General features: G+C 35.7%; 11 protein-coding genes and 1 non-coding gene across 13 annotated transcripts in view; 5 read left to right on the top strand and 7 right to left on the bottom strand.

The window, feature by feature from the left end:
• Positions 1–401, bottom strand: part of LOC111792767 (lignin-forming anionic peroxidase-like) — a 1136-nt gene extending 735 nt beyond the window's left edge. Inside the window, exon 1 of the mRNA XM_023674349.1 lies at positions 1–401. This exon is cut by the window's left edge and continues 13 nt beyond it. Coding sequence (XP_023530117.1) covers positions 1–389 — 389 coding nt within the window. The 5' untranslated portion in view covers positions 390–401.
• Positions 402–1948: 1547 nt separating this feature from the next.
• Positions 1949–3698, bottom strand: LOC111792769 (methylesterase 3-like). The gene is made up of 3 exons (XM_023674351.1): positions 3211–3698; positions 2854–2979; positions 1949–2333 (listed from the first exon to the last, which is right to left on the bottom strand). The coding sequence occupies exons 1-3, from the start codon at positions 3649–3651 to the stop codon at positions 2028–2030; spliced, it is 873 nt and encodes a 290-aa protein (XP_023530119.1). The 5' UTR covers positions 3652–3698; the 3' UTR covers positions 1949–2027.
• A 6305-nt stretch (positions 3699–10003) lies between these two features.
• LOC111792763 (protein DMR6-LIKE OXYGENASE 1-like) lies at positions 10004–12068 on the bottom strand. Its single transcript, XM_023674342.1, has 3 exons — positions 11605–12068; positions 11079–11412; positions 10004–10555 (listed from the first exon to the last, which is right to left on the bottom strand). The coding sequence occupies exons 1-3, from the start codon at positions 12066–12068 to the stop codon at positions 10295–10297; spliced, it is 1059 nt and encodes a 352-aa protein (XP_023530110.1). The 3' UTR covers positions 10004–10294.
• Positions 12069–13849: 1781 nt separating this feature from the next.
• Positions 13850–19386, bottom strand: LOC111792748. Its single transcript, XM_023674324.1, has 9 exons — positions 18956–19386; positions 18262–18456; positions 17488–17585; positions 17038–17128; positions 15764–15970; positions 15436–15689; positions 15241–15331; positions 14892–15120; positions 13850–14432 (listed from the first exon to the last, which is right to left on the bottom strand). The coding sequence occupies exons 1-9, from the start codon at positions 19184–19186 to the stop codon at positions 14221–14223; spliced, it is 1608 nt and encodes a 535-aa protein (XP_023530092.1). The 5' UTR covers positions 19187–19386; the 3' UTR covers positions 13850–14220.
• A 6238-nt stretch (positions 19387–25624) lies between these two features.
• On the top strand, positions 25625–38763 carry LOC111792733. Of its 2 annotated transcripts, XM_023674299.1 has the most exons (15): positions 25625–26009; positions 26379–26781; positions 26900–27077; positions 27159–27298; positions 28128–29031; positions 29118–29218; positions 29472–29616; positions 29724–29792; positions 30326–30371; positions 32987–33420; positions 36252–36331; positions 36777–36912; positions 37576–37747; positions 38070–38152; positions 38242–38763. In XM_023674299.1, exons 1-15 carry the CDS (start codon positions 25910–25912, stop codon positions 38368–38370), a joined length of 3120 nt encoding a protein of 1039 aa, XP_023530067.1. In that variant the 5' UTR covers positions 25625–25909; the 3' UTR covers positions 38371–38763. The 2 variants fall into 2 exon arrangements, with proteins under 2 accessions (XP_023530067.1, XP_023530068.1); XM_023674300.1 differs by lacking the exons at positions 36252–36331; positions 36777–36912; positions 37576–37747; positions 38070–38152; positions 38242–38763 and adding an exon at positions 35687–36245.
• A 292-nt stretch (positions 38764–39055) lies between these two features.
• Positions 39056–39774, top strand: LOC111792789. Its single transcript, XM_023674375.1, has one exon. The coding sequence runs from the start codon at positions 39197–39199 to the stop codon at positions 39578–39580; it is 384 nt and encodes a 127-aa protein (XP_023530143.1). The 5' UTR covers positions 39056–39196; the 3' UTR covers positions 39581–39774.
• A 1571-nt stretch (positions 39775–41345) lies between these two features.
• LOC111792774 (transmembrane protein 45B) lies at positions 41346–44723 on the bottom strand. Its single transcript, XM_023674357.1, has 3 exons — positions 44641–44723; positions 44122–44175; positions 41346–43117 (listed from the first exon to the last, which is right to left on the bottom strand). Exon 3 carries the CDS (start codon positions 42375–42377, stop codon positions 41550–41552), a length of 828 nt encoding a protein of 275 aa, XP_023530125.1. The 5' UTR covers positions 42378–43117; positions 44122–44175; positions 44641–44723; the 3' UTR covers positions 41346–41549.
• On the bottom strand, positions 44341–46327 carry LOC111792791 (diphthamide biosynthesis protein 3-like). Its single transcript, XM_023674378.1, has 2 exons — positions 45914–46327; positions 44341–44718 (listed from the first exon to the last, which is right to left on the bottom strand). Exon 1 carries the CDS (start codon positions 46165–46167, stop codon positions 45922–45924), a length of 246 nt encoding a protein of 81 aa, XP_023530146.1. The 5' UTR covers positions 46168–46327; the 3' UTR covers positions 44341–44718; positions 45914–45921.
• Positions 46328–50683: 4356 nt separating this feature from the next.
• On the bottom strand, positions 50684–52446 carry LOC111792755 (protein JINGUBANG-like). Its single transcript, XM_023674331.1, has one exon. It carries the CDS (start codon positions 52381–52383, stop codon positions 50986–50988), a length of 1398 nt encoding a protein of 465 aa, XP_023530099.1. The 5' UTR covers positions 52384–52446; the 3' UTR covers positions 50684–50985.
• Positions 52447–58448: 6002 nt separating this feature from the next.
• Positions 58449–59419, top strand: LOC111792783. Its single transcript, XM_023674367.1, has 2 exons — positions 58449–59058; positions 59379–59419. The coding sequence occupies exons 1-2, from the start codon at positions 58518–58520 to the stop codon at positions 59411–59413; spliced, it is 576 nt and encodes a 191-aa protein (XP_023530135.1). The 5' UTR covers positions 58449–58517; the 3' UTR covers positions 59414–59419.
• A 5211-nt stretch (positions 59420–64630) lies between these two features.
• On the top strand, positions 64631–64747 carry LOC111794153. Its single transcript, XR_002815044.1, has one exon. It is a non-coding gene; the product is annotated as a U5 spliceosomal RNA (small nuclear RNA).
• Positions 64748–68872: 4125 nt separating this feature from the next.
• LOC111792753 (allene oxide synthase 3-like) overlaps positions 68873–70045 on the top strand; it is a 1870-nt gene continuing 697 nt past the window's right edge. The window contains exon 1 of the mRNA XM_023674329.1: positions 68873–70045. This exon is cut by the window's right edge and continues 342 nt beyond it. Coding sequence (XP_023530097.1) covers positions 68926–70045 — 1120 coding nt within the window. The 5' untranslated portion in view covers positions 68873–68925.

The following is a 70045-nucleotide window of genomic DNA, read 5'->3' as shown; positions in this document are numbered from 1 at the left end:
TCTCTTGCGGCCACAGCAAGGATATCTGCACAAGATACAACACCAGGACATGACTTCTCAACTTCAGTCTTAGCTTTGTGTATCACTCCATATCCTCTTGCAGAGTTTCTATTAGGCGCTGCGTTTTGTTCGCCTATCATAGAGGGTGTATCATCGAGCAATATGGATGCATCACAACCTTGAACGAAGCAGTCATGAAAATGTAGGCGAATGAGAGAGGCGGCCATTCGACGCTCTTGAGAAACTGCTTGTCTAATAACCGTTCTAATAGTAGTGAGGGCAGTAGGACAAGTTTGATCGTAGAAAGTAGAGGAAAGTTGGGCGTCACAAGCTATCCCCAAAAGCAAGAGCAGCAACAACACGAAAGCAACTACTCGGGGCATCGCCATTTGTAATCGGGAGAGAAGAAAGAGTTTGAGTTTGAGATATTAAAAAGAAAAGGATGGAAGAAAGGTGATTTTGAGAGATGAAGATGGGAAGGGTGTTATTTATACAGTTGAGAAGAGAAAGGAATGAGTCGCCATAGCTAAGCATGCAAAGGTCAACTTTGGTGCTTTGGATAATAAGAAATTGTCAAACAAAAAAAGGCGGCGGTCAACTTTATTGCAATCTGTGAAGCTTCATGGAATGTTATGTCATTTAATATGTAATTATTGCGAACTTACTGGAAAATCGCAACTCTTACTTTCTTTACTGCATCATAGATTTCTACCATTAACCTAATTTTTAATAAGAAATTAAAAAGTTTTATTTGGTAAGATCATCTTTGAAAATACTTTTTAGCTGACATTTTGAAAATACTTTGGTCTTTAAAATTCAGGCTTAACTTTTACGGCGCTCTAAACTATTGTATAGGTCTTGAAGTTCTAATTGCTTCCTTATTAATCATCCAACCAAGACTAGCTTACAGGTTCACTTGTTTCTACTCCTAAAAAGGAGTCCATATCTTGAGCTAACTATCCATGTAGTCCCTGGTTCTTCTCAAGAATCGGTTTAACTGGATCATGGTGTCTGTCCTGACTTACTCTACACTCAATAGTAACTCAACTAGTTTTGTGGTAATGTAAGCAACTTAAATCATATTTAGACATTGTGGAGGTCTACCAGATTCTTAGAGGCACCTTGGCGATTTAGACTCCATTTCTCAATTTCAGGACGTTCGAGGTTAGTCCCTCGGCTAAACCAATCCCTAGTGTAGACAGGTCTAACCTCTAATCGCTCATGATCCTGAGGTGCGAGGTCTACTGGAACGCACCGACTTGGTTCTACATGTAAACAACACTAGATATGGTGCCCTAATCTTAACTATATTCTTGATGCATGCTCTACTAGGAAAATATATCTATCGATCGTCTTAATACGTAAAATGTGTCTACCCTTTCACAAATGTTTATTAAAAAGATGTTTTTATCACTCCTTAATGCATGAAAATGATAAGGTATAAATCATACACACAATCAAACAATCAAGACCAGAATATCTCTTCCTCCATCATACCACAGAGGAAGACATTAAATTAAATATGATTCTCAGAAGTTCAACTTTAAGAGAAAAAAATCCGATTTTTAATTTTTCGTCCGGGTGTTACAAAATAGTTCTTGAAATTGAGGAATTTTAACTCTAGGAACATAACAAGAGAAAGTTGGAGAACAGTCATTGCTCTCACATTCATAGCCTAAGTAAGCTTTCTATCCTAACGAAGTGTCAATAAGCACAGCAGAATAACCGAACTCTCGAGTTAGACCTTTGGAGGGTCGGTTCACTTGAATTAGCTACTTTAGCCTTCTCCATCGACCTCTCGAAATAGAGCAAATATGTAGCCAATAGTTCCCAAGTTAGGTTGGCTATATGGTCGTACGAGAGTTTGCTAGCTAAGCTCTCATGGATGAAGTCCACCTTTCTTTCTTTTATGTCGGAAAGTTACTAATATTTCTTCCATTTCATATCATTAGGGTTATAATTGCAAACTTTATTATTGTGGATGTGATGAGAGGAAGAAAAGTGAGTCCATAACACATTATTAATAATTACATATCATATTTGGAAGAAGAAGCAAAGTCTTGAGCGATGGTGGTGAGTTGTTGGGCAAGTTGAAGGGGCTTGGAAGCCATGACCATGTGATCTGATCCTTTAACCTCGGCCTCACGGTCGGGCTTGTTGAATGTGAGCATTGCCCACACCATGATCTTGGATGTCATCTCGTCCTTCTCGGATATGATGAAAGCCCTTTTCACCGACCCGTATTTCTCTCTTGTCAGCCTCAATTCCTTCATCGACTCCAAGATGCCGAACATCGCTTGGGGCCTCACCAGTGTTGTTGCCAATGCCACATCCTATAATATATACGTATCCACGTAAATGCCTCGTACTAATAGACATGTATTCCTTACTTATAAACCCATGATCAACCTCTTAATTACCCGATGTGGGACTCATGTCTCAACAATTTTCTCCTTGAACAAAGTACACCATAGAGCCTTCTTTGAGGCATGTGGAGCCCTCGAATAGCCTCCCCTTAATCGAGGCTCGACTCTTTTTTTAAAGCTTTCGAACAAACTACACTATTTGTTCGACACTTGAATCTCTTTTGGTTACACCTTCAAGACTCACAACTTATTTGTTCGACATTTGAGGATTTTATTGACATGGATACGTTAAGGACATAGCTCTGATACCATGTTAAGAATCACAACCTTCTACAATGATATGATATTGTTCACTTCGAGCATTAGCTCACATGGGTTTGTTTTTTTGTTTTCCCAAACGCGTCATATAATGGACATGTATTTCTTACTTGTAAACCCTCATTTCATCACTCGACTCAAGCATTAAGTCAAAGAAAGAACTACAAACCTTAGGTGGCGAGAGAGGGAAAAGCTTGGTTTCCAACTCTTCTTGGGAGAAGAGGAATAGGTTCGAATTAGAAGCTTTGGAATCCTCTTCGGAGTAGAAGCCTCGTAGCGTTTCAAGTATTTTCATCTAACAAAAAAAACAAACTTCTATCACTTAAATAGAATCACATATAGTCTCTACTTTACACAGTGGTATGATATTGTCCACTTTAAGCATAAGCTCTCATGGCTTTGCTCTCGGTTTCCCCAAAAAGTCTCATACCAATGGAGAGAGTATTTTTTGACATTCTCTAAATTAGCGAATGAGGACTTTCATCCTCCAACAAAAATTAGGATAAAATTGAGTTAGATTTCAAACCAGGTGCTCAATGGTAAAAGACCCCACGATGGGACCAGGCATGGCTGCAGTCACAAAAATGGCAACAGACACTTTCTCAGGGAACCTCTCCATGGCCATGGAGATGCCGAGCCCGCCGAGGCTATGGCCGACGAGAACAACCCTCTCATCTGAAGGCAACACTTCCATGAAGCTCAACAATGGCTCGAAGTACTCAGTAAGCGATGCCAACGACTCGGGCTGCGTCTGGTTGATCCCGGCAGCAGCCATGTCCAGTGCAGTCACTTTGTGGCCAGCCGTTTGCAAGAAGGTAGTGACCTTATACCATGACCAAGCCCCGAGACATGCGCCATGAACTAGCACAAAGTGCGAATAGGTCAATTCAGATTGATCAGAACTTCGCGTTGGAGAGGAGAACGAAACCACAATGAGAACCAAAAACGGTAGCAAAAGCTTGTGCATTCTTAGCTATGTTTTTTATTCTCTGTGCTCCTAGCTGCCATGTTCATATGTTTTTTATCCGCTCCATATTTAATTCAAGGGACAATACTTAATAGAATTTATAGCCACAAAAAATAAATAAATAAATGCATCAATAAACTACAGCCGTTAGTTTATATTTGTTTTTCTTGGTTTTTTTTATTATTTAATTTTTGTAAATATGTTTAAATTAAATATATAATTGGAAACTATACCTTAAAAACAATTATAATTATGATAATAATTTTATGTTTGATTTATGATATTAGGAGAGGGTATTTGGGGAAATTAATGGTGAATTTTGAGGTGGAGGAAGCTTAAAAACTCATCAACTAAGCCTTAATCATTGCTTAATCCAATCTTGGGATATAATTCAATCCCAAGAAGGAACTATGTTGGAGTAAGGTAATGGAAACTTATTTTAATTACTCGTCCATAATCAAAAAAGTGTTTGGGATTGTTTGAGAAGAAATGAAACAAAAGATACGGTAGAGCTAAGCCAGTTATTGTATGAGGTCTACCCAATGGTAGATGCAGAGGTGCATAATATATCGATAGAAACATCATGAACTGTCCTGTAATAAAACTCGTTGTTGTTGATACTTTCTTCTTGGGTCCTTCTTCCATAACCCGAGCTTGGAGAAGGAAGAGATAAGAGGGCCCTTTGAAGAATGTGGTCAGAAATCCATAATAGAGTCCGACCACAACGACCGAATTGATTATCTTCATGCATAAGGATACTAGATTACCTAGTATAAAAGATTTTAAAATCATCACAAACCTCCCTTTTTCTTTTCTATTGCAATTTTTGGAGAAACAGATAGACTAGAAACGTCTTTTTATTCTTTTTTTAAATTTTATCAAATTCAGGAATTGAGTTAGAGATCGAATCATTGACTTTGAATCCTAATTAATTTCTCATAACTAAATTATGTATGAATTGGTTACATGGAGTTTAATTTTTTTTAGTTTGAGAGATAGTGCAAATCATTAACCCGACCTTTATAAAATAGATTAATTAATGAGGTTTGGTAGAGGCGTGATGACATAGAGGTGATATCATATATGTAGTTCTAACGAAAGTCTTAAATGTCGATATTAGATGAAAATGTCGAGGTCCCAATTTTACGAACATGTCAATAGATATAATGTCGATGTTTATGAATATTTCTAAAAAAATATATAAATATGAAAAGCGATAAGCTTAAATTTCTTACTATTAGTCGTATTTTTTGTTATATTTCATCAATTCTTAATAACATAACAGAAAGATATTGAACTCGTAGACATAGAAATTTGGAAAGAAATTTAAAACTTAGGGTCAAAAATTTGGTGACCGACTATAATTTTCAAATTGGGTTTTATAAGGTCACTTAATTTATATATTATAATCTGATGTCGTGGGTTCACATAGGTTGAATCGAACATTGAGAGACAGATTTAGAGCAAGTCGGAGAATATATTTTCTGACGGCTTTAGTTCAACTTCTCAGCTGATCCAACTTGGGTTTGATATGCTCGTACCATTTTCTAACATGTTTTGACTTTTCAGGAGCCGTTCTCAATACTTGGAAGGTGTTTAAGGTTAGTATGGCTATTGTTTAACTAATTTAAAATTATTTGGAGTTAAGTTTAGATTATTTTATGCAAATTATGTGAGTCAATTTTCATACTATAATTCTAAGTTAGGACGGTGGGACTCCTAAGGTATAATTACATTTCAAAAAACTCCTAACCTAAAGAGAGCATAGTGACTTTGATTTAGACCAACTAGGTAAGTGGCTCTATTGTCGACTTGGTTGGACGAATTGTATGATGTATGATGACACGTGCTCCATCGCCCTTGCATGTGTCATAATTATGATTGATATGTTGTGTTATGCTATGTTATTTTTTAAGCTATGTTATAATGTGATTGTCATGTTGTAGAATCATGTTTATGATATCGATAATCTATGATGCATAAACCTCTATACACCCCCACCATGTATGCTATACTAAGTAAGAAAGATTCGACCGGAATTATGTAAGCATGATTCATATGCTCGTTATGTTATAAGTGAATGAAGGTTTGACTTGCATCATAAAATTATGTCATGATTTTAAGCTATGGGAATCTCATGCTTTTTTATGTGACATATGCATTGGGATATTTTCCCGTTATGGTTAGTAGGGATGCGTACCTTATGAGATTTAAGTACGGATGTATACCTTACAACATTTATGTTCGCTATGATGTTATGTGAGCTCTTTCCCTCTATGGTGTCTGGTAGCATCAGCACACACTAACCTAACAAGCCAAACCTATGGAGTACGTATACGAGCTCGCCTGATAGGTCCATGTGCGCTATGCGGATCGTGTGTAGGGAAGTATTACACATCTAACCCTGTCTGGAGTGGAAATCAGCTCAAGATCATGCTACAATTTTTTAAAAGATAGATCCCACCATATTGCATGTGATTTCATTTCTCGACCCCATTGGTAGAATCACTTACTAGTATTTCTTAAAATACTCAAGCTACGTGCTACTCTTATTTTTCAAAAGAAGGTAAGGCACCCCATGTAGGATGACGGTGTCACTATTAAGACCATGAAACCAACATTACATTAGGTACATTAATGTCTATGTTACGGTAGGTACATTAATGTCTCTTTGGTAACCCTTATGTTAGATCAGGACTTGTTTTATTTTATTTAAATTCATGTCATTTACATTTCGCCTCTTTATTTCATGACAATGTTGTTTTAAAGTACGTATTATGAATGATAAGTCCATGACACCTTTTTATGAAATATTTTAAATGAATATTTTTCGCACGTATTAGTCATGTCATGTATGTAGTGGTGAACTTGTTATTAATTAGAAAATAGAGTCGTTACCGTTGATATCAAAGCGGTACCTCTCCCAGTAAGATATGATTCAGGGATGAACCAAGGAAAAAGGTAGTTGGCATGTGACACCCGAGTAAAGGAGAGGTACATGAATGAACTGATACCACGTCTAAATGAGAAGGATCCTGAGAATAGGATAACTAAGAGATGCTTAAAAGAATTGAAAGTCATCACCTATACCAACAAAGTGCATCTTCTTTTTTCAACGGCTCAATCATATAAATTTCATGGTTAAGCATGTTTTACTTGAAGCAATTCTATATTGAGTTACCTCCTAGGAATTTTCTTGGAATGCATGTGAGTGAGGACAAAGCATGCTGGAAGAACTCATATTGATCTATAGAGATAGGTTTCACTCTTAAGAAGTGAGGACTAGGTAACGTGGCCATGTTGTAGAAGGTGCCAGAGAATGTTGGGGTCATTAAGCTCCGAATCCGAATTCTGAATCCTGGGCATGACTTGTTATGAATGGTGTCAGAGTTCTAAGCTTATAGGTTTTGTAGACTAGCTTACAAGGTAGACTTAGCATGTTTTTTGGCCCCACCACTGATGCACCGTCGCTTGTCATTGTCATGTATGTCTACGAAAGATTATAAATGGTTATGTTGAATATTATTGATGATTAATTGTGTTTATGTGATAAGGGTTGTAGACTTAGTATATCATGTGCATGTTATAGATTATGCCACCTAAAGGACGTGAAAAAGGTTAAAACGGAGGATGACCCCCTACAGGGGGACGAGGCAAGGGTAGAAGAAGTCTGATTCGTGAGGGATCCGTGACCCGAACAAACGCAGCAGCACCACCCCCAGTGGCACTTGCGGCAGGACTAGACCCCACGACAACCCTGATGTGGGAATCATTTCAAGTCATGATGTACCATGGTGGCCAATCAGCAGGTCAATTATGCGACATCAACGAGAGAGGTTAGGTACTTGCAGGACTTCAAGAGGTATGACCCTCCTATCTTTACCGAAACCTCGGAGGATCCGACGGTGACACAACTATGGTTGTCATGGCTGGAGACAATCTTCCAATTGATGAACTGTCTAGATGGCCATAAGTGTCATGCATGTCATTTATGTTGTATAAGGATGCAAAAATATGGTGGGTGTCTACCCGAGAGATCCTTAGCCCGAAAAAGGTGTGTATCGTAGTCCCAATCCAAAGAGGTCTTTTGGGAGGAATAATACCCAGAGGCGACCCAACTCTGAAAACAACAAGAATTCACTTAACTGATGCATAATGGATGGATGCTCTGTTATTGCCTACACTGAAATTAAAATAGATGACTGATATTACTTCGATATGATACCTTTCAATTCAGAGAGAAATGTTGGAGGGAGTTTTCCCTCATCGAAAAAGATAAGGAGAGAGCTTGTGAGACTGAAGTTGTTTGCCCCTGAATTGGTTGACATAGAGTTTAAGTTGGCTTAGAAGTTAGTCCTAAGCCTAGACAAGAGAATCCATCGTACCGTCGAGGCCATAGCCCCCTACCACCTATGTTGCCTTTGAGAGCAGCTAAGGCTATGGAAGGAGTTAGGGTCGAAGAACACTGAGGGCTGACAGCACCGATAATCACAGTAGGACAGAAATGGCGGTATGACCAGATGGAACCGCATCGTCAACCATTAGTGCACCAACTACAACAGGCCAACAAATACCATAGGGACTAAGGGCATGGTCAGCAGTTAGACCGACATGGGGTCTAAGGAGACGAGAGACCCTAGTGCGGCGAGTCCAATAGGAAACATTGGGGATGGTGTCTGGTGTCAATTTTCAATCGTGCGGCATCGTGATCTTGACACGTTCATAACCAACCTTAAGGGGAACTCAAGCCCCATATTCATTTTCGACCGACTTTGTGGGTTCGTTGGACCTTATGCGAGGTTTTTCTTCGTCAACCGAACATCGCTCGTGCGGAATCCAAGCTTGTTCGGTCACACACGCTGCCTGCACATGCATGTTCAATAATTCGCGATACAACTGACTTACCTCTACACTAGGCCAAGTCATTCTACTCGACCTTGCCTCTACTCGAGGCCAAGTGCTCAAAGCAATATCGGATTTCATCTTGTCATCTTGGTTCCCAACCAACACGGTTCATATGTCTTGACGTCATCCCAAGTCACAGGTGTTGTCGGCCATCGTAACACTCCGTCATGCTATGGAGAATGGGCCCACGTGTCTTTCATCTCATCGGGGACATCCCGAACATCCATCCATCTAGGCTCAATCGATGCATTGGCCCTTTCGTGCCCATATCATATCATTTACAGATACTGTACCCGATAGTGGTGCAAAATTCAACCTCCGACATGCGGACAGGGGCGCAATATCGACACACCTGTGCCGCCTAATAATGTCCTTGAAATACTCATTTCAAAGGAAGTCATCCGAGACACTCGTCTCAAAACGCTCGCCCTCACTATGACACTCACATATTCCATAGGGCCCAGGGGTGGTGGACAGCTGACACATGGCTCCCTCTATAGTACATTTTGAAGCATTCCCAAACTGGCGGGTGTAGACATGATTTATGTAAATGGACATATGGTGTCATGGATCGTCCGTCCGATGTCTAATTGACACCAAATTTGGCGAGCTTTCATATTTCATATGAACAGACTTGACTCCAAAACCTCATGCCCAAGTTTCCTTCAAAATCTCGACTTTCGAGGTTAAGGCCCAGGGCCCTACCCAACCCTTCAACAAGCCTATCTATGTCTACTCATAGTCCCTATCTTGCTTATGTCTTGTTTCCTCTTCAATGCACACATTATATAGTGTGTTGGATGATGCACCGTCCTTCTTGGTCGCATTATGGTATACTTCTGTATTGGCCCTCGCGTGGCCGAATGGGTGCCTCTTGAGGTTCGCCACTTTGCTTGACTCATCGCGAGGTTCACAACCTACCCCCTTCATAGCACGAACTAAAGCATGCTTCAAGTGCGGCAAAAGGATCACCTTGCTTGAACTGCCCAAGAGAGAATACTAAAAACCTTATTAATTAGCCAAGAGACTTAGGCGGCACAAGAGGGACTATGCACAACCACTCCTAGGAGGGAGAGTACGCCTCTCTGCCAACAAGGACGAGAAGAACTTCGACATAGTGGTGGAAGATATCTTACCTGTTTTGGAGCATCTTGCCCTAACTTTGTCCTAACTTTACTTCAACCTTACTTAATAAATTACTTCAACCTTACTTGCATGGGTTATCTGTTAGTCACCCATGGGTGAAGGATGGTCAAGTGCAATAGCGGGACAGACACCATTTCATAGTTAGCTTTTGGTTAGCTTTTATGTATATATATATTCAATGCGATTGAATGTAATTTATTGTCAAATAATGGCTATTAAATGTACTTTTAAATGAATTACGTATAGCTATTGATTTAAATTTATGTGCAATTGAATGCCTAAAAATAAATTAGAAAATGACTTCATACCCAAAACACCAATTTATTAAACTCAGATTTCACTATCAATACAACTCAACAATCCAAACGGGCTAGCTTCCTAAATTCTGACTTCAAAACTCACCACCTCAAATACCAACTTACTAACCCCTCTCATAACCCAACTCGACGTCCCGAACGCCCCCCTAAATAGTTACAGAACGTCCCGAACGTCCCCCTAAATAACTATCATATATCTTCTTATTTATTGAATTTATTGAAAAGGATACACTGAACACACAAGGAAGTGGAAGACAAGAGAGAGCTTGAGGAACTCACACAGGCAGCCTAAAATGGTCAATTTGGACGTTTTCCACTTTTTGTTTCTGGAAATCACTGCGGTTTCTGGAAGCAAAGAACTTCCCAAAGTTGTATTCTCTGTATTTTGGGGGATTTTGTTCATTCACAACCTCCTCCAATGGCTTCACCATTGTATGGTGCGCTGGAAAGAAGAAGAATGGAATGGAAAACCTTTCCTTCTCTGTATTCACCACCACCCTGTGCTCCACACTTTCGTATTTGTCATTGCTCCAAACCTGCACAGCACACACAACATGAACTCGGATCGATCGTACGACACTCATACGACATTCATCAGTGGCAAATATCTATATTCCATATTCTATTAACAATGTAAATGAAATTCTATGCCTAAGAGTTCTAGTTATCCAATCACTGTTCTCTGTCATTAGCTTTTGGAGAGACCAGAGAAGTTTTATACCTAAGAGGTGTTGTACCCTAACGCCACAACCAAAATACTACATACCAATTGTTGTAGCGGAAGCGGAAGTAAGTCAATTATACTCACACACCTACGAACAGAAATTAAACAAAGAAACAAAGATTTACGTGGTTCGGAGACAATAAATTCCCCTAAGAATAAGAACTAGATAAGCAATCTCCCTTGACACCTCCATCAATCCTCCTTCAGAAAACCAAGTTCCAGAACTCATTTCAACTTCTTAAAATCTTATGATTTTCAGATAACCATGGACGAAGAAATTCCATATATGTTTATATATGCAATGGCAAAATCTATGTCAATAGGTAGAAACATACTTGAACAATGTCACCAATGTTAACAATATATGCATTTGAGATTGGTTTGACAGGAATCCATTCTCCATCTGATTTTCTCCTCACTTGTAGCCCTCCAACACCATCTTGGGCAAGGATAGTCAAGGCACCGGCATCCTTGTGACGCCCAACGCCAAGCACAAGATCTGGAGATGAGCATGGAGGATAGCGATTCAATCTCACCATGCTCATTTGCTCATCTTGGAAATAACCCTTCAATCTATCCGCAATGGGCAATCCAAGACTCGAACAAATCAGCCCCAGTAGCTTATAAGCTAACAATTCCAACTCCTTTGCATACTCCTCACATGTTTCACTGTTCATCAACAATACAATACAACACGAAACGCAAGCTCATAGGAATTTATACAAACAGTTGGTGTTCGGTTCTCCAAACTCAATAGTAATTCCCTAAAGTAATCCAAACATGCAAGACAAAGAATAAAACAGGCGAAGAACTGGAATCTGTTCGGTATATATTTAATTCAAGACAAAGAATGATAAGTACCTAAATTCAGGGGGATATTGTGGCCACTGATTAGTCAAAACCCTCAAATTCGTGTCATCTGGCTCGTGCGAAGCCGGAACCAACGTCCGATCCTTAACCAAGAAATCAAACACCTCCTTCCAATCCCTAACGTTTTTCGTATTCTCACCATCATGGTACCCCATAGCGTTGGCTGCATCTCTCTTCACCTTCCTCTTCTCCTCTACTCCCTGGTCAAAAAACAACTTCGCTACTTTCTCCATTCTCGCAACCAACTCCATGGGAACTCCATGGTTGATGACCTGGAAGAAACCCCAGTTCTCGCAAGCAGAGGCTATGTCAGAAACAAGTTGTTCTACGCTACGAGAGTCGGAGATGGAGAGATCAATAGTGGGAACTTCGTCGATGGGGTCGACGGGTTCGAGCTTCGGGCGGTGCTGAATGGGTTGGATAAAGGAAGCATCAAAGGCCAAGGCCTCTCCCATGGCTGCGATTCGATGGATGCCTTGAATGAAGACTCGAGAAAGGAATTGTAAGGAGAGATCGCCATTATCACCGAGTTATAAGCAGTGAGGAGCAATGAATTTGGACGGATTTAGAGCTCCGGTCATTGTTGATGGAGCAGACGAATATTAGGCGTTGATCAAATTTGTCTTGTTGTACGGAAAAGTGAGGGTTTAAGGGAAACTCAGGATGCCTAAAAACGTTATAAAATTCAAAAAGAGGATATTATATTTATTTTAATTGAAAATAGATATTATATTTATTTAGGAAAAAACATTTTTTAATCCAAAACTTTTTTTAAATATCAATTTTTTATTTTTAATTTTGAAATTTGAACACTTTTAACCAACCCCATCATAAGTTTTTGATTAAAAAAAAGTTATCTAAAAACTATTCAAACTATTCACATGAAATTATGATTAAAAAAATAAAATATGTGACAAATGCTAAACGTAATTGAAACTAATATTTTAAAGGGATTTCATTTTTTTTTTTGTTTAATAAATAAATTAGCTAAACAATTAATTAGAAATGGTAAATGTATATTAACAAGTTTTTAAGTTAAATTTTAATATTTGTTCATGAAATTGAAATGGTACTTTTTAATGAAATTGAAATGGTACTTTTTAATAAGGATGTACATTTGACCCGACAACCTGGACCAATCCAACCCGAATTATAAGGGTTGGGTTGGGTTGGATTAGTATTTTGGGTAGGATTGGGTTCATTTTTCTGAACCTGAACTGAACGGTTCGGTTTTGGGTTGTAAAATCTTCGAGTTAACCCGAGCGAAATAAAAATATATAAAATATTTTTTTTGTTTTAATTTCTTTGTTTTTTTTTTAATTTCTTTCTTGTTTATTTGTTTTTTTTTTTCTTAATTTCTTTGTTTGTTTATATTATTCTATTATTTTATTATTTTTTATTTTTTATTTGTTTGTTTTGTTTATATTATTTATTTTTTTATTTTTATTTTTATTTCCGTGGATTGTATTCGAAAAATTATAAATTGTGAATAAATAAAACTACAAAAATGACAACCCAACCTAAACCCGAAAGTAGAGGGTTGGGTTGTCAACCCGAAAAGTTTCATTACCAATCCAACCAACCCTAATTTTGGGTTGGGTAAAAAAAAATCTCCCAACTCAATCTAACTCGAAGTATGTACACCCCAATTAGGGTTGGGTAAAAAAAAATCTCCCGTCCCAACTCAATCTAACTCGAAGTATGTACACCCCAAAATGACTCAATCTAACTCGAAGTGTATAATTAACCTACTTCGAAGTATGTACACCCCAAAATGTTATAATTAACCTACTAAATTTTTAAAATGTTGTAATTTATAACCGGCTATAACCACGTTTTTGTATGAGAAATCAATAAAAATAAATATTTGATATTAGATTTTTTTTATTAAAATTTGCAAGTTGAAGTCATTTAAATAGCTCATTTGTACATTAAAACTTAATTTTTATTAAAATAGTGAGTTTTATTAGAACTTCGTACCCTTTTTCTTTTTCTTTTTTTTTCTTTTTCTTCTTTTTTTTCCAAAATTAGTGAATTTTGAATAGAATGTAAAAATTAATACTATTGACAAAATATAAATTCTGATTTTTGCCTGTAAACTCGTTTTTAGAAACAAAAGTGGGTTTGTGAGTTTGATTACACACACACATATATATGGACCAAATCACTTGAGGATTGAACCAAAAATCATGTCAAACACCCTATGGAACCTTCAAATATAATGATTCGTTTAGTATACCTAAAGTTAGAAACCTTATTTTGCATTTAGATATATTTCTCCTTTCAATCTTCACATTTCTACAGCATAAACAAGGCAGACTGCAATTGTTGGTTTTTCCATGCCAATCTTTCCTCAAAAGTCTTGCAGGAGATAGATGTTCAACATAAAATAATTCGATGCAGGCTAAACATATCAGCAGAAACTTGGATCAAACAGAAAAAAAAAAAAAACACCTTTGCTCCAAATTCACGAGTTCGGATGCCGATACTGCTGCACAGAGTTTAATGTAAGCAGGGAGGGATAGTACTGGATCTGGGATTGCTTGCAACTATTTACAGTAACTAGGGGAGGAAATGCTCACGGAAGTGTTTTTGGGTCTGATATCTTCAAGCAGATGGCATTGAGGTTGAGAGAACCAGATAAGACAAGTATTGAAGCCCGTCCTGGATTTTGCAGAAAGCTGTGGTTTGATCAGCGCGAAGATGCTTGGAGAAGGCGTTGGCCTTGTCTTGTATCGACGTTTGCAGATGACCTTTGTGAGAATTGGCTGGGACTGCACTCATGGCAGCTTCGTATGCTTTCGAAACATCAGAAATGCCTGAAGAGAGCATTGAGCTTTTCAGATTGAGGTATCTCAGATTTTATATACTAAACAAGGCAGACCATAATTAGTATGAGAGCCTAGTTGAAAGACAACAAAACTAAAAGACGAGGGCACAATTCATACCTAAACAAATTCAATGTTTATATAGAAGGGATGACAATGGATAGATCAGAATAAAAGATGCATTCCACTTTCCTATCTTCAATTCTATAAAAGGAAAGGCAGCCTCAAGACTTCATTTTTTAGGCCAAGTGTCAAGGTAGTATGAGATGTAAGCCTTAATTTTTAGTTAAAAAAAAGCATGTAAAGAAGCATAAAACTTATATTACAGAATATAATGATTATATGAAAGTGCACTCAACATGACAAATGGTCGAGAAAGATGACATCATATTAGCGAAATAGAAGGATATTAATATCAGAATTAAATCGGATGATAAAAAGAAGGCCAACCTGTGATGAAGCTATTGGATAGTGCATCTACATATCTTGTCATGGATAGAGCCTTCAGTCTAATGATTTCAGCTTTTTCAACAGAATCTTCCGGCCATTGGATTTTTACAGCATTTTCATCTTCATCTTCATCATCATTGTCACCATCAACTTTGTTGGCTTGTGTTATAATGGATTTTCCAAGCATCAAAAATTGAGACACCGCAAAATAACACATTTCTGAAAGTCTCTGCAAATGCAAAAATAATACGCTTTTGTCAAATATCACTGCACCATATCCATGTTAAATGTCAGCTGGATTGTCTTATTAACAATGTCATATAATTAAAAGAAAAGGTATATATCTCACATGGACTCCATCCGAGTGAAGTGATTCTAATCTGTCAACAGTCCTTTGCATTATTTCAGGAACAGCAAGTTCGGATACGGAACTTCCAAATCTGCAAGTAGGCACTTACATTTAGTGCACGAGTGCTCATGAACTTCATTTAATACAATAAATTTGAAATAAAAATTCAACACAGCATTTCAAGGAAAGCTTTACCCTGCAGCCATTTCAGCAGCCTTGCTGACACTAGAATCATATAAACTCTTCATCTCATCATTTCCTTCTTCTCCAACTTCCAACTTTTTACCTTTGTCTGATTTTAAACTGCTTCCTTCCATTTCATTACTCAAACTGAAAATTTGTTGGACCTGTTTGAGCTTTCCATCATACACAGATTTTTGGTCTTGCGATAATTTTCCTTTCCTTCGGTTATATAATAAAGTGTAGTGGTTGGACAAGGCCTCCAACTCCTGCAAAAAAGAAACTGCCTCATTAAATAGAGTACCATCTCAATATTATACAACTTTCCAGATTAGAAAGTGACCTCTAACTGTTCTGGACCTCCATATATATAAAAGCATCGATCAAATGTCACTTCTTCATCTTCTAATTGATCCTTCTCAGCATGTGGTTCACTCTCATTAGAGCCTTTCTCAACTTCAATGCCAGTCTCTGTAATCAATAAATCCATGGTTTCCTTTCCAACGAGTTCAAGAACTTCCATTCCCTTGGTTGTGAGAGCCTTTCCTCTCTGTAACACAAATAAAATCACATAGCACATGAAAAATCAAAGAGAGCATGAGATTTTACAAAATTCAGTTTTAGCTATTTCTCGGGATATTTAATCAGAGAAGAAAGAAAAGTTTTTGAAAACTAAGTTATGATAGTAAGTGCAAAGGGAGTATAACAATTTTTTAAGCTTCTCTTCGGTAATTTTATGATGCACACTTATTTCACTAGGCTCACTTTTACATTACTTTTTACTTTGGCCTACAGGGGAAAAGGAAAAAAAAAATCAAAAGATTTAGTTTCTTTCTTTTTTAAGATGAGACAAATTTTTGTTTCCAAACACTTATCCTACTTCTTTAGTTTAATGATTTTTTTGTTCAATGTCATGTGGGAGTAGAGACTTGAACCTCTAACCTTCAGATTGAGAGTATAGTATCTTAACCAGTTGAGCTACTTACAATTTATTAATATATAGAGGAAGAAACATCTCACTGCCGATTACAGAGGGCTGTAATCTCTCCTCTCCCTCGACAACTTTCTAACAGACAAAAAGCATATAAAACGCTCCTTCCTTTCCTATACACTCCCCTACATCACACACAATCCCAATGGTTCCCTCGTACCAGTCTAACTAACTGGTTGTAGCTGTAGTACCCTTTTTACTCTTGATCTCATACTGAATGGTAACTAGGGGCCAAACACTATGTTGATGTTGACCTCTATAGTATAATGATTCAAGCAATGGGAAATATCTTGAGAAAATTATTTATTCAATAATAATATAAATAGCACTCTCGACCTATGAATCATGATGCATAAGTTCAGTTTGCCAAGGAACCGTACTTTAAACTCATGATACTATTTTTATAAACAATCAACACATCAATTGATAAATTAAAAAAGAGCAGACGGGAAACATTCAAGAAGTTAGATTAAGCTCCTAAGACTTTTGTTCTTAACATGACCTTGTAACTGAACCACCTTTGCTCTGCCTACTAAGTCTTTTTTTTTTAAATACCCTACTATCAATGAAATTATAAATTGTTTCCTATTAAAAAATAAATAAGCTAAATGATACGGGAAACAAACCTCGAACAATGATGGAGCAACAGAACCAGCTGCAACTGGTATGCTTTGCTGTTGAATGGTTTCTGCAATATTTGCAGCTGAATTCTCAAGCCTAGGGAAGAAGTATAGAATATTACTTCCTTGGGCATTAAAATTAAAAATGAAAAGAAATACAAAGCAACGACATGGAGTGTTAGTGCAATAGGAGACATATTCATTATTACTTTCAAGTTTCATTATTCGGATTTTATCTACAGGAACTTTTATCATCTGAAATCAAAGCAAATCCAAACGCAATAAATTAAGCCATTACAACTTTAGGCAAAATTTCAAAATTATATGCTAAGGCCCTTCTCAATTCGTGGCTAGTGAAAATTGTATACTGCAGCACATAGTCATCCAAGAAAAGCATTAGCTAAGTTGTCCAATAGGTTTTAAACTTCAGAGTACCAGTAAACACGATAGACATACTTGTGAACGAAATCACTGCCCCCTCTCAATGCACTTCCCAGAGCTTTCCATGCTCCCGAAGCTATATTCTCCACAGAAGTATCCAGAACCTTTAAGCCCTGCATATATTGAAAAAAAAATTACTGAGTTGCGAACCCAAATTCTTAATTTCAAAACCAGAATTGAGAACGAGAACTATCCACATTTGGATCAGTGCCACATAATCATTTAATGACAATGCACAATCTTCAATGCATTCTTCTATCATCACTAGTATAATTATTAATTACTGAGTTAAATCATCTGCATTTACACTAAGCCTAAAAAGATGCGTGTTTGAGAAATAGAAACGGTATATTGAAATTAATTGATAACAGAACGTCAAAGAAAGCATGACATAATATTAGAAACAACAAAACAGAACGAAATTCTTAGGAGATGATATAAAGCAAGAAAAAATGGAACTGTATTGAGCATTTGTGACATGGATATCGAGCATGTGCGATATCATGATGGAACCCTTTGATGATGGCAACTTCTAATCAACAAGACATCAAGCACATCAGTCTCCCACTTTTCCTTGAGCTGATTCCAATTTGGTATAGGGTCTTTTGGTTTGTGTGCTAAAGGTTTATGAGGACTTCCTCGCGGTTGCTAATAGTAAATTCCATATAGTTCTTATTGATGAGGATGCAAGAGAATAATCATATACAGAAATTGTTACAGTCATGGTAAACGAAAAGATCGACACCCAGCAAAAGACAAGTTAATGTAACCCTATTCTACAAAACTTGCCTGGCCAAAAACTGAATCCTCGCTGGCCTTCTCTAATTTATCCAAGGCAGATTTTCGCAGCTTATCGTTCTCATCTTCACTCTCACTCTCAGCTGCAGAATCTTCTACTTCTTTCTCCTTGGAAGACTCCACATGCTCATCTTCATTTTCCAAGTCTGCAATGCTTTTAGCTGCTGTCTGAGCTACCGCAGCAGCCTGCAATTGTTCATCCACACCAACCAAAAAAAAAAGGTAACTGACGAATATCTTTTGCTCCTTCAGTCCATAACGTCACTAAAAGATAATTGTTTCCTGAACTTACATTGCCGAAAACTCAGCACTCTATCACAGAAAATTTCTTCTCATCATAATAGTAAAAATAAATAATAAATAGGATCACATGAAAACGTTTAACAAGCTAGTTATCAGAAGCTCCTTAAGCACGAACACCAAAACTCACACGACTATATTTCTAATCTGATTACTGTGCCAAAATGCCTGAAAACGAACAGCATTTCCCCAATACGGAACACATAATAGACTAATAATCAGATCGAGTACCTAAATCTCTCAATTAGAAAGGAAACCGCCTCACGATCACAGAACACCAGAAATTCCAAAATGCGAAACACATGACAACGCAACGTCCACAACCTAATTCACGCAGAAACAACAATGTTGAAACTCGTAACAAAAATGAATACAATACACATACATTTCGTGAGATCTCTTCGGCGGCCTTCTGGAGATCTGAGAGAACAGAAAACGCAGAGATTCCCCAACCTCCCCAGCCTCCTCCTCCTCCTCCTCCTCCTCCGCCACCGCCACCGCCGCCGCCGCCGCTTTTTGGAGGTGCTTCTTTTACTCCGCTTTCTTCTTCAATCTCTTGAACTTGCTTCTTAGGAGGTTCCGTCGCCGCACTCAGTGGCTGCTTCTCTTCCTCCATCGTAGCACCTACCTAACGAAATTACTCGAATTCTCCAAAATCACAGTCCTCTGGAAGAAAGAACTATGTTTCTTCCGAATTTGTTATGAAAAATTAAATGAATCGATCAGGAATTTGGGTAAATATCTCAAGAACTTGTTCCTTCTCGCGATGATCGAACTATGGCGTAAACGTGAAGGCAGTTAATTTCTTCTCCCTCCCTACGCGTCTATACGATGCCGTTTTCACCTTTTAAAAATCCATTTCACCGCCCCACCGGAAGTCGGTCCCTCTTTTGTCTGAAGAGGCGAAATGTCTTTTATGCCCTTACGTTTTAAAATTAGAGATTTGAAAATAATAATAACTTATTTCTTTCTTACTTTCTTTATCTCTATCTTTCATTTTTTTTAATCTCTAAAATTTCCTTTATTTCTTTTGTTTTTTTTATATCCGCTTAAATATCATAACCCGAAGTAAATAAGACGAACTCTAAGTATTCTCAAATATATATAGAATCATTATGATGTCGTCATCATTCGTATAAGGGTACCTTACCTTTACCTGAAATATAAGAATAACACGTGACTTGTGTATTTTAAGAAATAGTTAGTCAGTAACTCCATTATTGGGATTAGAAGGGTAAACACATGCAACATGGTAGGGCCTATCCTTTTAAAACATCATAGCATGGCCTTAGGCAAATTTTCAGTCTGAGCAAAGTCGGATGTGTAGTACCTCTATATACATGGTCCACGTGTACAAGCATGGGCCTACCACACTGGCTCACACACCCCTTAGGTCCAATGTGGAATACTATATGAGCTGCAAAGAGGATGGTAGTAGGACTAATCAATATCCCACCAATCCGATTTGATCTAGAATGTCGAAGAGTCCAATGAAGTGTGGGCTCAACTTGCCCATTCGTCTAACCCTAAAGACGTCTTCCATTGAGGACTTCTTCAAGAATACCTTGTTGTCTAACTCAAACTCCAAGTCTCTACGCCTCACGTCAGTGTAACTCTTCTGTCTACTCTGACTCATTCACATTCTTGCCTTGATCTTTGAGCCTCATTGGTGACTTAGACTAACTTTGATCCCAATAATTGACATTTGCCTACCTTTTCCCAACACACAAGGGCCTTCGTTGTTTCAGTATAATGTTTCAAATAGTATCAAACCAATAGTTGTCTAATATTTGTGGTTGTAAGCAACCATAAGATCTAACTTGAAATTCCAATTGTTTATATGATTGAGGCATTGCTACTACTAATACTGACATCACATAGTTTTACCTATTATTCATAGGGAACTTTATTTGAAGTAACTCGTGTAAGGTTGTGAGTGCAACATCCCACCACTACTCGAATGACAATTAAAAAAAAGTTAAGAATAATGGAAGAACCAATAAGAGTTAGCAAGATTCAATGCGTAAAATGTAAGTTTTAAAGTGTAAGTTTTAAAGTGTAATATCCAAAGATTAAATGTCAAAATTTTAAATTAATGCTCAAATAGCATATTAAATGAGCAATTTTAAGATGAAATATGCATTGGGTGGAAAAACAATTTATCAAAACAAAAACACATATTTTGGGTATAGTTTTTTTTTTTTTTTTTTTTTTTTTTTTAAAAAAAAAAACTTAGCACCCCTCTTCTCCCCCTCCCTGAAATATCTATAAAATACCTCTCTCATTTTCTATCAATAATTCTGCCAACAAAATAGAAATAGGAAGAAAATATTTTCTGGGAGAAGAACGACATATAATAGAGAGATAGTTAGACAATAATCTCTCTTATTTCATATGGCAAACAAAACAGAAACAAAAAGAAAATATTTGTTGGGAGAAGAAAGACATATAATGGAGAGATGGTTAGGATAATAAAGAGAGATGTGATTTGGAAAAGGTCAGTAGTCAGATTTACTTTTTCCTTCTTCAGTTATTAACATGTTATTTATATAGAAATTATCATACAAACAATTAAAATGGGCCAGAATACTCTCACGAAAAAAAACAGAGATAAAAAAGAGAAGAAGATTTGGAAAACATATTCAAATGAAAAAAAATAGAAACGGAACAACAAAAATTACATTCAAATTTAGCAAAAAGAAATAGAAAAACAAAAAAAAAACATGAACATATTAAATCATTCATTTTCGTTTATCCTAATTTCATTTTTAGGAAATCACAACCAATTATATCTTAGATCTTCTTTCAAAAGACATGGAAGGAAGAATTCATCAGTAATATTTGTGAATTTAAATGTTAGTCGGAAAAAAAAAATTAAGAAATGAAAGATTTGGAAAGAAGAATTAATCAGAATACCTAACCTAGAAGAAAAATAGAAAAAAAAGACTAGAGAGAGAGACGAAAGGGCTCTTAACCAGATAAAATAAAAAAAAAAAAGAAAAGAAAGAAAAGAGGGAATGAGACGAAGAAAAAAATAAATAAATATGGAGAGCAGAGAAAAGAGCGAAAATAGGAAATACAGAGAAAGGCCAAAATACAATATGAAAAGAAAAAAAATACAGAGGAAAAAAAAAAAGAGGAATAGAAATGGATTGGAATTGACCAATAATATGATTGAGTAAGAATCAATTAAAATTGGAGAANGTATTTTTTATCTTTAAAAAAGTTTGAATTAGGAAATCTCAATGAAAACAAAGTTAGTACCTTAGACATGATAGACAACCAGATGAGAAAACTTAATACAATATGAGTTTTAAGAGCTCTCTAACCGATTATGAAACTCAACCATTTGAAAAAAANATATTTAGATGTATATTATAATCGTTCCAAGACTTTGCAAACTTTAGCCCTGCAAAGTCTTTAATGCTCGCATGAAATCTAGCACATGAACTATTGTAATAGTTAGAGAATTGAACGTGAAATTGATGTTATAGATTCATATAGGTTGATTTGGATACATAGGGCANCACAGAGCTCTAGTACCAAATGATAAGAAATCAATACAAGAGGAGGAATCATTACAAAGGGGAGTAAAATTCAGATTACCTTTGTAACGCGGTTAAATTTAATATATATATATATTAAAATAAAAATAATAAACTAAAGAGAAAAAAAAAAAAAAAAAAAAAAAAAAAAAAANCAAAATCGAACTTTCATTTAAGGATAAATTGGTGACATCAGTATAAACTAATCACATAAGTGGTCTTATTATAGGATAGGCTAAAAATTATATGAATTATNCTTCTCCCCCTCCCTGAAATATCTATAAAATACCTCTCTCATTTTCTATCAATAATTCTGCCAACAAAATAGAAATAGGAAGAAAATATTTTCTGGGAGAAGAACGACATATAATAGAGAGATAGTTAGACAATAATCTCTCTTATTTCATATGGCAAACAAAACAGAAACAAAAAGAAAATATTTGTTGGGAGAAGAAAGACATATAATGGAGAGATGGTTAGGATAATAAAGAGAGATGTGATTTGGAAAAGGTCAGTAGTCAGATTTACTTTTTCCTTCTTCAGTTATTAACATGTTATTTATATAGAAATTATCATACAAACAATTAAAATGGGCCAGAATACTCTCACGAAAAAAAACAGAGATAAAAAAGAGAAGAAGATTTGGAAAACATATTCAAATGAAAAAAAATNAGTATGATAATGAGTGCGAATGTGCACAGATGAGAGTGTTCATGAGGCGCATGACACTATGGGGTTCCACTGACCTCCAGACGTCGCTACAGATTAGCTTGACCAGAGGATCCAGGGGGTGTGCGAGCGCCTTGGAGATTCACACTCACATGTGTGAATNTCCTAATTTCATTTTTAGGAAATCACAACCAATTATATCTTAGATCTTCTTTCAAAAGACATGGAAGGAAGAATTCATCAGTAATATTTGTGAATTTAAATGTTAGTCGGAAAAAAAAAATTAAGAAATGAAAGATTTGGAAAGAAGAATTNGGGCTACTTACTGAGTATTCTTCGAAATACTTAGGTCGTGTGCCACATCATTTTTTTCAGTAAAGGCAAAGCGCACTTGTACGGATGACGGTAGCATCGCGAGCAGAGACTGTGGCACGTGCATAGGGTAGACTCATATTTAAATTCCTAGTCCTAGGTTAGAATAGGTTGTTTTGCATTTCATTGTTTTAAATTATTTTGTTTGTTTTTATTTTCTCTAAATTTCAGTATTTTCATTTTTAAACACGTAAGATCATAGTTGTGTTTTCCAGAGAAGAAGTTGTTTTAGCGCTTTTCGAAGTTTACGTTATAAATGATGTTAATGTAAGAGTTAAATTTTTGCATTATAGATGAGCATGAGACATTAGTAGCGACTCTGAGTGTGTAGAAATTTAGGGTTGTTACAATCTTGTTGATCGAACATCTTAAGGTAAGAATACTTATTTAAGATTCAAATAACTTCATAAGCAAAATCGATCATTTGTAACTTGAATGATTTTAAACATTCAATCTAAACTACATTGAATTGCAAAGGAATGGTAAGAACACTTAGCCTTAATGATAAGAAATCACCAAGTAAGATTCAAATTACTTTATTGATCAAATATCTTAAGCCAAAAATACTTGTTTGAGATTCGAAACCTAAAAAATCGGGTCGTGACAAATTGATATCAAAGCAGTTGAAAACCTCAAAAATCATATCGTGACAGATTGGAGTTGGTTCAAGCCACAAATGAGGTCAACAAAAGATCAAGATGACTTGTGTACGGTCCATAATAAACAAAAAAGTTGCGCTGATATAAGACATAGAAACCTGAAATTTGACATACATGATAAGATAACCTTAAAAGATAGTGTCCATGAAGGGTGTTTCAAGACTCAAGCGTAAAGGCAAGTTAAGCATGCACCTCATCGAACCCTTCAAAATTCTAAACTGGATCGAAGGATAGCATATCGATTAACTCTACTACTATTCATTTCCATCATGCATAATAGGTTTCATATAACCATAGTTTGTAAGTACAAGACTAATTAAACCCACGTAATAGACTACGAGCACTTGCATGCAAAAAGACGAGAGTCAGAGTTACAAGAAAAGACTCGTACAAATTCTAGTCGAGAGATAACGGCCTTACGTACCAATGAGAATGAGATAACATGTAAAGTATATATATATATATATATATATATATATATATATATATATATATCATTATGTTTTATTTTAGGTATGGTGATTTTTATTTTAGGTTTAATAATAAATTACATTCAAAATTTTCTTTGATTTGTTTATTTCCACTTACACCCCTCACTACACCGAATAAAATAAATTGTTATCAAGGACAGCGGTGTCATTTTAGATCCGAATCATAAAGCTGGACCAACCGTTGGGCGACGTGGCCAGGTCACCCATGTTCTTGTCCACAAAATCCAGCGTGTAAATATTATGGATTATTCAAATCTCTTATCTTTTACAAAATTTAAAATTTTAAAATTATTACAATTTCCAAATTGTGAAATTTTTGGAAGAAGGGTCGGTAAATTTTCATTTATATTTTTAGCCAGTAAAATACGAATAAAAATATAAGTGAAATTAAAAAAAAAAAACATTATATTTTGTAATTTATTTTTAAAAAAATTTAAAACTTTTAGATTTTTTTTTTAAGAATATTATACTAATTTAACAACCTTCAACTAAATTAGATTTCAAAATTTAAAATAATAATAAAAATACATTTCGACTCTCCACAATATGATATTGTCCACTTTGCTTTGTAAACCCATGATCATTTCCTAAATTAGAGGAGGTGAGATTTTCATCATCCAAATGATCATTCCAGTCATTTGTTCAACATTTAATCTATTGGCATGACTCTAATACCATGTTAGATGAACACGATTCATGAGGATTTACCAATCTATTGGCATGACTAAGTTTAGGGCATGACTCTGATACCATGTTAGATGAACATGATTCATATTGTCCACTTTCACCATAAGCTCTCATGGCTTTGCTTTGGGCTTCCCAAAAGACATTATACCAATAGAGAGAGTATTATTTGTTATAAACCCATGATCATTCCTTAAATTGGCCGATGTAGGACTTCATCATCCAACGTTAAGAACTCGTCCTCTTGAAGTCGACCTCCTATCGGGAGTCAACTTTCTCCTCTTTTGAAAAAGTTAGACATAAGTTTTTCAATCTTAAATGAAAGTACGAGTAGATTATAAATACGATTTAGTTTGATTTTCTTAATTGAGAAGGCAACTAATTAAATGTAGGATAGAGATGGAAATGAATTTTAAGAGAAGGTTGAGAAAAATATATTGTGAAATCAAATTAAACAATATTTAAAGAAGGATAGTTGAAGGTCCGTTGGGGAAAGGAAAACCGACACGTGTCGGTTATGGTAACCTGAATGTCACAGCATTTCCGTGCATATTGTATTTCTCGTTTCCATGAATATATATATATGCGCAACCCATTTTATATTATATTATATTATTTTATTTTATTTATCTGAAGAAATAGGAAAACAAAACAAAAAGTAAATAAATTCCGACGGGAAAACGGGTTCCATGTTCTTCTTCTTCCTTTTCACTGGGAATCCTGTTCTTGATAATTGAGATTTTTCCTTCCAGCCGATGTGCCGGCGGGGAGGATTCTTCTGGCAGTTACGGCAGATGTCGATCGTCTCCTGAATTCGAGAGACTGCTTTTGAATCTTAATCCCACTCTGTTCTATGTGGAACTTGGTAACTTTTGCCTGCAGGTGATTTAGAGAGGTTTTATTTTGGGTTTCAGTAGCAATGAAGGCTATGGCGACCGTCCAGGATCTGATCGAGGAGTTTAAACTTCGAACGGTTTGGTGGACTCTGTGTATTTTCTCGATTTCGTATTTTTTGACGCGTAAGAATTCTTTTTGTCTATCGCTCTGTATTGCTTCAGTTGTGCGTTAATTCGTTTACCTTTTTTAATTTACGGTACTTTTGTCGCTTGCGATGATTACTTTGGTTGAACTCTAGGACTGTTCTTCAAATGTAGAACCCTTATTCTCCTTTTTCTTCTATTGGGCGAGTTCTATGGAAGTTGCGAGTATTGACATTTGAGAATGAGAATAAAGTGAAATTGAGTAATGATAGCTCTCTCCTGTTTGATCGGTTTGAAGTTTCTGAATGGGGAAACAAATAAAAACTTGGTTGAATTATTGAGTATTACTCCTCTGTTCTATCAATCAATCGGTTTTATTTTGACGGGCCTTTTCTTTTGCCAATGCAGATACTAGTAAGTCAATGTGGTTGAATGCACCTCTAGCAATTCTATTAGTTTCTGCATTACGCATTTTGTTCAATGAGGTAGAGTTCCGTAGAAAGGTGCGACCTGTTCAGCAACAGACGTACCTATCTCATCTGGAGAAGAAGCAGTTATCTGTAAATGACTTGCGACTTTCTTCGGCCATTCCGCCACCAAGGTGGAAAAGGAAACTTGATTCTCCAATTGTGGAGGCTGCAATGAAGGATTTCATTGATAAAATACTGAAGGATTTTGTGGTGGACTTATGGTATTCAGAAATAACCCCAGACAAAGAGTTTCCTGAGCAGATACACGCTCTAATCATGGATGCCCTTGGAGAGATAGCAGTTAGGGTGAAGAAGATAAACCTTGTTGACTTGCTCACCAGGTAGCTTATTTTTTGTATGGTGGGAACATTCTAGAAGTCTTTATTTATATTAGGTTGCTTTGTTGTGTATTTAAGAAGTTTTGGGAGTTATGACCGTATTTAAATAAAAATGTTGCAGGGATGTTGTTGATTTAGTAGGTGATCACTTGGACCTTTTTAGAAGAAACCAAGCTGCCATTGGCATTGATGTTATGGGAACACTATCTTCCAAGGAGAGAGATGAAAGATTGAAACACCATCTTATGGCTTCTAAGGAGCTTCATCCGGCACTGCTGTCTCCTGAGAGTGAGTACAAGGTGTGAGTGGAGTGCTCTGTGAAAATATCTATTGTTCTTTGGGTAGAGTCTTGCACCTTGCTAATTGCTATTCTACTGCAGGTCCTTCAACGGCTCATGAGTGGAGTGTTGACTTCAGTACTGAGACCAAGAGAAACTCAATGTCCTGTTGTCCGATCCATCGCTCGAGAACTTTTAACATGCTTGGTGATGCAACCTCTTATGAACTTTGCAAGTCCTGGGTATGCTTTTGGATGACCTACTCTTCCATATGACCATTTACTTTCCTGTTCTTGCATGAAAAATAAGGTGAAAAAAGTATACCTTTGGCTCATTCTAATGATACAAATGATTTGTATATGTTTTCCTTTTTCTTAATAATCTGGTGATGGGGTGGTTGTAATAAAGAATAGCTGTAAAACCACCTCCCTTGTTGAAACACTGTATAGGTCCAGCTGCCTCCACAAAATTTTGAAAACACTTAAAATTTTGAAGAAAAAGAAAAAGTTTCACCAAAATATGGCCTTGCATACTTCTTGACCCGTATAATGTTTTCTTTTAACGATATCTAGTGGTAAAATATCATAAGAAAATGGTCTGCACTAAGATGCTCTTGTACATTTAGAGTCTTTGGGTGGTCGTTTGAAAATAGTCGTTTTTTAATACAAATTCTTTGAGGCTGTATGCATATAATTTTATGATTTTTAATTAAGAAGGCAAAAAATATTTTTCAGTTCCATGTTTTCTTCACGTTTTCCATATGTTAACATAGAAGTATAATTTAGTTTAATCGGTAGAAAAAAAAAAAAAAAAAAAAGTAGACTTTTTTATTTTTTCTTTTATTNGCCAACTATGCTTTTTTATGTGAGAAGCTTATTATTTTTATGAACCAGAAAGCAGTCTTAAAAGTGCATCTTTCAAACAGCTCATCAGTTCTTTCTTTGTGAAAAATTTGGGGAGGGATCATTCTCTTAGGCATATATGTCTAGTCTTAAATGATCTAGTAGTTGAAAGGACTGTAGAAGTGGTTTTTGACCCTTACTTCTCTTTTTCTTCTTTTCTTGTCATCAGGCACATAAATGAAGTGATCGAATGTATTGTCCTTGCTACTAAAGCTGAGAATGACTCTGTTATAGGCAGTCAGCAACCAACTTATTCTTCAGATCAAGACAAAGACCATTCTTCTTCTGCTGGGTTCGTACATGACGAAGATTTGGATAAATCGAAACACTCATCTTTAAATCCAGGGAATGGTTCAGAGCTTGCTAAAATTGACAATCAACAAGAAAGATCCTCAGGTTGCATGTTCCAGGAGGAGCCTTTGCAACTGAGACATGGTGATTGGGGCCGTGCATTAAATGCAGCAACCCAGAGGAGGACTGAAGTTCTTATGCCTGAAAATCTTGAAAACATGTGGACTAAAGGACGAAACTACAGAAAAAAAGAAAATAAGATTATTAAAGTAGGAGATTTTGACCCTATGGTTACAAAAAAAGATTCTGGAATAAGTAGCATGCAGCTCGCAACAACAATGAGGGATGAAGTGTTGAATGACAAGCATCATGCTTCTATTGGGCCAGAAGAAATGGCGATAGTAAGGAAAACACTGGAAAGACATTCTGATCTAATTTTGACCTCCAAACCAGGTGATGAGAACAAAATTGGCTTTCAGATTTCTCGGGATTTTCAGAAGGATTTGTCTATTGATGGGAAGTTTATTGCTAAGAAATTAAGGGGTGTTGATAATCTTACTCCTGCTAGTGCAACCAAAAATCAGCTCAAGAGATCCAATAGTACTTCTGCTTTGGAAACTGAAGTCAGTGTAGAAAAGACTTCTACAGTAGAAGGTGGAAGATCTATTATATCAGATTTCTCTGGTCCCAATTTTGGCAAGCATAGTGAAGAGCACCTTTCTAAGAGTGTCTCAGATATGGTAGCTCAAAAAGGACTACTTGTTCCCAAACTTAGGAGTCGGGTGAGAGTTCATTCTTTTGTGTTTTGAGGGTAATCAGTTAGTTAGTGAAGTTTCATGCCAATTTTGTTCTTCTTGCCCCGTTGCAGGTAATGGGCGCATACTTTGAGAAGCTTGGTTCAAAATCTTTTGCTGTGTATTCAATAGCTGTTACAGATACAAATAAAAGAACTTGGTTTGTCAAGAGAAGGTCTCTTCCTGATATTCCTCAATAAATAAAGACAAAGTAACTGAAATCTTCAATGATCTCGAAAACCTTTACTGTTTTTTTGTAGATTCCTTGGCATGCAAGTGCTTCATAATTGGTGTTTGGTCATTTCTATTTGAAATTGAATGATCTTTAGTGCCTCAAGATTTGAGAGAGCTCCTCAAACATTTTAATCAAGTAATAAGTCTATAGTCACCTTCATGCTTTTGCTTATTTTTACTTTTTCTTTTTCCAGATACCGAAATTTTGAGCGTTTACATCGGCATCTTAAAGATATTCCCAACTATACACTGCACCTGCCTCCCAAACGAATATTTTCATCAAGCACAGAAGATGCTTTTGTTCACCAGCGTTGCATTCAACTTGACAAATATTTGCAGGTATCCTTGGATTTTCCAACTTCCGTAGATGCAATTATTGTTGTTCATTAATGTAAATTTTCATAATTTATGTATCATGATTGCTTTACTATACTATTGTTACCCAGGAGCTACTATCAATTGCAAATCTTGCCGAGCAGCATGAAGTATGGGATTTTTTAAGTGTTTCCTCAAAGGTAATCAGCCCCATTACTATAGTTATATTGTTTCAAACCTCTCATGGTCCCTGGACTTCCTTTGATTAACAAGGTCTAGCATGAGTGTTATTAATTTTAAAACCCAGATGAGATGACAATCCAATGATTTCAATGAAGTATGGGATTTTTTAAGTGTTTCCTCAAAGGTAATCAGCCCCATTACTATAGTTATATTGTTTCAAACCTCTCATGGTCCCTGGACTTCCTTTGATTAACAAGGTCTAGCATGAGTGTTATTAATTTTAAAACCCAGATGAGATGACAATCCAATGATTTCAGTTCCATATTTCAATATTTATATTGGCATTAACACCAAAATCTTATCAATTAGGTTAGTGTCAATTTTTAATGATTTAAAATATTTTAAAAAGTGTCTTGTAATTTTATGGACTTGTTATCTTAGAGACGTCAAGATTTCAGGGATATACTAAATTTTTTTTATTAAAGTCATTGGATTTGCGTAAGGAAATGATATTGGAAACCTAATTGAATTTAATGATTTTTTTTCCCAGAACTATTCTTTTGGAAAATCTTCCTCAGTGATGAGAACACTAGCAGGTGAGTGGTCGTTCTTGTTCATTCTTTGTATGAAAACCTTTGCATATTCTGTTGCAACAAATTCAATGTTGATTTTCTTTGTACTTTTGCTCTTCCTCTGCAAGTTTCTTTTTTTTTTTTTTTTTTTTTTTTTTTTTTTTTTTTTTTTTTTTTTTTTTTTTTTTTTTTTTTTTTTTTTTTTTTTTTTTTTTTTNTTTTTTTTTTTTTTTTTTTTTTTTTTTTTTTTTTTTTTTTTTTTTTGGCTTAATCAAGGGTCGCATATTCCAACAATCTATATCTTTCAAGAATTTTCAATAATTCTCTCTCTTTTGTAAGTTGTAAATTGGACATCATTGGCACACTACATGGCTTAGTCCGACTTTTCTATTTCAGTCAACTAGTTAAGTACATATTTTCTCTATGATAACAAAATTCCCTTCTTGGTTCTTATTACCCCAATTCCAAGAAAGTAATTCAACATTCCCAAATCTTTTATATGAATTTGACTATGTAGTAAGGTCTTGAGTGGTTGAATGTCTAATGTGTCATTGCCAATAATAACAATATCATCAATATACACAACCAACAAGATGACACCGCTCTCAGATCACTTGCAAAAGACAATGATCTTACTTGCTCATCCTCGTTCCAAAGTTTTCAAACACCTGACTAAATTTTCCAAACCATGCATTTGGACTCTGCTTTAATCCATATAAATCCATATAAGGATTTACGAAGGTGACATACCTTTCTATTTCTCCCAAGCAACAAACCCTTATGGTTGTTCCATATACATCTTTTCTTCAAGATTTCCACGAAGAAAGAAAAATATCAAGCTGATTCAAGGGCAAGTGATGAATAGATGCTAGCGAAATGAATGACCTGGCAGAAGCCAATTTAACAACTAGAGAAAAAGTACAAGAATAGTACCTCCATAAGTTTGTGTGTCGTCTTTAGCGACAAGCGAGCTTTTTACCGAGTACAGATTGATTTGGATTGACTTTGACCTTGAATACTGATTTACAACCAGCCAATAGGCTAAAATTGAATCCCAAGTACAATTGTCGTCTAAGACACTCATCTCCTTTACCATTGCAGCATGCCAACTAGTATGAGTTAAAACTTCATGAACAACCTTATGAACAAATTCAGACTTTATATAGGTAGAAGATGAGAAATTGTTATATGAAACAAAAAAAGAAATATGATAAGTGCATTGACGTTTACCTTTATGAAGAGCTATAGGAAGATCGTCATTTGTTCCTTGATCTGATGTCAAAGAAGCCTTAGTTTACGGCCTGTAAATGAAGGGGTGACCATCAAGAATAAACCTAAGTATTAGATGGTTGAGTAGAAACATGTACAAATAGAGGTGGATCACTAGAGGGTTCATAAACAAGATAGATCATGTCAAGCTTGAATGATTATAAATATGCAACCTAAACTACATAGAATTGCAAAGAAACTTAGCTCTAAACAAAGCACAAGTGCTCATTTTTACTACATTTTTCAAGTTTCTCTTACAAAGACAACATACATGACCTTATATAGCCTCAAAATGAAACCCTTGACCTTCCATGAGGTATTTTAAGAGGTATAACTTTTCTACTTTATGACCATAATTAGCTACTATGTAATTGAATCTAAAAGTAAATAAAAAATCATAAAACTTAAAATACATTAATGAAACGCCATAAATCTAGATTTTAATCAACTACAAAAAATTTGTAACCATTTAAGAATAAATGAAACCGTACTTGAAGTATTTTGAAGCCCTTGTTGCATAAATGAAGCTTGATTCTTCTTAATGTGGCTTAATTGCAACTCGAGTTCAGCTTTAATGAAACTTGACTTCACTTCATATAACTTGATTTTATTTTTGGGTAATTTGAACAACATTCTTCACAACTTTCTAGAAGTTCATATTGTATGATTGAGATGCCTAGGTTTATATCTAAAAAACGGGGCGGAATGGGAACTGAGAAGTTCACAACTTTCTAGAAGTTCATATTGTATGATTGAGATGCCTAGGTTTATATCTAGAAAACGGGGCGGGGAAGCCTCCCGTCCCCATCCCCGCCACCTATTTCATTCTTCACCCCTGCAAAATTCCCCATTTATTTTTGTGGGGATCAGAGCAGGATCAGGTTCCCCACGAGTCATTTCCCCCCCTTTATTATTCTTTTAAAAAAATTGTTATTTTAAAATTTTCATTTTTCAATATAATCTTTATTAAAAATTTGTAAAAAAAATCATAATAAATTGATAAGCAAACATATATATATAATGTTCTATCAACATAATTTCTAAAAATTCAAATTTTAATATTACAACATAGTTTTTGAAATTAAAAAATATTTACAACATAGTCTTTAGTTTAAATACTACAACTAGAGTTTCAAAATTAACTAATCTATTTTTTTAGTATAGCCAAAAAAGTGTATATATATATTATTTATTTTTAATATGTATTGAAAATATATTTATATTAAGTGGGGTGGGACGGGGCGGGAATATAATCTTGTCCCCGGCTCCATTTTTGAGTTTCTAAATGGAAAAAAGACATAACAGTAATGTATCTTCTCTTCCTTTGCTGTTTGCTTCTATTGATGATTTTAAACCCTATTTAATCACAGTCAATGTGGATGATGCTGTGGATGACATTGTACGCCAGTTTAAAGGTGTTTCAGATGGTTTCATGCGTAAGGTTGTTGGTTCAACGTCACCTTCTGATGAAGCTTGTGCCTTATCAAACTATGAACGGAAGTTCTCATTTAATTCAGCAGACTTGCGGAAGCATGTTTCTGCACAATATAATTTAGAAGTAGCTAACAACATTTCTGACGAGGAAAGTGAGAGAATTGGAAGTCAAAATCATGATGTAAGTGGATGGCATTCAGACAATGAATTAAACTCCAAGAGCTTTCCCCCTCGTGTGATCAAACGTGGTCGAGAGTTGGATAAAGTTGTTGACAAGAAAAATGATCTAGAATTGAGGTCTGGAGCCAGCCTTGGAGGATTGTCTCCAACTTTACATAATATGGAAGATCCAGAAGGAATGCCACCAGAGGTAATGCAACTTTACATGACATCGTACTTTTTCCTGCTTTATGCAATTTAACTGTCAGATATCTTGCATACCATTTTTTTTTTCACTCATGTTTAATCTAGCATTTTATCTACTTTGGTTAGTTTATGGCCTAATCAATAAGAAAGGGACATCGTCTTAAAATAGTATCCTTTCCTGGTTTTTTATGGGTTTTTTTTGATAATGTCGCTTATATCATTTTGTTTCTCTAATAAGAACTTGACAAAAATGCTAGTGCTACTCAATAGGGGTAGGCAAAGGACTCATGAAGCGTATTGTCGTTATTTATATGTTTGTAGTTGTATCAATGATTCATTTGTTGTATGAGGACTAAACATAATAGACAGTTTATATAACATACGTTTCAAAAAAGATTCCTATGTGTGTATATATATGTTTTTTTTTTTTTTTTTTTTTTTTTTTTTTTTTTTTTTTTTNGTGAAATGGAATACAGAAGAAGGTCCTGTTGATTTTTTCTTACAAAAAACATCTCTATTAATTAGCGAGGGAAGATAAACCATAGTTACAAAAGGGGGAGACAACTTGCTCTGAGTAATAGCTAAGACTAGTGTAGAATCAATGAAATAACCAATATCACGAGTCTTATCTATGAATATGTTCCAACCAAAGACTCCAAAAAAAGAAGAAAAAAAAAAGCACGGACATGACAATTCTGAAGGAGCTTTTTATCCTTGTTGAAAGGATGCCCCATATAAGACAGTATCATTCGATCTAAGAAATTCCAGTCAAAGGCACCTTCAAAAGCTCCCAGAAATTAGAAGCAAAGGTGCAGCTACCAAAAAGGCAAATAGGAGTTTCTGAATTGCAGTAGCACATAGGACGGGATAAAAAATATAACCATGGAGATTTTCTTTGTAGTTTATCAAAGATGTTAAATTTAATGCAAGAGTGTCTCAGTTTTCATAAGAAGAATTTCACCTTTTTGTGGAAACAGCCAGACCGTATATGCTGATATATTGCCGGAGGTTGTGCTTGATTCAATGGTGGAGAGAGCCTTTGGCATAAACTTCGATGAAAAATTACTGCCTTTTTCTTAAAACCAATAACCACAAGTCTGCTCTAGCCAGTGCTTGAAGGCTGTAAGTACGTGGATAAAAGGGCCCAATCATCAATCTCTGCATCCATGAGGGTTCTTCACAGATGGATCATCCATGATTCAGAATGTGTAGAGGTGTCTTTTTTGAAGGATAGGTGGTCAAGCCGTGGGGAAAGGTGTTGGAGCATATACCATTCTTTCAAAGAGTGGACCTCTGGAAGAGTGTAAGGTTTGGGTATCCGACCTGAATCAAAATGGGTTGAACTATACTTGGATTCAATAACCCGATGCCAAAGAGCCTCCTTTTCAAGGTGAAACCACCAAGTCCACTTTGCCAAAAGAGAAACGTTCCTCTGCTCTCTACCCAAAATCCCTAGACCCCCATCTTCCATAGAGCCCTTAACAGTATCCCATTTTAGAAGGTGATGAGCCCTTTTCTACTTGCTGCCTTTCCAAAGGAAATTTCTGAAAAGAATTTCGAAGCTTGTAGTCGCATTTGTGGGATCCTTAAAGAAGTGACGGATAATAAATAGGGAGATTAGCCAGAATAGCTTGGATGCGAGTCTGCCTACTGCCCTTCAATAAATTGGTGGAACCCGAAAAGATGATGGAGCCGAAAAGATGGGAGTCTTTAGCCTCTTTTTCACTTTCTCAATAATTGAATCCCGAAATGATGATGAGGTAAGATTTATGTGAGGTAAACCAAGGTAGATGTTCAGCCACTTACCCAATTTACAATCAAACCGACCAGCAAGTTGTAAGCCTGGTGAATATTATTTTAATGATCTGTCTCGAATATTGCAAATCCAGACTGTACATGAGTTTAAATGGAGGTATTTATTAACCCGGACTCACTGTTTGATTATTAAGATCGATTTTAGGATATGAAAAAGATAGTTGTAAAAAATGAAAAGAAACACCCCGTGCGAACTATTTTTGTTGGCTATAAGACCAATAAAGAAAAACAGTGGCGTTGGAGGAAATTTCTGTAGACTGGGGACTAGAGTCCAGATGCTGTACACTGGATAGATGTTCTTACAACCCTAATGTTCACTTAGGGATGATTAATTCCAACATAAAATCCAAATAGGGGACTTAATTATATTGTCAAGAATATCTTGAAAGGTGTTGGGTGTTGATCTGTTAACATACTTTGCCATTGCTTAAGAAATGGCAGCTGCTTCCCTGCAGAGTGCTTGCGAGCATTTCAAGAGAGAATTCGTTCCAACCACAAGAGCATTCATGGAGGATATCAGCAATACCTGCAGGAAAGCATTAAGCAAAACTGAAATCCCTCAGAAAATGAATTGAACTTCTCTACGCAAATGATGCAGAAAAAAATGTGATTGATGTCCTTGCCGTCAAACTTGATTTTTTGAGAACCTTGCCTTCAATATCTATTAGACTTACTGAAAATAAACTTGAATCCTTAAGTGTCCACCTCTTTGCACGTGTTTTTTTCACTGGAAATCACATCGGTTACGGTCTGAACTGAACAACATACCAGTACATTTTCTCATTGTGATGGATCTGGTAGACTGCAAAACTTTCTTCAGACATTCTTTTTAAGGAACTGTATTGTTGTTGTAATTTATTAACTCCAGTGCACAATTTAAAAATGACCTACAAATTGTTCTGATTGGGAAAAAAAAAAATCATGAAGTTACCTCATCATTCTGACATGCAACTGATGTTTCAAGCATATAGCTCTGATTATTTATAACTTGTTGGTTGTTCAACATTTATATTTCTGCAGTGGACTCCACCTAATGTTAGCGTACCTCTTCTAAATCTGGTTGACAAGATATTTCAGCTTAACAGGAGAGGCTGGTTAAGGTTCCATTCTTTTCCCTTTTCTTCTATGAATCTTTTCAATGCCATGGCTACGATATGTTGTTTCCGTGAGTATGTTACTTCAATTATCCATGGTCGCTGATAAGGTTCTATATTTTCTGCTCAGTTTGAGGTTTTTTTTTTTATATCTCTTTTTCTGTCCCTACGTTGCTTTCTTCCCCCATCCCCATCACCATATTTTCTGCATAGTTTTTGGTGGCCGCTTTATATTTATATCCGCTCTCTCCATTTGATCATTTTTATCCGCTACAAAAATTGTATATCTAGCGTTTGTATTTTTATTCTCTATTTTCAAACTCTATGCTGTTACAACCTACATGGCTTTTTGCATGTATGAAATTTCATGCGAGGCTCAAGAACCTAGATTTCATAACCGACAGCTTTTACTTTTATTGTTCTATTGATATTTCATTTTATTTTTGTGCAGGAGGCAGGTCCTTTGGATATCAAAACAAATATTACAGTTAATTATGGAAGATGCCATTGATGATTGGATTGTCAGGCAAATACACTGGCTACGGAGGGAGGACATCATTGCTCAGGGTATTCGATGGGTCCAAGATGTAAGTATCAGAACTAGTAAGGATTTTAGTAAACTGTGTAGTATTCAAATTCAGTGAAAGGTTGAATTCCCTCTCCCCTAGCACGACGAGTACAAGAGTCCTGAATCCTGATGTCTATTCTGTGAAAAAATTGCTTTAGCTTCTTCCAGAGATTTGTCAAGAAATGGGTCACATTATTTACACTGATACTATGGATTTTTTACTTTTTACACTAAAGAATTACTATTGCAAACAAACCTAAGCTAAGTTACCAACAGTAGAACTTTTGGTGGCGCATTTTTAGGAGGCCATGAAAAGAAAATATTGTCATCATTTTCTTACTCCGAAAATTCATTAGTGTTCTTACACCGAATGATTAAATTGGAGTACTTGCATTGGATTGATTGTCATCATTTTCATACACAGAAAATTTGTCACATCTCATTTTTTTCTTCTAATTCCTAATCCTATAATTGAGTATACGTCTTTTTATTGTTGTTAATTTGAAATGATTGGACATGCATCTCCGTCTCTTGATCAGAGTGATTCTGTGAGGAAAAATAGCTGTTGCAACAATCATTTTAATTTTTCATTTTATCGATGAAATGAAAAATTTATGCTATGTTGTATAAAAACCAATGATTTAATGAGGAATGAAAATTCATTCCACCATGGTTCCTTCAGGTTCTCTGGCCCAATGGAACATTCTTTATACAATTAAGGAATGCTCAAAGTGAAGATGATTCTGAATCTATTACTAGCCGAACTGATGGAAGTAAGATCCCCAAGCCTGGATCTTTTGAGCTTCAGCTTGAGGCTGCTCGCAGAGCTAGTGATGTCAAGAAAATGCTTTTAGGTCAGTAATGTTTTATTTCTGTGACGTGAAAAGTGTGCATCTGATGTGTTTATGATCTCTCTCCAATTAACATTGTGACTGCGTATATTTTGTGTTGTTAAAAGAGAGTATGATTCAACATTGGTTTTGTTAGTGAAATCGGCCAGTTAACTTTACTTGGTCAGCCTGCTTTGATTTACAAATAAATAAGACAGCAACATTTTGGTACTTTTTTTCATTGAAAGTCATTATACCATATTTATGAGTTTACAATCTTGTAATGTTTTAATTTCCCCTATGAAGGAGACCAATTTATAATAGACTATCATTACATTCTTTTTAGGTGGGGCTCCAACACCCTTGGTAAGCTTGATAGGGCACAAGCAGTACAAAAGATGCGCAAAAGATATTTATTACTTCACTCAGGTGGGTATTCATTATTCTAAATTTATGTTTTAGTCATATTCGATCTCTGTACAAATGAACAACTTGAGTAGAATTTTGTAAATCTGCAGTCTACCATCTGTGTGAAGCAACTTGGGTATGGACTACTCGAACTATTACTCGTATCAATTTTCCCCGAGCTGCAGAGTTTAGTTCTGGAGGTTCACGGTAAGTCGGACGTCTCACAAGCAGTTAAGTGAGCGAGCAGTGTACTCTGGAACCTGTAATCCAGGTAGTGCTTGCATATTCCTCCCCCAATCTCCAGCTCAGGATCGCAAGATTTTACCTAAAGTAGCATTCAGGTTCCCTCAGTTTTGATGATAGTAAGTAGTATTTAAGTGATGAACACGAGCAGGAGTTTTGTGGATTGCTGAAAATTCTTTTGTGAATAAAAATGGTTCTGCACGTCCTTGTTTCCTTGAACTGTATATAATCTTAGTTTTAGGGTTTGTATAGAGTTAGTGGTACAGCAGGTGATGGACAATCTTTGGTTGATATTGAAAATTATTCATTCATTATTCCATTTGTTTGTATTAATGTCTTGGAGATCTTGATCTTGTTTATATTAATGATTGATCTTGTTTATTTATTCATTGATCTTGATTCATTATTGCTCAATTAGCCAACATTAAAGTTTGTAACATTCCTAGACTAACTCGAACTCCACAATTTTTAGATGAAGTTTTTGTTCAATGAAACACTAGTTGCACTCAAATCTCGCGTTTTTTCGGCGATTGTGTTTTTTTTTTTCTTTTAAACCATTACATTATTGTAATTATTTTACCTCAATAACATATATTGAGATAAATTTAGATATTTGAATCACATTTGTCCTTGGCCAACGTTCAAAGATACCACAAATCTTTGGCACAATTGTGATCTGTTTATGAACCACTCATACTCCTTTCACCTTATCCATTTCCCCATTCACCCTTTCTCCATACATACAAACACAATCTTCATCTTCAATCTCACCCCATTTTCACATCCCTCAAATCTCTCCTCTTGATTCTCTTTCAGGCTTCAATGGCTACCGCATCCGCTACCCTCTCCCCCGCCATGTCCACCGCCGCCCCGCTAGGCGCCCCCTCGAGGCGGCCGAGGAACACCACTGTCCATTACATTTCTGGTCTCAACTCCTTTGGTGGGTTGAAAGCTCACAACAACATCTTCTCGTTGGGCGTTCCCGTTTGTGCTGATCAGTCATTTGCAAACATTGTGGGATCCCTGAAACGCCCATTGAAGGGAAAGGGAAAGGGCAGAAGCGGCGGTGGGGCTCTTGGTTCCACTTGTAATGCCGCCGGTGAGATTTTCAGGATTGCCGCCATCATCAATGGGCTTGTTCTTGTTGGAGTAGCTGTGGGGTTTGTTCTTCTCCGGGTTGAGGCTTTCGTGGAGGAGTCTGAGTGATTATGATGATGATGATGATGTTCTTCACTTCTCACAATCTGTAAGTTATTTGTTTCTCTCACTTTAAACAATTCACAATATTCATTTTGCCTCTTTCTACCATCCTCTCTCTTCCCAAAATAATGCCATTGTACTTATCTTTCCTCCTATTAAAGTTTATTGGTATCAAACTTTATGAATTAAATCGTTATAAATTTGATAGTATATAAATTAAATTGTTGTAAACTATAGTTCAGAAAATAGATTTTTATCATTGAAAGTTTAAAGATCAAAAGTGTTTTTTAATCTAAATGGATTCCTTTTTCAATTCTTTATTTCGATCCAACTAAACGTGCCTCATGTTTTTAAATATGTGACATATGACTTCCAAGTTAAATTTTGATGAACATATTAATAAGAATGGAGGGTGCCTTGCCTTAGAACCTTAAAACAAAACAACGAAAAGTATCTAATGAAAAGATTAAAACGATGCCCTAGTCTAACCTAAGATTTATAAAATAAAAATGCAACTACCTTAACCCAAGTTCCATTGTCTTCAACGTAATACTGCTGTCAATCGTACAGGGGTGCTTTGCCTTTACGGCTTGAGTATTTTAAGAAATAGTCAATGAGTGATCCCATTATTGGGGTCGAAAAATGCAAACACATGCAACATGATGGGACGTATCATTTAAAACCGTCTTCTTTTAGGCGACTTTCCAACTCAGGCAAATTGGATGTGTAGTGCTTCTCTACACATGACCCACACATACGAGCATAGGCTGACCAAGCGAGCTCGCACACCCCCTCGGTCTGCTCGTCGAGATAGCTCCTTTTGGGTTGTAGCTAGACACCCGGAGGGAAAGCGACGGTCGTTGCACCATGCTAAGCATGATGGTCATTCCTGTCTCACAGTGTATGCATTTGTACTCATCATAAAAGGGAAGTATCTCGATGCATGTGTACATACAAATATGCATGAGGTCTCCATATTTTCATCATGGCGTTATAAATCATGCAGGACAACTCCCATTCTTTCACCACATATCACACTCAACATAAATATTCATAAATCATTTCAATCAAAACATAACTTTCAAATCATGGCACAGGAGTTGTGCTTCGTAACTTTTCCTTATCTCAAAACATTTCATAGCATGTCATAGCAAATCATGGTCTAACATAATATATTATAGTGCATCATGACATCTCATACATTACATAACTTATCATAACATAACATAACATTTCATTCATACCATTATAGTGTATCAGGACCCCTAGGCCGAAGCTACTACGGCTCCTTTATACTAGCTTAACGCTGCTCTCTGATATTTAATTCTAGCTAAAGGAATCTCACCAATTTTGTATAAAATAATTCAACTTAGACTCCAAATAATTTAAACGAGCTAAAAGTTAGTCCTACTAACTTTAAACCGCTTCTAAATAGTTGAAACTAGTAAGAAAGGATCCAACGTAATAAATCCAACTCGATTAAGTCAAACTGTTTGTGAGAATACACTCATTTTCAGTGAAATGAAAGAAACTAAGGGACCTTCCTTCTATATTGGAATCTTACTCCTCACTTTTTCAAGATAACTGATGTAGAAACTTTTTTTTTTTTTTTTTTTCTAATTTTGGGTTATTACCATCTGAAATGACAATCGATGTTCAATTAACTTAATTATAATTTTTTTAAAATATAATTAAAAAGAATAATTAATGTACCAAATGGCTACCATTAATATAAAAAATAAATAAGTAAGAGTTACTCCATTTATGGTGGTTCGGTTAAACTCGACTTACTCTACTAAGTTCATCAAGAAAGTTGCATAATCTAGCAAGTTTCAGTCTACAACATGTACATAAGTTCTATATGTATACATTCTGATTGATGGTTTTAACAAACAGAACAATCACAATCTTTAGACCGGTTGATTCACCAGCAGCTGGTAGCTGTGTCAATGCATATTGAAATCTTTTGCGCCACTCAAAGCTGCTCGTAATCCGATAACTGGATCTTCGAGCTGCAATTTTCAGATTTAGTATATCTGAGGCTTATAAATCCAGTAAATATAAGAATCCCTGCAAGTATCCAACTGAATTGCAGGTTGGCAAGTGCTCGAGCCCTCATATCAGCTTCCTTGGTTGCACAAATGACTGCTCCCAGCATTTTTTCTTCAATGATCCTCATGCTGCAGCCCTTAGGAACCAGGCTTGGAACCCATAGCATGAACCCCATGTTCATGAACCAACACCCTTGCAGAACAACCAACAATGAAACAACAAGAGCTGCAGGGAAGTTAGTAGGACAACAAGCAACTACGAGCACCGACACGAGAGATGCAAACACTATGAGCTGCAAGAGCCAATGGTAATGGCCTTCAATGCCATTGTGGTCAGCCGAGTGGAAATGAAGCAAGAACAGTTCTTGACTGAAGACACAGGCTGCAAAGATGCCCTCCACCCCAGACAACAAGTTTGATGAGTTATTCAACTCGCTGTAGAGGGCGAAACCCGAAAATATGGCAAGGTGGAGGAACATGGTTGCATGCTCCAAGTTGATGACTCTGAAAGACAAATGAACAAAAGGGTACTCCCAAAATTGTCTGAAAATTGCAAATACTGAAAAAGAGAACACGAAAACGAGCTCCAAATACTTGAGTTTGGAAAGCGGCCGATCAAGAGGGTACCAAAATCTTACCTTGAAGCTTGAAGAGCCTTTGAGATTATGGGTTTTGATTGTATTCACAGTGTGCCAAAGGCCAAGAAAAGTGAATACAAAACCAGATGCCACATGAGGTACAAATTGCCCCATTGAAGCCTATATTCTCAAACTCTAGCTTATCAAATCGATCTATAAGCCAATGCAATTTTTTATATCCTCTCATTTGGCTTGTAGAACAACCTAAAAATACATGATGGTTGTCTAGTCAAGTATTTGGTGCATAATGCATGTGTTTCCACTATGAAAGTTGTTGTCAAAAGTTGATAAAGGAGCTTTAAAAAATTGGTTTTCTGATTGGGAGACTGATGGGTTAGTTCAAAAACTAGATGCAAAATGAAGAACATGAACCAATACAAGATTTTGGAATTGTTAATCCTAAAATCATTGCTGCTTCCAATGTAGAATGTACAAAAGTAATAATAAGGTGAAGATCTAGGAAGCACAAACACTCTATTCTAAGTTGAGATGCAATCGAATTATGTTATGATTCCAAAATGAGTAAATTATTCGGAGTGTCAAAGTTTCTGTAATCTTTTCTAAAGTATAGACATGACTATATGGATATCTTGAGATGGATCACACTAACTGCGAGAAAAACTATAAAGATAATATTGAGTGATCTTGATGGTAAAGATTTAAAACGTCCTAAAAATTTAAAAAGAAAACATAAATAGACTCATTCAGCAGAGTTTAATGCAGCCAAGCCAATGAAAATAGGGATAGTGAAAGCTAGCAATTCAAGGTAGTGTGGTTCTAGACATTACCGAAAGCTAATGGTCGTAAAAGGTGAAGATTTAGTGCTGCCTTCAGAGAATGGTTATTGGCCATAACTGCACATGGAAAGAAAAAGTAGAAATCAAAAGCAAATGCTAAGTGGGGGAAACTTTTGTTTCAAACTAACTGAAAAAACTGTGAAGGAATCGCTAATAATAAAGCTTTTGAACTTTTCTTGACCTCTACCTTTAAATACCCATTTCGAATTTGTCATAAAGGCTTTGATAATCTTATCTCTTGCCCCTTCCTTTCTCTATTGTAATCGTGTCAATGATAAAGGAAAAGATGAATCTGGCAGACAGTCCTGCTCGTTTGAGCAAAGACGAGCACGGAAAGAAGCTCCAATTGGCATGAATAAAGATGGAATGTAAACTTCATAACATGTTGGCTTAATTGTTTAGGTCCATGATCTCTAACTTTGCAAACAAAGGGAAAAAGAGACTGATAGTATAACAGCCCAAGCTCACCGCTAGCCGATATTGTACTCTTTGGGCTTTCCCTTCCAGGTTTCCCCTCAAGATTTTAAAAAAGCGTCTGCTAAAGAGAGATTTTCGCATCCTTGTAAAGAATGTTTCGTTTTCCTCCCAACTAAAGTGGGATGTCAAGATGGTTTCTTCTTTGAGTTACAGCAGAGAGCACCATTGACGGGTTTCTATTCAAGGTTCTAAAAATAGCATTGTCCCTTTCAACTCTCCCTCAAAAAATATCCATGTACTATCATATTATACGTAACAACATTGGGTTTAACCCCTAAACATTGGGTTATACGTAAACAAAAATATTAAAGCTCCTATTACATAGAGAAGTGTCAGCACTATTTACACAATCTAAATATCAAGATTCTCTTGCAAAATCTCCCTAATAAATCATACTTTTTATCAGCGGAAAGATTAAAGAAGTAACAAAAATTAATGAGTATTGACTACCATGACTTGTATCTCTTAATGCTTTGTTATTTACCTGATTTTTATTGATCATTAGATCAACCCATGGTAGTTAGAAGAAGCACATCCCTAAAGTCCGAAGATAAACAATTCTAAATAGGAAGATAATAACACACCTTGAATTGCTTTCAACATCTAATTCAACCGAACTTCCAAGAAACCAAGCTAATCTGCATTTATAAGAAGGGGTTTTCAGTGCCTCTGCCACTGTCCCCTTAAGTAAGTTGATTGTTTTGATGAGTTCACACACTTCGATCAATCCATCATATAATCTAATATGGAAACAGGGCAATAAACAAATGTGAACAGAATCCAGAAGAGCTAAGAGAGACAAATGAGAACAGAAAAAGTAACAAGTCATTACCCTTTCAATCAAAAGTTTAAATACATAATTAGGGAACTTAATCTATTTTATGTCTGAGTTATCCATTATCAGACGATGAAGACGTGTTCGACCAAGGAAATCTCAACTCAAAACAATTATCGTGTGAAAAGATCAAAGATCCATGTATAAGGAACAAAAATAGTACTTTGATGAACTTTTCCGCATACAACTCTACCTTCCTCTATTTTATGGATAATTCTGATAAAAAAAAAATAAAAGAAAAGGAATAAACTTTAATGGCAACAAAGACCTCAGAATTTTGCTGACAAAATTTCATCTGCAACAAGTGCAGCTGCAGTGGTGACACCATGATTCATCACCGAGCACTCTGAAAAAAGGAGCAACCATATAAAGCTAACGTAGAGAACATAGTTTTATAATGAACACAAACCAACACAATTGCATAATACTCTCAAAAACATGTGCTTTTTCAAAAATTCATCTCTGAACATTTGATTTTATTACAGAAAAGAAATCAACAATAATTTTTTCTATATTGCACAATTTGATAAGTAAAAAGAAGGGTTAAGCCAAACAATCCAGAGATTGGAGAAACTGACAGGGCTATCCTTTCCATATATGATATAATCATAACTTCAGGAGATTGATAAGGTAAACAACAAAGAACATAGTTGCAGGATGTCCGCTTCATCATCACCATTCTCTAAATAATTGGGAACTGTAATGATAAAGAGTCACATGCTAAAGCTATGGCCTATACAGAGTAATGAACTGGCCATGTCTACTGCACTAAGCCAAATAAATAACCAATTGAAATTATCCTCCTAGGGGGTGTGGTAAAGCAACATATTCTCTTTTCTCAATCGCAAAATGAAAGTCTGCTCCATTCACAATTGATCACAAACTAAACACCTAAGGTTCGAGAATTCGATATATTATTGATTGCGGATTAGAGTCAATCAGAGCTACCTTTTCCATAGAGAATTTAACTGAGAGAAGAAACACGAGGCTTTAGATATAGTGTATCAACAAAGACCAAAAAGATTTCCTCACATGGTAAATCCAAAAGACTTGATGAACACAAACAAACACAATTGCATAATGCTTCAAGAAAAAAGTATTCATTCTGAGAAACTTATCAATGAACGATTTACCACAGAGAAAAGGAAACACCAATTGGAAATTTTAGTACGCTAAAGCTAGGCCTGCCCAGAGTTCTAAACTGGTGTCGATGTAAAACTAAGCTATACAACAAACCAAGTGAAATCATCCTCCTGAGAGGTGGAGGCGAAGCAACATTATCTATATCCAATCCCAAAACGAAAGCCTCCTCCATTCACAAATTTTACCACCTAAATTCTAAAACGCAAGGAAATTCCAGGTTCGAGTTAACTATCCTCCCATTTACACATCGAATTATAAAATAGGCATATCAAAATATGGACGTATGAACAAGGTAGCCTAAAAGGAACCACCAAACGCATCTAAAAAGAAAAGGAAAAAGGGAGAATAACTTCGTCTGAATATTCCGGCGACAACAAACAAGTTGATCGGTAAATAACCTGAATTCTTAAGCGACAACGGTAGGCCGTTGTTTAGAAGGCTGATTCTTCTGAACAGAGTCTCCGAGAAAATCTTCCATGTTGTAGATGACAGTGATGTAAAGAGAGCAGCTAGGACACCGAGCAATCTCTTCGCCGAGCTTAAGATCCTCCTTCGTGATCTGGAACAAGTCGCCGCAGGGGCATGGGTACGTGAAGGCCTGCAGCTCCTCGTTCCACTCCATGTCTTCTATCTCCACGTCATCGTACGACATCGTTGGTTCAGAGGATTCGGCGAATTTGGCGGCGATGGCGAGTCTGCAACCGACGAATTCGGAGGTAGACGAAGAAGATTGAGTAAGGGCTATAGGGATTTGGGTTCTTTGGACTCTGAATTTCGGGAGACCGCCTCCAAATTAGGCTTTTTTTTTTTATTTTTTTTTTTTTTTAAACTAGTTCCAAAGTGTAACTCACATTAAATTCTTTCTTTTATTAGGGTTTAAGCATGCTACAATTATTTGTAATGCAGACTTTGTGGCATGTTATGCTATATCATAGGGGTGTACATTCAACCCGACAACTCGGACCAACCCAACCCGAACTATAATGGTTGGGTTGGTTTGGATTAGCATTTCGGGAAGGGTTTGGTCCATTTTTTTGAATCCGAACTGAATCAGTTCGGTTTCGGGTTCATGGACAAAACTTTTGGGTTGACACAAGCCAAACAAAAATATACAAAATACATTAAGAATTTTTTTTGATTTTATGGGTTTGTCGGAGTGGTACTGAGGTCTCCCCACGAAAACTTACGTTTTTTTATTGAATTTGTTTTTTTTTTCAATAATTATAGATTAATTTGTATTTGTACGTGAATTTTTAATATATTTTATCTAAGATTGTATCCAATAATTATAATTTTCAAGAAATATGATATATAGTTATTTATAGTTTTAGGATAATGTTGAACTATGTTAATATATTACAATTTTCGTTCGTTTTTTTTTTTTTTTTTTTTTTTTTTTTTTTTTTTTTTTTTTTTNTATTTGTGTTTGTACCTGAATTTTTAATATATTTTATCTAAGATTATAACCAAATAATTATAAATTGTGGATATATAAAACTTAAAAAAAAAATTTGGTAACCCAACCCGAAAATAGAGGGTTGGGTTGGGTTGGGTTGTGAAAAGTTTCGGGTTGGGTTGGGTTACTAATTCAACCAACCCAAACTTTTGGATTGGGTCAAAAAAATCCTCCAACCCGACCCAACCTGGACCATGTACACCCCTACTATATCTATAGCCACATGCACATGAAGAGCACTCAGGTAATGTTGATGGACGGACAGGTGCCTGAATAGGTGGTCTTCCCTTTCGCACCTCCCTAATATAATGATGATAACCAAGGAGATACTGCAGTTTCTTATTTAGGCCGTTGCAGCAAATTAGGAGAATCGTGCTGGTAAAGACAACTTCAGCATGTCGCAGGAGTCAAAGTAGTATTTATGACTTGCTAGTATTCATGGGAAAACGATTGACTATACAACGGACCACATGGGTACTTAGTAGATGGCTGGTACAAGGATCCGTCCACTGTAACTTAGCCTTAGTATTGTGGACCTACTTAAGTTTGCCACCTAGCCTTAGGTAGATAAAAATTTGATAACGATCATCTTTCAATGTGCCCCTTAAGTCCGTCAATGTTGGAATTAGAATGAGGTCACATTTTTCAGGTGATACCCAGAAATTATGCATAGGTACATATTGATCCGTCGCCAAACTTCACATTCCCAATGAGGTTCTCATCATGCTCCTTGAACTTTGTTCGATCTTTAATCATGTAGTTGCTTGCACAATTGTTTAGGTACTACGTGTTGGTCTCCACTTGGTCTTCTCTATTTGTGAGAAGGTTCGTCATAACCATCTCTTAGTAGAGCACGAACAGGTTGGACATCTTCTCGTCCAACATCAATGCGAGCCCTTGCTCATGCATGAATGTGAGGTTTGCCTCCTCATCGCTTTCTTGTTGCAAAGTTCTACTGCACAATGCCCGTATTTTTCATAAGAATAACACTTGATCATGTACTTGTCCTTCCAATGGTTTGTGAGGTGTTGTCACAGCCTCCTCTGCCACCACATCTGTGCCAACGCCTACTACCTTTGTTTTCTTTATTGTGGCTATCACGTCCCTTCGTACCTTAAAAGAAAGAATTAGCTACATTTTTCTTTCTTTTTTCTTTTCATGCAAGCCACTCATCGTGTGTGAGTAAGAGGTGTTTCTCTTCCTCTTTACCGTTATAAGCACGAAATCTCTCCTCATGGGCCTTAGGATAACCAATGACCTCATGTGATATGTTCTTAAGGTCGCCAAATTGCTCGATGGAGGTAATGATTTGCATGAACCTTGGGGGACGACTTGAAGGAACTTCTTGACGATAGAGATCTCCTCCACCTTGTTGTCTAACGAGCAGATGCCAATAATGATTGTCGTCAATGTCATGGCAAAGTCATCCAGCAACTCACTGTCCTTCATGCGGATAGCTCGAACTAACTCTTCAAGGTCTATACCTTTGCTTCCTTGACTTTGTCCACACTTATTTGCATTGTTTGTAACCTCTTTCACGCTGCCTTTGCCGAGTTCTTCTCTACAAACATAAGAATGATGTCCTCCAAGTTTAATTGGTAAATGGCAGCAAGAGTCATATTGTCATTACACTCCTCAAACGTTGTCACCATACTCAATAGTGTCTCGCATGTCTTGTGACTATAAATTAACACACATCTTCATCGACTATGTTGGGTAGTTACTCTTCATGAGTAACAATACTGTAGCGTTTTTACTCTTCTCATTTTCACTTTTTATTATTGTTACATCTCCTTCGGTAACTCTTAGTGGTGATGGAATTTATTTCGACATCATAGGTCTGATACTATATGTTAATTTTAACACTCCGATCGAAATATTTCGAAACAAATAACGGAATTAGAAAAAAACAACTTAAGTAGAGTGTTTCTCTTTACTGAAGAACCCTAAACATATGTTTTTCAATTCTTTTTGTTGTTCTCGTTAAAACATACATTTGATGAAGAACTTACTTTAACTACTAAGTAAACTTTACCAATTAGTAAATGTCAGACTCCACAAGCTAACCGTTCTCCCACTCAGATAAGGATCTAATCAATCCAAAAATTAATTCTCGAAGGATTTGCCTCTTCATCAATATCTTCACCACATCGTAACATACGTAGAAGCTACAAAAGATCAACCAAGGCTTTGCATAACCTCAATTTTCCAACATCAACCCATTTTCTTAACATGTCTGCTTGATGCACCTTCTATCTATCTTCTCAAAATGCATATTATCTTCTTTCACTAACCTGCGAGTGAAATGATACTGTCCTCTGATGTATTTTTGTTTTAATGTCAAGATCACGACACCGCACAATTGAAAAAGTACGATCATGACATTAGGCTAGGTCGCATATGTAGGCCTTAGCGTACTTGATCTATTCTCAGAAACCGAAACCGACTCAGAGGTTCTTCTTTACTCGGTTCGTTGGAACTCGCCCCTTCCCTTCTTAGATTTTTGTCCGACCCACTTTTTGGATAACAATCCATGCAAGATTTAACCAAACTGCTTGGTTGTGGTGATCCCCTTTTAGTGACCCATGGCAACGACAGATCCTACGCCCAAAGAGAGCAAGAACTTACCAACTATTTGAGGTAATTGGGGCCGATTGATTGTATGCCGACCAATTTGGGAAGACAATCTGAACCAAGTTCCTTTCGGTTTAATATCTCTCTCTCCGGGATGCCTAAACTTCAAAATTCAATGAGGGAAAATACTCAGTTGCTACAACTGAATGCAGCGTGTGAGCTCTATTTTTCGGTCCGTTTGATACTAACCCTATTTTGGATTTCGATACTAACCCTATTTTGGCTTGAATTGTGACGTATTAGAGAAATTTCAAGAATTTTGAATCTCTTAACTCATTGAAAAACTAGTTCAGAAAGACACGAATTTTGAATCTCTTAACTCATTAAAAAACTAGTTCAGAAAATCTCTTAACTCATTATCTCTTAACTCATTGAAAAACTAGTTCAGAAAGACACGTATCATCCATGTAAGTAGCACATGGACTTAAAGCAAGCAAGTAGCACATGGACGCAAGCAAGTAGCACATGGACTTAAAGCAAGTAATATGGCTTTGATTTCAACCGTGACATCGGTATGACAACTCTAGAGAGATGAATAAGAACTCGACCAGCTCCACTCTCAAAGTATCTCTCAAAATATCTCTTGAAAATTTAAATAAACACTATATAACTCTTTTTGTGGGTTTAAGAGTAAATTTGATCCTTTTATCGGAAGGTTATGTCAATGAAGTCCATGATTAATTAATTTTAGATTAAGGATAAAAAAGTCATATAATTTTCTTTTATATATATATAATAATTATGTAGGGGAGAAAGAGGGGAATGCGTTTCCATTTATGACACAAAGTTTTCAAAAAGTCAATGAAGATTAAGTCTTATAATCTCGTTTTTTCAATAAATAAATTTTTATGAAATAAATAAAATTATCGTTAATATTTTTCAATAAATACGGGTAAGTTGAGAATGGGGTATAATTAAAAAAAATAAATAAAAATAAAAAATAAAAAAATAAAAAAATAAAAAAGTGTAAAAGGAATATTACAGCTTTAAATAACTTGAAGGATAAGCCATAAGACATTTGTGTCCCTATGTGGCGTAAAATTTATGTACAAAAGAAAAGAAAAAAATATATATATACGCAACTCTTCCGACACGACACACAAATAATGTATGTCCATATGTCGGCTTTACCCTTCCAATTTCAAACATTAAATTTTCATTTTCATATTCACAAAAAATCAATTATTTTAAAAAAAAAAATTAAAAAAAAAAAAAAACTGCTTTCGGCTTATCGATTCAAAGAATCCACGTGGCGGATTTTCGTTGGAGCACTGCATTCCATTTCCGTACACCCTTCTGCACCATATCTGACCTTCTTCAACTACCCCAAGCGCCATGCAAATCGGAACGCCCAGTACTTTCTTTTCTGTTTCGCCTTTTCTACTTGTACGGCCGCTCCGCTTCCCGGAGCTTGAACAGCTCTGGCGCGTTCTCCGCCACTCGCCACACCTTCACCGACCGATCCAGGCTTCCACTGTATACAATCCACCGTCGGCTACTGTTATAGAGCTTCCTGGCTGCGGTTTCCTCCGGCAGCGATGGTGATTCTTCTTTATCTTCCTTAACCGCTAAGCATTTGACTGGACCTGCGTGGCCGGTCAGAATCGACAAGCATGTATGAGATCCGCTATTCTCTTCTCTCCGCCAAACGCAAATGTTTTTATCTGCGGATCCGCTGAACATCATGTTTCCGGCCGTCGCTAAACAGAGCACCGCCAGTTTATGGCCGCGGAGGATGCCGCCGTGCGACAACTGCTTCTCGCTCTCCCAGTAATTCACCACTCCATCCGACGAACCGCTGTACAACACCGCCGAATGCCGATTCACCGCCAAGGCCGTCACCGCATTTTCCTGTTTCAGTAACACATGAACCAGAAAATGCTTCGTACCTTTCCCCTGCATCTCCCTTCGCCAAACCTTCACTGTTCCATCGGCAGATCCAGTGAAAACAAGGCTTTCTAATCCCGATGCGACGGCGTTCACGGCGTCATCGTGAGCGCTAATTGATTCTAGACATTTCGAATTCGAGATTCGCCAGACCTTCATCGTTTTGTCCCAAGATCCAGAGTACAAAAGCCCTAACTCTTCGTTCAAGCTCATCGATGAAATGGCGTCGAAATGCCTAATACGAAGGACGTTGTGATGGCGACGAACTTTCACGTAATTTCTCGGATTCATCGAGCTCTTCACGAATTCCTTCAATGTCGGTAGGCTTCCAATTCGGCTATGAGATTTCGGATTCTTCGACGAAACTTTCCAGATTCGAATTTTTCCGTCTTGATGTCCGGTGAAAATCCTGTCTGCGCAGAAGATAATCGATTTCACTAATCCACTACTCGATTTAAATCCTGTATACTCCTTCAAATTCTTCCACACGCGAATGTTCTTGCTATCCGATCCAGTGTACAACAAATCCCCTGCCACAGCCAACGAATACACATGACCTTCCTCTCTAACCAGAGATCCAATCAATCCATTCCGAGCGTAAAATTCATCATCGTACAAATTCATCCTCGACGTAACAATCCAGGGCGATTTCGAATACGGAGAAGCCGATTGATTCCACGGCGACATCAAGGACGGCGAAGCGTCACTACTCGCCGGCGATTTGTGGTAGTTATACACCGGACTCACCGCACTGCTATGCCGTGAAGAGAACTCGTAATCGCTACCGGAAAAAATCGCCGGATCGGACTGCAAGTACGCTCCAAATCGCCTTCGATTTAATCTGCCGGGCCGCTCCATCACCATAGCTCCTCCGCCTTGTGCGCCTCTCATTGAAGAATCGAAACCGCAAGAAAATAAATCGTTTGAAAAATATTAGAATTGTAAATGAAAATAAATGAAAATAGTTTTGGAATTATTTTCTCAAATGCAGGGAGAAGGGAAGGTGAATATATACATTGTGAGGGAATAGGATTCTGCCACGTGGTGGAGAGAGATAAAACTATCTTAAGGAACCGGGATACCGGGGGTGCCAGTAACAAGGTAGATGAATTTGGTGATAGCCGGTAAAAGACCCACGATTTTATTTTCATTTTTAATTATTACTTTTTTTTTTTCTTTCTTTTTTGCGGCGTTTAAACTCCACACGTTAATTCGGGGGCACTGAAACGGCGTCGTTTCATTGTGTGTTTATGGACCAGACATCCGGTCGGGGGAATTTGGATGGTCAAATATTGGAATTGGTAAACTGAGTCAACGAATTAAGAATATTAATTTTATTTTGGATGTGTTATTATGCTCTTTAATTTTATTTATTATAAGCATAAATTCTCATAATTTTATTTTTGGTCCTTTAAAAGTTTAAATAAATAAAAATAATGTCACTCATTTATATATTTATAATTTTTTTTTTAATTAAATTACGCGAGACTCCAATCATCCTGTATATATATATTTTTTATATATAAAAATTAAGAAAAGAATAATAAAGGTCAAATTAAAGGGAAATAGAAGAAATTAAATTCGAGCTTTTACACATGTATAAAAGTCAAGTTTGTTGGCTAAAAAAATCACCCCTTAATATATATATATATATATATATATATATATATATATATATATATATATAATTTTGGCTACATAAAGAAAATGATTGATATATGAAAATAGAAAAGATCAAATAAGGAAAATAAAATGAAAAAGGTTTGTCATTTTGTACAAATAAATATTTTTTAAATATTTTTTTTCTTTTGTTTTTTAATAATTAAGTATATTTTATGTGACAATAATAACGAACTTATTTTTGTTTGTTTTCCACCTTAAAATTGAAAGGTAGGTTCATTTCTTAAAATATTGTGTATTTTAGTTTAAAATTTAGAATTTGAATTTTCTAAATAATATCTAGAAATATATACCTCTTTCTCTCTAATTATTAGGAATAAACTTTTTATTTTAAGAGAGAGAAACCTATATAATTTGGTCATTAAATGATACCATTGTCGTTCAAGCTCAAGTTTGAGCTATAGTTTCAAATTCTTCAAAATTCAATCAATTTAAACTACTCAACTCAAACTATAAACATTGAGATTGGATTATTATTATTATTATTATTATTATATGAATTAAGTTGAATTATTTTAAAAAATTAGGTAATTCAACTCCATTCATTCAAAAAATAAGGTTATAATCCAACTTTATCCTACCATATTTTTAAGGTCACAATGATGATTAAAAATATTTAATATTTATAATTAAAATTAATGATACACCCTGACTACTAGTAAATATTTAATATTTTAATTATATCAAATTTTAGTTATTAATATAATAAGTAATAACTAACCGGAAGACTATCGGAAAAAGTCAAACTGAGCCATAAATGGGATTAAAAAGTCGTGTGGTTTGGTGACCCATAACCTTCACTTTTTATCCCTCACCACTCAAAACCATTCTATCTTTTTCTCCAACGCCGGTTCACTTCCTCCAACAAAATCCTAATCTCAAATGTCAACAACGCCTCTTAATATTAGCGCCACCACCCCACGCGCCGCCGCAGCCTCTCCCACCCCTCTCGACTGCCACGTAGCATATTTAAATCACTCTTTTCAATGAGTCTCCTCCACGTGGCATTGTGCGTCAGCGTGACTGGACATGTTCGTGAGGGTTCAATGGAAAGGGACAATTTCTGTTCTGCAATGATTGAGGATATTTGTCACTACACTCCGACACCTGGCGTCTACCTTTTTTTCTTTTTTTTTTTTTTTAATTTATTCCATGAATTAGGAATATTTCAAATTTTTTAATCTATTTAATTAATTGTAGCATAAGTTATTGAATGAAATATGTATAATTTTACATAATTAAACATTTATTGAGCACTTTTTTTTTTCTTTCTTTTGAATGAATTATTAAATAAAATAATATAAAGTATTGATTAAAAATAATAAAAGCGTTCATATTTTATTAATATATGGACTGATGGAGAAAACTATGATCGTAATTAATTACTAAATAAATAATCCATTTTAATTAATAACTATTATATATGTGTTGTAAAATTAGAAATAAGCGAAATATAATTAATCATAATTTTCTAAATTTTTTTTTTTTAACTTTATGATAGGATCACCAAAATTGGAAAAAATAAATTGAAATAAAATATATAGGAAATTATTTATTTTGAAAATTGTAATTAAATTGAGAAATAATTGACCATTTATACTGATAATTTTAATTGGCGGCTAAGTGCCCCTAGCAAAATGAGGTGACATAAGCAAGAGATGCCCAAATTGTCACCTATGTTACATGCATTAAATATAAAGACTATATATTATAATTAATGTGGGGGGACAGCTGGTGTATGAAAATTAAGTGTTAAATTCGTATATTTAATATTAATGCATATAGTTTGTAAAATGTGGTTACTATAATTATTCACCCTTTACCACCTAGTAAGTTTTTGGAAGATAAAATCAAAATTACCCTTCAACTTGATAAGGCCTATCAAATTAAACCCTAGTTTAATTTCAATTTCATTATTTATTTTAGTTTTTATATATAAAAAAAAACGTAGGTTGAAATTTCATAAATTTTATATTAATATATGTTTCATATAATTACAACAAGTTCAACGATGACATGTTACGTGATAAAATCGACGTCTATTATTTTGATCAAAATTAAATTACAATTTATTGGATAAACTTAAATTTATTTGCAATGACTTAATTGTCGAGTACAATTAATAGTATTTGTTAGATAAACACGACTCTCCACGATAGTATGATAATGTCCACTTTGAACATAAGCTCTCGTGACTTTGCTTTGGGCTTCCCCAAAAGGTCTCACACAGTATCTACTAACGATGAACTTGGACCATTATATATGGTATCAGAACCATCCCCGGTATGCTAGTGAAGATGTTGAGGTGAACAATATCGACTTGAACGAGAAGATTCCTACTTTTGATTTATTTTTTTGGATAGAGTGTCGTATAAGTTTACATTAGAATTTTAGTTAGGATAAAAATATTGGAGGATTAGTCTAAATATTTTTGGGAAAAGGAAGTAATTGATATGATTAAAAAAAGAAAAAAAGAAAAAGGAAAAGGAAAGAATGTAGGTGACGTGTCAGTTGAGAAGGGGTGGATAAGGAGTCTAAATTTGATGAGTAGGACGTGGTGAAAGATGAGTTATAGACCCATTCCTTCTCGAAGAACACGTGGCAGAATTGTAGAGTGTGTTTAATTCAATGTGTACCTAAAAAGGTTTTCAATGCCGAATTTAAGATTCTTTGAAATTTTTCCTTCCAAAATGGTTTGAATAAATCAACAAAATACCATTTATTCCTCTAATTATTTATTTATCTGGATTTACCTATTTTATTATTTTTATTATATATGTTTATTAGGAAATCTTCTTATAAATTATTTATTTGAAAATAATATTAACAGTTAAATAGAATCCAGAACTTAAAAAACATATTATTTATAATATATTTATTAATGAATAAAGTTAAATATTTATTTACATAAAATTTTGATAATATTAACGTCTTAATTTATTTTATTTTGGATAAGCTCAATTAATTATTAATTGATCTTAGTTTACAAAATTATTTTAATTATAATAAATCAATAATAATTTTTTAAATATATATATTTAATTTATTTTAACACCTACTAAGGTTTGAACTTAAAAGTACAAATTGTACTACAAATCAGTTCATCCTCGGGATTTCACGACTCTTCGTCTCCCTCTCGTTTTTTATGTTTATAAACTCATGATCATTCCCTAAATTAGGGGATGTGGGACTTTCACTTTCATCATCCAACACCTCCATTTGAACAAAGTACGCCTCCTCCTCTTAATCGAGTCGATTCCTTGAACAAAGTACGCCTCCTCCTCTTAATCGAGTCGATTCCTTTTCTTTTTTCTTTTGGAGTTCTTTGTTCGAACATCTGTACCAATCTATTGACAAACTCCTTTTCTTTTGGAGTAGTTTTTTGTTCGACATCTGTACCAATCTATTGACACAACTGACTCCTTTTCTTTTGGAGTTCTTTGTTCGACATGTGAGGATAGATTTACCAATCTATTGACACAACTAAGTTTATAGGGTATGACTCTAATAAATACCATTTGTAACAGCCCACCATATCCACCGTTAGCAGATATTGTCCTCCTCGGACTCTCCACAATGGTATGATATTGTCCACTTTGAGTATAAGCTTTCATGACTTTGTTTTGGGCTTCCCCGAGAGGCCGCATCCCAATGAAGAGAGTATTATTTGTTTATAAACTTATGATCATTTTCTAAATTAGCCGATGTGGGACTTTTATCATCGAATAAGGACCATAATTGTTTTGGCCTTTTTTTTTTATATTATTATTATTATTATTATTTGGGTAGTTACATTTTAGAACCTTTATTAAACATGAACAAAATTCTAAAAAGATAATGATTGTTTTAAAATAATAGATTCTAGAACAAAAAAAAAAAAAAAAAAATTATATATTCTTTTTAAGACACTAATTTTTTCCGATGAACAAGTGGAAAAAATTAATAGTTTATTTTGTTGTAAATTTTAATAATTAATATATTTTGTAAATAAGAAAAAGGGAGAGAATAAAAGTTGGGGAAAATGAATAATATAGTTTTATACATTTCTTTTAAATACAAGACATCACAACCAAGATGAAAATGATGATAACACCAACATGTTTTTCTCTCACATATCATTCAAAAACCCTAATTTTTTTTATAAGCTCGGGTGTAACATTTGTAATGGCCCAACTGACACAATATCTACCACTCAAAAGTGTGGATAGATCTTAAAATATTATTACTCAAGAAACCATACAGAATTAAGAATGAGAAATAGAATTGAGATAGAAGGTTCATTCATATTTACCAACTAATACCTCCAAATAAATAAAATATAAACTAACTAAATCTTGAGAATAAAATAAAATATATCACTAATCAAATATTAACTAATGAGGAACATCTTCATTAATTCAAATTATCAATAAGTTCACTAAATTCTCACAGCAACTTTATTGCTAGCAAATATTGTCTTTTTCGATTTTCCCTCAAAATTTTTAAAAAGCTTCCACTAGGGAGAGGTTTTATTAAGAGGATATTTTGCGGTGATAATTAGTTAGAATATATCTCAGATATTTAGGGAGTTGTTAGTATAGATTTGATTAACGGTATATTTTATTTATTTACCAGATTTAGTTAGATATATATTTTTTCTATTTTTAGGTATTAGTTGATAGTTTGTATCCTATATAAACGTGGTAAACCTGAATGAAGATCATACTTTCGATCCCAATTCTATTTCTATTTCTCATTCTTAACATGGTATCAGAGCACCGATCTTGGTGTTCTTAAATATCAAAATTTCCTTTATGGCGGAATCAGCCAAATCCAGCTTCAAAATTTCGGATGTTGATTTAAAACATCCGTACTATATTCATCACTCTGATCAGCCAGGATATTCACTTGTTCCAATCAAATTAAATGGAGCAAATTATCAATCCTGGAGTAAATCAGTTATGCATGCTCTTATTGCCAAGAAGAAAATTGGCTTCATTGATGGCACAATTCAGGAACCGTCCCAAGATGCAAATTCAACCGAATTCGAACTCTGGAATCAGTGCAACAGTATGATAATATCTTGGTTAACTCATTCCGTTGAAGCAGATATCGCTAAAGGCATTATTCACGCCAAGACAGCTCATCAAGTGTGGGTTGATCTTCACGATCAATTTTCACAAAAGAATGCTCCAGCAATTTTTCAAATACAAAACTCGATAGCAACGATGTCACAAGGAACCATGGCGCTGTCAACATATTTCACCAAGCTCAAAGCACTCTGGGATGAACTGGAAGCGTACCGCACACCATTTACCTGTAATCAACGTCAAATACATATTGATCAACGCGAAGAAGACAAGTTGATGCAATTGCTCATGGGGCTCAATCAGTCTTATAAAACGGTGAGATCTAACATATTGATGATGTCTCCATTACCTAATGTGAGGCAAGCCTATTCATTACTTGTACAAGAAGAGATGCAGCGTCAGGTAACTTCCGAACCTACTGAGAATTTCTCGATTGCATCAGCAGTGCAAAAGAAAACAATATATTCAAAATTCGCCAAGGACAAAAAGTGTGAACACTGCAATAAAAGTGGTCATACAATCAATGAGTGTCGAATTCTTAAGTTTCACTGTAACTTTTGTGATAGAAGGGGCCATACAGAAGATCGGTGTCGACAGAAAAATAATTCTGGAAGGACAAGACAAGACAATCAACACAATAACCGTGGCTATCGATCATCTGCAAATATGGCCGATGTTTCACAGTTGAATACAGAAGAACAGTCACCTAATTCCATTCCAAATTTTTCTTCTGAGCAATTACGACAGATAGCACAAGCCTTATCTGCAATCAATCATCACCCTTCTGGTAATTCCGACAATCACGTCAATGTTGCAGGTTTGCTTCCCATATCTACATTATCTATTAACTCTGCGAGTTCTAATTCATGGATTCTCGATAGTGGAGCTACGGATCATATAGTATCAAAATCTTCTGTTATGACTGAACCAAAGGCTGCCATCATGTCTACAATAAATTTGCCTAATGGAGAGACAGCACGTGTGTCACATACTGGCAATATTTCCCTTAGCCCTAACCTTCAATTAAACAACGTTTTATGTGTGCCTTCATTCAATTTAAACCTAATGTCGATCAGCAAACTTACCAATAACTTGAAATGTTATGTCACCTTCTATCCTGATTCTTGTGTTATGCAGGACTTGGCTACGGGGAAGATGATTGGCTCGGGTAAACAATTTGGAGGTCTCTATCATATTTCTTCATCTCCAATCAAATCTTCAGCTCATCAAGTATCTCAGTCATCTGATTTGTGGCATTTACGCCTAGGTCATCCTTCCTTTTCTCGTTTTAAATTTCTAGCTGATCAATTGCATCTTAATAATGCGAGTTATTCTCATAATTGTAGTATCTGCCCGTTAGCAAAACAAACTAGGTTGTCTTTCCCAAGAAGTTCAATAACAACCCATTCTGCTTTTGATCTGATACATTGTGATGTTTGGGGACCACATAAAATTCCTACCCATTCTGGTTTGCGTTTTTTTCTCACTATTGTTGATGATTTTACTCGATGTACTTGGGTTTTTTTAATGCAACATAAGTCAGAAGTACATCATTTGTTAATGAACTTTGTTAAATTCGTTCAAACTCAATTTCATACTACTATCAAGATAGTTCGATCAGACAATGGGACTGAGTTCCTATCTTTGCAACCATTCTTTACTTCTTGTGGTATTGAATTTCAGCGCACTTGTGTCTATACTCCACAACAAAATGGAGTCGTAGAACGCAAGCATCGCCATATCCTAAATGTAGCTAGGTCTCTTCTTTTTCAGTCACAGGTTCCACTTAATTTTTGGGGAGAGTGCATTTTAACGGCTGTTTATCTTATAAATAGAACGCCATCACCATTATTATCTAACAAGACACCCTTTGAAGCACTCTACAAACGACCACCTACATTTCATCATCTTAAAGTTTTTGGTTGTAAATGTTATGCAACTATAGTACATCCTAAGCAAAAATTTGAACCTAGGGCAACTCCTTGTGTTTTCGTAGGATATCCTTGTGGTCATAAAGGTTACAAGTTGTATGACATGCAATCTCACAAATTCTTTATCAGCCGTGATGTCAAATTTTGTGAAGATGATTTTCCTTTTTCATCAGCTTCACAAACTTCGACATTAGTTCCTTCGACTCCTATTGTACCACTTCATGATCCATCCTACTCAAACATCCATCCTCCACCTTCTATTCCTTCACCTCCTACTCCTCCTTCACCTCCTATCCCTTCACCTACTACTCCGTCGTCTCCTCCACCTTCTCCAGATTCGCCCACTAATTCCAATCCTATCCCACCTGATACATCAGCTCCACTTCGACGTTCTACTCGTACTAAACAGCCTCCAGCTTGGCATAAGGATTATGAGATGTCTTCTGGAGCCAATCATTTAACCTCTAGCTCAAGTCCCGGCACTGGCACCAGGTATCCCCTTCATCATTACCTTTCATTCTCTCGTTTTTCTCCTACTCAACGTGCTTTTCTAGCTCTTATTACATCCCAGACAGAACCTAAAACCTATGACGAGGCAGTTGGCGACCCGTTATGGCAGCAGGCTATGAATGATGAAATTGCAGCTTTGGAACGTAATCATACATGGTCTCTCGTTCCTCTACCACTTGGTCATAAAGCTATTGGTTGTCGTTGGGTGTACAAAATTAAATACAACTCTGATGGTTCTGTTGAACGTTATAAAGCTCGACTAGTAGCAAAGGGATACACTCAGGTTGAAGGTATTGATTACACAGAAACATTTTCCCCTACAGCGAAACTTACTACACTTCGTTGCTTACTCACTGTTGCTGCTGCTCGAAAATGGTTCACCCATCAGTTGGATGTTCAAAATGCCTTTCTCCATGGTAATCTAGACGAGGAAGTTTATATGTCTTTACCACCAGGTCTTCGCCGACAGGGGGAGAATACAGTATGTCGGCTCCATAAATCTCTTTATGGATTAAAACAGGCTTCTCGCAATTGGTTCTCCATATTTTCTACAACTATACAAAATGCAGGCTACACTCAGTCCAAAGCAGATTACTCTTTGTTTACTAAGAGTAAAGGTACTTCTTTCACTGCAGTTCTAATCTATGTTGATGATATTCTGTTGACAGGCAATGATCTCGAAGAAATTCAATATCTCAAGACTAGTTTACTCCAGAAATTTCTTATCAAAGATTTAGGAAATTTGAAATATTTTCTAGGCATTGAATTTTCTCGATCTAGAAAAGGAATTTTTATGTCTCAAAGGAAGTATGCTCTAGACATACTTCAAGACACAGGTCTTACAGGAGCACGTCCAGACAAATTTCCTATGGAGCAAAATCTGAAACTTTCTTTAACTGAAGGAGAGAAGTTGAATGATCCAAGTAAATACAGACGGTTGATTGGCAGATTAATATATTTGACCGTCACTAGGCCTGACATAGCTTATTCAGTTCGTATGCTTAGCCAATTTATGCATGAACCAAGAAAACCACATTGGGAGGCAGCTCTTCGAGTTCTGAGGTACATCAAAGGCACTCCTGGTCAAGGACTTCTACTGCCATCTGAAAACAATTTAAGATTACAGGCATATTGCGATTCTGACTGGGGTGGTTGTCGAACTTCCAGACGATCTATTTCTGGGTTCTGCATTTTCCTCGGAAATTCAATTATTTCTTGGAAGTCTAAAAAGCAGACTAATGTGTCCAGATCATCAGCAGAAGCCGAGTATCGAGCTATGGCAAATACTTGTTTAGAGTTAACTTGGTTAAGATACATTCTTCAAGACTTGAATGTTCCACTGTCCGAACCAGCATTATTATATTGTGATAATCAAGCAGCATTACATATAGCAGCCAATCCAGTTTTTCATGAACGTACGAAACACATTGAAATAGATTGTCATATAGTTCGAGAAAAGTTACAAGCTGGAATCATCAAACCGTGTTATGTTTCGACCAAAATGCAATTGGCAGATGTTTTTACTAAAGCTTTGGGAAGACAGCAATTTGACTTTTTGAAGGACAAGTTGGGTGTGATCGACATACACTCTCCAACTTGAGGGGGAGTATTAAGAGGATATTTTGCGGTGATAATTAGTTAGAATATATCTCAGATATTTAGGGAGTTGTTAGTATAGATTTGATTAACGGTATATTTTATTTATTTACCAGATTTAGTTAGATATATATTTTTTCTATTTTTAGGTATTAGTTGATAGTTTGTATCCTATATAAACGTGGTAAACCTGAATGAAGATCATACTTTCGATCCCAATTCTATTTCTATTTCTCATTCTTAACAGGTTTCCACAGCCTTATAGAGAGAACGGTTCGTTCTCCTCTCCAACCGATGTGAGATCTCACAATCCACCTCCTTTTTGGGCCAGCGAGGATGTTGACACTTGTTTCTCTCTCCAATCGATGTGGGATCTCACAATTCACTTGAGGGCCATGTGTCCTTGTTGGCACCTGTTCTTCTCTCCGATCGATGTAGGACCTCACAATGGTACCATTCGTAATGGGTTAAAACCTATTTTATCATGACAACCTTACAATGTGTTTCATTTTCATCCTGAAAATCTTCAACCCAAATAAACAACAACTACATTTTCAACTGGTTAAAACCTATGTTATCGACCAAAAAGTTAAAATTTGATCTTCGGTCACACCATACAATATAAGAATAATATCCATAGTTTGTAACCCAGTTAGGCATAGATGAAACAATTTTCCAAACTCTTGCTTTCGTTGTTTGTGGAAGGCATCTGATACTTCACTTTCTCTCTTTGTTTTTCTTAATTTTGGAGGAAGGGATGTGAAAAGATGAATAGAGAGGTATGAAGGTTGTGTTCATCATGATTTGGTGTTTGTAGGGTTTTGAATCTTTTTTTGGAGAAAAGGTTATGTGGGTTGGATTCTTGTTAGTGGAGTATGGGCATGTTGGTGGATATGTTTTTTACTAAATTATTGAAGTGTTTTTGTTTCCAAAAGCATGAGAGAGCTTGGAAGGACCATCTAACCATGTCGGAAAAGGAGCAAAGGGTTCGAGTTCGACTAACTAATCAACTATCGTTTGATATGTTCAACATTCCTCGAGGATTCATGTAGCATTGGTTAAAAAAATTAAACAAAATAAGTTTATAAGTTTATAAGGCCTAGAGGGTATGTATATGAGCTCGCCTGGTGGCTCCATGTGCGAAAGTATGCACATCCAACTCTACCCGAAACTGGAAAGAGCCTAATGTCATGTTACGATTCTAAAGGATAGGTCTCAAACTTGTTATGTGTGCAATTGCATTACTAACCTCAACAGTGGGGTGACTTACTGGTTAATTTTTAAAATACTCAAACCATGTGCTACCCTTATATTTTTTAGGTAAAGGTAAAGCTCCTGTGCACGGATGATGGTAAATGCTGGAAAGACCATGGAAGTCAACATACACCAATACTATGCATTATTTTACTTTAGTAGTGAATAAATGGTTTATTTATATTTCATGTTAAAAGACGGTTATTTCAAAATTTTTGTTCTTAAATTAAATGTGTAAGTCAATAAGTGTTTATTATGAATTTCCGCCTATATGATTAAAGCTACACGTGGTGACATTACTAATTTAAGCAAGAAAATTAAGTGCCATACAATTCAGACCAAGATTTTGAAGTATGAATATTATACCTAATAACCTCGACATTCTCGTGGCAACATAATCACTTTACTTGTCTTAAATTGTTGACTATCTACTTAAACCAACACACGTAGTTTTAGTATATGTTGTCTTTATTCACGTACTTTTTAAGAAAAAAATCTCTTGAAATTAACAAAACATGCTTAATTTTAGAGTTTCAATCCATTGAGCCACTAATCAAGATTCACTTATTTTTTTTTATTTATGTTTTTTAACCATAGTTTCATATCTTCAGGATCACTCTCATTGGAACGTGATATCGGTTCATCCTTGTATCTCTCTTTGGATATCCCGTGATACGTAGAAAATCAAAGCTACTATTTAGAAGAAAAAAAAAACTAAAAATATATATATAAGTGACACAAGTGTTGTTGCTTTCAATTGTGAAACTACAGCTTAGCTTCTTTGCTACCACTTTGATACCCATTTTTCATACTTAAAACTATCCTTTATTTGAATTGCAATACTCATTAAAAAATCAATGATATTACTTTATTATTTAGCAATATTAGGCATAACTATTTACAAAAGAAATAATAAAAACAAGTTTAAGCCCAATGAAGCCCACATTACAAAAAATTGGGCCACGATGTTTTAGCCCAAGGAAGCCCATAACTCTTAAATGGGCTGCGGGTTAGAGAACTCCCACATCGGAAATTCGCTAAGCTGCGTAAATGACGAACACCTATAAAAGGAGCATCCAACCTTGGTACCAGGCACTGAGCCGTGCGGTGAGCACAGAGCGAACTATTCTTTCGCCTTTTACTAAAGAATACCGTGTGCTCGCCGCATATAGCGGCATACGCCTATTTTTGGAGGGGTGCCCCGTGCGGGAAACTCCTGCAGCTTGCAGTTTAAATTTTCATTACTAAGCTTATTCTATTTTCTTGTCCGCTTCTACTCTAAGCTCATTTCTTATTATAATTGTAATTTTAACTGAATGCTCATAAAATAATGGATAAAATTGATGACATTTCAAATATTTTTAGAGCTTCTCTACGTTTTTCATGTGAATCAATCATTGAAGGTTGATATGTCCAAGTGGTTAAGGAGAGATTTGATTTGAAATTTATTGGGCTTTGCCCGCGTAGGATCGAACCCTGCTCTTTGCTCTTGATATTGAAATACATAATGAACGAAACCCTGCTCTTTGTTCTTGATATTGAAATACATAATGAACGAAACCCTGCTCTTTGCTCTTGATATTGAAATACATAATGAACGAAGATACATATTACACCATTATACTGTGCGCTCCCTTCCCTCAATGTCGGCATACTATTTTGTGGGCAATTCTCAAGCAGCAACTTCTTACCCTTATCTAGATAAGTTCACTACTAGAGGTTAGTTGGTGAGCTCCAACCGGCAACTTCTTGTAGCTTACACATCGTTAGGCTTGTTCAACCATTGAACCTCACCCAAGAAGAAAATAAAGAAAACTCTGATATAATGTGATTAGTTCAGTCTTGTTCGATCAATTCAGTTTGATTGGTTCGATTTTGTTCGGTTCAGTTGGAACAACCATATTCAACTTAACTAGATCGTTTCATTTATCTTCGATTTCGTAACTTGTGTAGATCATAATAATTTGTAGTAGGATTTTAAAGCTGGACCTAAAGACAAAACGAACACAATATTTTCACATCCTAAAATTTTCATGAGGTTAATAGCAATTTGGAGAACTTTTCATAAGTTCAACTTGAAAATCGAATGTTAAATACTATGAACTGCTATACCATAACACAAGCTATTATTTTAGCAAGTCTGATGAAAATGAAACATTACGTTATGTTATATATCTATATGTATAATTTAATACTCATTATACATGATGTTATATGTTTACGAATTTTTTTATAAGGCCGTCAATTAACCTCTAGCAATAAACTATCCATACGGATAGGATCGACATTGTACTTCATGTAGATGGTATTATGGAGTTACTATTTAGAAACTATTAGACGGTAGCCAGCTAACCTCGACCCGTGAATCATCTAGATTCATGAAAGGTTACAACTTAAGCAAGTATTTTATTGGAAGCATGGTGTCCCATTTGGTGTGTCGGTCTCAATTCCTCATCCCAAACAACACCAGACAATGCCTCATTAATTTAATTTATCCATGGAATATTTAATCCAATTTATTTCATTTTCTCCAAAAACTTCAAATATATATCATCATGCACAATAATTGTGTATTTTTTTAATTATTTTGTCAAATAAATATTCTTTTAAAATATAATAATTTTTTGGATACCCATTATTGAAAGGGTTGCCCAAAGTGAGGAATGCTTCAAACCTGATTACCCGCTCCCAATTGGTACTTCCAACCAGACCGACAATTGTTAAGATTGTTCAACGACACCTAGATGAACACAAAGAATGTGACAGAGAAAATGCAAGGAGAATTCTACCTAAAGATACCAACTATAAATATATGGTTCAACTTACTATATATAACTTTATTAGATATAACGTATATATAATATTTACGCTATATAGGTTTACCAGATATAACTTTTTACTATACATGACTACTTACTATTTATGGTAATTTACTATATATACTAAGTTATAAATAACCTAACAACAATGATGACTGTCTGTACTTCTTAGTTGCATCTACCTATTCTCCATAAAAAAAACTCAAAAACCAGTTACCAATGATAAACAACATATAATAAATCACGATCAACATCTTGTTAGATGTTGATCAAATTAAAGATAAAAGACAGAACCATGATGAAAGATTTATAAATGGTAGAAACTACGACAAAATTGAAGAATTTTTTTTAAAATAAAATTCGAGGGAACATAATCAAAAAAGATTTTGTGGAAGGGATTCAATTCGAGCTCATTTATTCCAAACATTATAAATACTATTTTCAAATTTAAATATTTGGCATACTTTTTTCCTAATAGTATTGTGTATTTCATACTTGGAGTATAATTGTTATATTTACAAAATTTAAAATTACACAATAAATTACACAATTTTCTTAATTAGTTTATATATATATTTTAAACTAATTAGAAAGTTGAATTGGGATATTTGATTTCTTAATTAGGTTGTGTTATATTTTAAGGAAGTATTTTCAAGTGGTAAGTGAGTGAAGGAAATATGTCAGCACGTCCGACCGTCTCCCTTTTTTTGTTTACAATGTGAGATCCATGTGGGACCTTGTGACGACTTTTGGATTGTTCTCTTGTGAATGTGAATGTGTTTACATGATCAAGTAATTTTATTCCCAATATTTGACTTATGATAAAACTACAAAATCTAAAACAATGAGTTACACTTATAATTGACTGATTAAGGTTGTTATTAATATTCTTAACAAGACATTAAGGTTGTTATTAATATTCTTAACCAAACCAATGATAACTAAATGTTACAGGAATAAGAGTTATTCTTGTATAATATTTGGTTGAGATTATCTCAGTATAGTAAATAAACACATGATTAACCTTATGATGACACGCTCTAACTCACTAAAGTAACATAACAATAGAAATGTAAGGATTCAAAAATAATAATAAATAAAATAACAACTTGCGCGGACGTCGGAAAATGCGTGAACGCCGGAGAACCCATGCCTCCAACGAACTCATGACCATACCTCAAATCCTACACTTTAGCAAACCCTTAGATCTCACCGGTAAGAAAAGGCAACACGGAATGTCGAGAGAAAAGGATGGATGACGGACAATTTTGTCTCGTCAGACATAAATGACGACGAAACAGAGACTTTCAATCTAGCAAACGAAAGACGAGCAAACACTTAGAGGATTAACACGACCATTGTTTTGGAAAGATGAGGGCGAGCTCAACGAGTTTAACATAGTGTCAGAATGTGTAATAACAGCGCCAACAAGGATGGGTTTAAGAAAAAGAATAATGTCGGAAAATCTCACTTTTTTTTTTTCCAAATATATAAGGTATTACAACGCCATGGAAGAGAGGACTAACGAGCCAAGGAACACCTTGATGCACGTGAGCAATTAGGCCAAAAGGATGAATTTGTTGCTAGAACAACTCTTTTGTGTTTAGGTTCGAACCTTAGTACGTACCGATGGAGATGAGATGATATGGGAAGATTTAGATAAATAATCTGACAACTTAACTTGAAAATAGACGGTTGAATAATCGCACAAACATCCATTTTAATTATAAATATTTTAATTTCGTCTCGCTCTTTCTCTAAAAATGAAAATTTTTATAGTATAACAAACGCATACGAGTGTATCAAGACTAAGTATGAAAAGATCAAAGTTAACCTCATTTTCTTATAACTTGTTGAGATATAATATTTGGATAATATATTAGTTATGAAATATATCTTAAATATTATATTTCAATATTCTTTCTTCTAGGATTTGATTTATAGTATATTTATTTTATTTTTAATATTTAATTAGATTATATTTTCGTAGATATTAGTGGGTAGCTTATGTTCTCTTTAAAGATTATGAATATAATAAGAACACACACCTTTCATTCCAATTCTATTTTTCATTCTTAACATGATTCAATCTTAGCGCACCCCGATAACCATATATTAAAAGTGTTGTTTATTACAATGATGATGATAATTCCTAAATTTTTTGAAAACGTTAAAAAATTTATTGATATTGGGATACCAATTTAAATGAATATTTTTATTTTTGTATCTAATATAATTTTTTTAAGAAAATGGAAACTAGAATTAATTTAACATTTTCTAAATATATTTCTATAATTATTATATTAGGGTATGGTTACGAGTAATTTCATTAAAATAATGTTTTTAATGATAATAAAAAATGTAATATCATATTAAAAAATGTAAACGCGATCCACGAATTTATTAATTTATCATTTTTTTTGTCGGGTTATTATTGCTATTATTATTATTATTTTGCGAAACAAATTTTAATAATCGTGTTTTTAAATTTATCATAAATATTTCCAATCTCCAATAGAACAGAAAACCAAGTTATTGCTTCCCCTTCCTTGGAGCGATCAAAGACCGGCGGCTATGGCTTCTCCTACTTCTTCCTCTGAACTCCCTCTGAAATCCATTCCCGGCGGCTATGGCTTCCCCTTCCTTGGAGCAATCAAAGACCGATACGATTACTTCTACTTCCAAGGCAAAGACGAATTCTTCCGCTCCCGAGTCGCCAAATACCGCTCCACCGTCTTCCGCGCCAACATGCCGCCGGGCCCCTTCATCTCCTCCGACTCCAGAGTCGTCGTCCTTCTCGACGCTCTCACCTTTCAGATCCTTTTTGATACTTCTAAGGTCGAGAAACGCAATCTTCTCGATGGAACTTACATGCCCTCCTTGTCCTTTACCGGCGACATTCGCACCTGCGCCTATTTGGACCCGTCGGAAACAGAGCACTCTGTTTTGAAAAAGCTCTTCCTCTGTTTTCTGGCTTCTCGTCACGACAGGTTTATCCCTCTGTTCCGAAGCTCCTTGTCGGAGATGTTTATTAAACTTGAAGATAAAATCGCTGAGAAGAATAAGGTTGTCGATTTCAACCCGATTAGTGATTCCATGTCGTTTGACTTTATATTCCGGCTGCTCTCCGACGGGACCCCTGACTCTAAACTGGCAGCCGATGGACCTGGAATGTTCGATAAATGGCTCGCTTTCCAGCTCGCCCCACTGGCTTCCATTGGGTTGCCGAAGATATTCTCAATTTTAGAAGATCTCGTCATTCACACCATGCCACTGCCTTTCTTTCTTGTCAAGAGTGGTTACATGAAGCTTTACAATGCGTTTTACTCCTGCTCTGATTCGTTTCTAGCCGAAGCGGAGAAACAGGGGATAAACAGAGAGAAAGCGTGTCACAATTTAGTGTTTCTGGCCGGATTCAATGCGTACGGCGGAATGAAAGTACTTTTTCCGATTTTGCTGAAGTGGGTCGGCACCGCTGGGGAGGAGCTTCACCGGAATCTCGCCGACGAAATCAGAGCCGCCGTGAAGGAAGAAGGGGGATTGACATTTAGCGCAATAGAGAAGATGAGTCTATTGAAATCCGTCGTGTACGAAGCGCTGAGGATCGAGCCGCCGGTGCCATTCCAATACGCGAAAGCGAAGGAGGACATCGTGGTACAGAGCCACGATTCCGCTTTCAAGATAAAGAAAGGGG

This window comes from Cucurbita pepo, chromosome LG04, assembly GCF_002806865.2.
Source record: "Cucurbita pepo subsp. pepo cultivar mu-cu-16 chromosome LG04, ASM280686v2, whole genome shotgun sequence".
In the NCBI taxonomy this organism is placed as follows: domain Eukaryota; kingdom Viridiplantae; phylum Streptophyta; class Magnoliopsida; order Cucurbitales; family Cucurbitaceae; genus Cucurbita; species Cucurbita pepo.
Note: the sequence above shows the minus strand (reverse complement) of the source record. Positions and strands in the feature narration are given on the sequence as shown.

Coding starts and splice junctions, on each gene's coding strand:
- LOC111792769 (XM_023674351.1), bottom strand. CDS start 3,651: ATGCACAAGCTTTTGCTACCGTTTTTGGTTCTCATTGTGGTTTCGTTC. Junction 2,980..3,210: donor CTTTTACCATTGAGCACCTG/GTTTGAAATCTA, acceptor TTTTTTTGTTAG/ATGAAAATACTTGAAACGCT. Junction 2,334..2,853: donor TCCCTCTCTCGCCACCTAAG/GTTTGTAGTTCT, acceptor TATATATTATAG/GATGTGGCATTGGCAACAAC.
- LOC111792763 (XM_023674342.1), bottom strand. CDS start 12,068: ATGGGAGAGGCCTTGGCCTTTGATGCTTCCTTTATCCAACCCATTCAG. Junction 11,413..11,604: donor CAATATCCCCCTGAATTTAG/GTACTTATCATT, acceptor GTTGATGAACAG/TGAAACATGTGAGGAGTATG. Junction 10,556..11,078: donor ACATTGGTGACATTGTTCAA/GTATGTTTCTAC, acceptor TGTGCTGTGCAG/GTTTGGAGCAATGACAAATA.
- LOC111792748 (XM_023674324.1), bottom strand. CDS start 19,186: ATGGAGGAAGAGAAGCAGCCACTGAGTGCGGCGACGGAACCTCCTAAG. Junction 17,129..17,487: donor GGCAGTGATTTCGTTCACAA/GTATGTCTATCG, acceptor CTTCTTCCCTAG/GCTTGAGAATTCAGCTGCAA. Junction 14,433..14,891: donor ATCCAATAGCTTCATCACAG/GTTGGCCTTCTT, acceptor TGCTCTCTTCAG/GCATTTCTGATGTTTCGAAA.
- LOC111792733 (XM_023674299.1), top strand. CDS start 25,910: ATGAAGGCTATGGCGACCGTCCAGGATCTGATCGAGGAGTTTAAACTT. Junction 26,782..26,899: donor CTTGTTGACTTGCTCACCAG/GTAGCTTATTTT, acceptor AAAATGTTGCAG/GGATGTTGTTGATTTAGTAG. Junction 27,299..28,127: donor ATGAACTTTGCAAGTCCTGG/GTATGCTTTTGG, acceptor TCTTGTCATCAG/GCACATAAATGAAGTGATCG.
- LOC111792789 (XM_023674375.1), top strand. CDS start 39,197: ATGGCTACCGCATCCGCTACCCTCTCCCCCGCCATGTCCACCGCCGCC.
- LOC111792774 (XM_023674357.1), bottom strand. CDS start 42,377: ATGGGGCAATTTGTACCTCATGTGGCATCTGGTTTTGTATTCACTTTT.
- LOC111792791 (XM_023674378.1), bottom strand. CDS start 46,167: ATGTCGTACGATGACGTGGAGATAGAAGACATGGAGTGGAACGAGGAG.
- LOC111792755 (XM_023674331.1), bottom strand. CDS start 52,383: ATGAGAGGCGCACAAGGCGGAGGAGCTATGGTGATGGAGCGGCCCGGC.
- LOC111792783 (XM_023674367.1), top strand. CDS start 58,518: ATGCAATTGCTCATGGGGCTCAATCAGTCTTATAAAACGGTGAGATCT. Junction 59,059..59,378: donor CAATCACGTCAATGTTGCAG/GTTTGCTTCCCA, acceptor TGTGTTATGCAG/GACTTGGCTACGGGGAAGAT.